The sequence below is a fragment of the Microcaecilia unicolor genome, chromosome 2, assembly GCF_901765095.1.
Source record: "Microcaecilia unicolor chromosome 2, aMicUni1.1, whole genome shotgun sequence".
Lineage (NCBI taxonomy): Eukaryota > Metazoa > Chordata > Amphibia > Gymnophiona > Siphonopidae > Microcaecilia > Microcaecilia unicolor.
This window is the reverse complement of record NC_044032.1, coordinates 140,659,231-140,731,319: the sequence shown is the minus strand read 5'-3', so window position 1 is coordinate 140,731,319 and position 72,089 is coordinate 140,659,231.

Sequence of the window (72,089 nt, the reverse complement as noted above, 5' to 3'; positions counted from 1 at the left end):
ATAAGGGAGGTTTTTTATCACTGGTGATGGTGTTCTCAGTCTGCTCAAGTTCAATAATTGCTTGAGGCCAGTTTTGGAGCATCTGAAGTCTTTTCCTCCACTTTATGTGGGTTATAAGTTGTAAAGGATAAGGAATAGTGAATAAACAGTAAGATTTACATTGGGTATTGTGGTGACACTGGGAATGGCTTAATTGCCATTATAGAATTTGTGCTTAGTGCATGAAATTTTGGCACCTATCTGTAAGCAACCCTTCTTGAATTGACTCCTATGTGCATATTCCCCCCTTCCCTTCACCCACAGAAAAAAGGAAGTACAAAAATCCATGCCAATTTTTCATGATTTTCTATCTGTGTGAGCAAAATTTCAAATGAAAAGCTATGTGATCAGTTTTCTTTAAAAACTGCCTACTGGACCTGCAGATACAAAGCTATTCAGGCACTTTGCACCTCCTATAGGTTAGCTACTGAAAATTATAGTATTAATTTTTGTTTCTTTTCAAACAGAGCACCAGAATATTATCAAAATATCAGTAAGATCTATATCAGGGTATAAGAACTTAGGGTTATATTTACTAAACCGTGCTAATACGTTTAATATTAGATTGTAAGCTCTTTGAGCAGGGACTGTCTCTCTTTGTTAAATTGTACAGCGCTGCGTAACCCTAGTAGCGCTCTAGAAATGTTAAGTAGTAGTAGTAGTAAGGTGTGCTAACTGCGTTAACATATGATATTTTGCTACAGATACTGGTATGTGTATTAACGCATTAATATCATTTGCACTTGTTAACTTAGGATCATACTTTAGTAAATCTGGCCCTTAAATGTTTTTAATGCTTTGCAGTGTGTGCCTAGACACAACAGTCAGTGGCATCCTAAAATCTGTAACTGAGGTCAAATGTACAATACTCTTATTCTCATGGATACACAAAAGGACAGTAGTTCACAAACCTGATCCTGGAGGCACCCCAGCCAGTCGGGTTTTCAGTATATTCACAATGAATATTCATGAGATAGATTTGCATGCAGTGGAGGCAATGCATTCAAGTCTCTTCATGAATATTCATTGTGAGTATCCTGGCTGAGGTGCCTCCAGGACCAGGTTTGCAAACGAGTGCAATAGGACAATCTGGTAATCATATTTGGCTTTTGAGCATGAAAGGTACTTTGACCAGTAGCAGGGAGACAGATCCTGCTAGTTCAAGAAATAAAGAGAAAAAATATTGGCAGTAACTGAAGCCACATGCTTAAATACTTTGATGACCCCAACAATCAATGTCACTCTGTGATATATGACTTTTAAAACATTCATTTCAAATTGATGGAGTACTGAGTGTGTTCATAAAATGGTATAAAATATACCATAAGGTTAGCAAAAAATACATAAACTTAGAAACAAATATGAAATATGTCTCCCATCAATCGCAATTTACCAGCAGTGCTATGATACATACTCCAGCAGTCTGCTTGCTAACAGTTCTGACCAGAGCATGTGTGCCATGTATTCCCCCTTGAATCATTTATTAAAATACAGGATCAGGTTTACTGATTACAGAATCTGATACTCAGGGCAACAATGCTTCACAGAGCCTATTTCCGAATGATCATTAGCTTTGACAAGCGTACACCCTGGGTAGAATAAAAGAGTGCAGCAATCTTGGAATATAGTAGAAGTTCACCTATAGTAATAACAATAATAATATTGTTATTATTAGTAGTATGAAAATGAAACAATAGAGCACAGCAGTCCCACTTCCTTGGTTTTTTTTTCCTCCCAGCACGTTAGACAAGAACACCCATATTTTTAGGCATTGGGCTTTGAACAATGTGATGCTGAACAAGTAACAGCTTGGAAAAGAGACGGCTAAGGGGAGATATGATTGAGGTCTACAAAACCCTGAGTGGTGAAGAACTAGAAGAAGAGCAGTGGCGTACCAAGGGGAGAGGGCGGTGGGTGCGGTCCGCCCCGGGTGCACGCCGCTGGGGGGGGTGCCATGCGCCTGTCGGCTCTTCGTTTTCATGCTCCCTTTGCCCCGGAACAGGTTACTTCCTGTTCCGGGGCAGAGGGAGCATGAAAACGAAGAGCCGGCAGGCGTGCGGCACCCCCCCCCCCCAGCGGTGTGCACCCTGGGGGGGTCATTCACCGGGGGATCGGGGGCTCTTCCGCCGGGGGGGGGCACCGCGCTGTTCCGGGGGGGGGCAGGGCGCATCGGCGATCCGCCCCAGGTCTCAGCCCCCCTAGGAATGCCACTGAAGAAGAGAATCGATTTTTTTTTTTACTCTTTCAAAAAGTACAAAGACTAGGGGACATTCAATGAAGTTACATGGAAATACTTTTAAACAAATAGGAGGAAATATGTTTTCACTCAGGGCCCTTTTACAAAGGCACGGTAGGCTCTACGTGCAGGTAGCATGTGCCAAAATGAGACTACCATCAGCCCCCCCCCCCCCCCCCCCCCGGTGGTAATTTGGATTTGGTGCATGCCCATAATGCCCAGATAAATTATATTTTTTATTTCTACTGCGCGTGGTGTTTCCAGCGTTAATCAGCAGTTGGCGCGTGCTAACCGGTCACTGCACCTGTAGCATGTGAGCCCTTACTGCTAGGTCAATGGATGGTGGTAAGGTCTCAGGCTGAAAATGGACATGCACTGGTTTTAATTTTAGTGCACGTCCATTTTTACGGCCCCTTAAAAAAAGGCCCTTTTTCCTACACGCGGTAAAAAAATGGCCCAGAGCACGCCCAAAAGATATGCTTGCACTACCACGTCCACTTTTTACCATGACCTAGTAAAAGGACCCCTCAATGAATAGTTAAACTCTGGAACTCATTGCCAGAGAATGTATTAACAGTGGTTAGCATATCTGAGTTTAAACAAAGGTTTAGACAAGTTCCTGGAGGAAAAGTCCAGAGTCTGCTATTGAGACAGATATGGGGAAGCCACTGCTGCCCTGGGATTGGTAGCATGGAATGTTGTTATTATTTGAGTTTCTGCCTCGTACTTGTGACCTGGATTGGCCACTGTTGGAAACAAGATTCTGGGCAAGACAGACAATTGGTTAGACCCAGTATGGCTATTCTTATGTTCACTACCATTCATTCATTAGACATTGTGATGAACTTGCAGTGTTATGCCAATATCATTGCTCAAAGTGAAAATTATCTGAATTTAATATACCAACATTAGCTATTTTTTTTCCACTGATTTTCTAGTTCCTGTAATCCTGTTCTCTCGCTCTCCTTTTGTGTCATCTCACACAGGCTTTAAATCACACTTCATTCCACAGTGCTATTATCAGGTTAAATACATCTGAGTCAACTCATAAAAAGTATCCAGGAAAAACACTTGCGTCGACAAGTTGTATTGCTCCATGCAGGCCTGGATTGGCAGTCTGGCTATTCCTAGGAAATGCCAGAACAGCAGGTCCAATAATGGACTGAACAGGCTGAACAAGGGAGGGAAAAGTCATTTGGGGGCCCATTTAGAAAGGCACAGTAGGGCTACAGTGTAGGCAGTGTGCACCACATCGGCCCTATCGCCAGGGTAGTGCAGGAGCCCTGCGGTATTTCCAAAGTAGGCCCGCACAGTTTCCCATGGTAGAAAATTATTTTCTATTTTCTGTCGCAGTGGGTGTTCTCAGTGATAACTGGCAGCATGACCACATTGCTACACACTGCCTGATTACCATGGGGCTAGCACATGAGCCCTTACCACCAAGAAAATAGGAGACAGTAAGGGCTCATGTGGTAAATGGCCAAGCGCTAATTTTGGACTTAGTACCTGGCCATTATTGCCGTAAATAGAAATTCAGCTTTTTGGCAGACACGCTAAGAGGTGGCCTGAGAGTGCAGGAAAATCACCCGTTAAAAGTAGCACTGGCCATTTTTTAGCGTGTCTTTGTAAAAGGACCCCTTAGTAAAGGCTTATCTGCCTAGATTTGTATACAGTGTTGTAAAAGTCAGAACAGATTTTAACTGCCAGCTCATTGTAGGTTTCTAGCAAAGCAATACACCTTCTTGAACTGGGGTTAGGAAAACACAAAGGGGTCCTTTTACTAAGCCGCAGCAAAAAGTAGCCTGCGGCAGTGCGAATGCGTCTTTCGGGTGTGTGCCAGACCAGTTTTTACCATGTCCTGGAAAAAGGGCCTTTTTTAAGGAGCCTGAAAATGGACGTGTGGCAAGATAAAAACCAGCACATGTCCATTTTTGTCCTGACACCTTACCGCTACCCATTGACTTAGCGGTAAGGTCTCACAAGCTACCTGGGTGGTAGGTATTCAGTGCGTGCCCACTTGCATTTACCGCCGGGTAAGTGCCATGTGGTAGAAAAAAAAAATATTTTGTACTGTGTGTTTTTCGGTGTGCGTCAAATTCAGAATTACTGCTAGGGGCACGCGGTAGCCGGGCGGTAATGTCGATTTGGCACATGCTGGACATGCATAGGCCCTTAAGCACCTTTGTAAAAGGGCCCCAGAATGTCTGCAGTTTTGCCAGAGCTGGTGCCACACTACTGTAACCCTGGTCTTACCACAAAGTTCTGGGCACCAGCTAGATCTTTGGGTCAGCACCCAAACCAGGGTCACTACAAAAGTTTTATTTCTTACTGAGCTGGGCACAGGCCAGGGCCAGAATAAACCCAGTAGGTTATTCTATTAATCCCCAATATATTGGGGGATTACACTATTAAAAACCTAGGTAAACCCTCAGCCTTGTGCTCCTCTCTCATTTTTTTAGGTCCCTAGCTTCCCTCCTATTTGATTTGATAATTAAACACATCAGTCATAATCATCCTAACACTATGCTTCGAAGAACAATAATTTAAATGCCAAAACCAGCATTTAAATGTGTGTGTGTATATATATATATATATATATATATATATATATATATATATATATATTCAGCACCACCAATGTAATTACATATATTTTTATACACTTTTTTGCATTTTTAAAAAACAAAAAAAGTATCGAAGGGTTTTTTTTAAGTCTATGATTACTTTTTGTGCTGTGTGCACCTGAAAAGTGAGAGTGTTGCCACAGGAGTGTATGAGACATTTTCCCCATGTTTTGAGAAGTCACATGTTTTGGTCTTCACTGGCGGACATTGTGTTATTGTAGCCTTTATCTCTATTACTTGTAACTCCACTTTTGATACCTTTTTGCTCAGTGGGTCACATATGTTGGGGAGTGAGGGTTATATTTCGGGGTAGGAAAAAATCCTGAAATCATCTTCCTGGCCTTTTAGTAATGGTGAATGGTATAAAATATCTTTATGCAGCTCGAGTGTGGAGAATGTAATTTTCTATTGAAGACACTCATTGTCAGGATTTAATTTTTGCCATTCTAATAAAATTATGCCTCATACTATAGGGACACTCAAATCTTTTTCTCTGTTGATGTTAATAAATCAGTAACAGGTGTGGAATAAGAAGCACTATACCACCTTTGACATCATTTAGATATAATTTCTATCTAAACTAATGATGCCAGATTAGCTCTTCAATCTGATATAGAAGGTGTCATTAAGAAAAAATACAGCTAATTACATCTGCACTCTTCATAAACACGATGCTATTATAGGCGGGTTGCAGGATTCAGTATTGTTTTGGGTTTTTTCCTTTTTTTTTTGGTAGCAGCTTTTTTGAAATCAAGTTATATTGTTCTCTTTCTGTAATTGTCTCATTTTAAAGGAGTAAGGTAATTGCATATTCTGCCACTCCACTTTCTTTCTGAGGTTTCCCCATGGTTGGCACAATTCCAGATCCCATTGCCCAGTTCAGAAATATCTAGTCTGGTTTAGTTGATCTAGTCATTCTTCTGTGTTTCATTCATGGAAACTTGTGGCCTAGGAAAATGTATGATCTAAATCTGGAAAATAAATATAAGCACATTCTATGCTAAAAAAAAAATGTGACGTGAAGGCAAAATGTATTTGACCAAAGTCACAAAGACTTATTACTACTTTTATTCTAATGGCCTCTTTCCGTGTACAGAACTAGTTTCATCTCAGTGCTGCACAGTTCTTGTTATCCCGTTTCCAATATGTAGAATCCCTCTTGTGATGTCACCGATACACGAAATTGTGCAAAGTTTATCTTATTCATAAACCTGATATTCCACTAGGTTTATGTGGAGGGGCATAATCAAACAGCGCCGGCCATTTATTTGGCCGGCGCCGTAAAGTGGCACTGGGACCGTATTATCGAAAAAAGATAGCCGGCTATCTTTCGTTTCGATAATACAGTTGGAGCCAGCCAAATCTCAGCATTTGGGCCGGCTATAGAGATGGCCAGCATTGGGTTCCGGCTATAATGGAAACTAATGCTGGCGATCTCAAACCCAGCCAAATCCAAGGTATTTGGTTGTGGGAGGAGCCAGCATTTGTAGTGCACTGGTCCCCCTCACATGCCAGGACACCAACCGGGCACCCTAGGGGGCACTGCAGTGGACTTCAAAAATAGCTCCCAGGTGCATAGCTCCCTTACCTTGGGTGCTGAGCCCCCCAAATCCCCCCCAAAACCCACTCTCCACAACTCTACACCGCTACCATAGCCCTAAGGGGTGAAGGGGGCATCTACATGTGGGTACAGTGTGTTTTTTTTTGGGGGGGGGGATGGAGGGCTCACATTTACCACCACAAGTGTAACAGGTAGGGGGGGATGGGCCTGGGTCCACCTGCCTGAAGTGCACTGCACCCACAAAAACTGCTCCAGGAACCTGCATACTGCTGTGATGGAGCTGGGTATGACATTTCAGGTTGGCATACAGGCTGGAAAAAAATGTTTTTTAATTTTTTTTTGGTGGGAGGGGGTTGGTGACCACTGGGGGAGTAAGGGGAGGTGATCCCCGATTCCTCCCAGTGGTCATCTGGTCAATTGGGGCACTTTTTTGAGGCTTGTTCCTAAAAATAAATGGACCGAGTGAAGCCGGCCAAATGCTCGTCAGAGCCGGCCATCTTTTTTCCATTATCGGCCGAAGCCAGCCATCTCATAAACACGCTCCTGTCCCGCCTTCCATACCTTTCCGAAAAGCCCCCTTTAACTTTGGACGGCTCTGTGATGGAAAGCAGTTGGAGCTGGCCAAAATCGACTTTCCATTATACCGATTTGGCCAACTTCAGGAGATGGCCGTCCATCTCCTGATTTGTGTCGGAAGATGGCCGGCGATCTCTTTCAAAAATAAGCAGGATAATATCACAGTGACTTAAATTTCAAAATTTTTAATCAACTTAAAAGAACACCACACACACAAGGAAAGATCTAACTACACACACAAGGCCACAAACACCACCTTCCCCCATTACTCTGTTGAAACAACTTGTACAAGGAGTCACATGATGACCGAGTTGCAAGTGGACTCTTCTCGGGGCAGCGCCTCATCTCCCAACCGCTAACTGTACCTTTTCATAGAGAAGATTCATCGTGTTAGAGTAGAATATCACCTCCCCACGTGTTGTATAGTTGACAGCAGCTTGAGCTATCACCAGGGATCCGTTCTGTGGGTGATGAGTGTAAAAACAAAGTGGCTGACATCTGAGTGGGGGAAGCTGACCTCGGCCAAGATGGTAGATGGCCCAGAAGAGCCAGTTCTTATTATGTTGGATTAAGTGGTGAAACAGCTTACTCAATATGTTACAGTGGTGCTTGAGGACAAATTCTCGCAATTTCACACTACCTTGCAGGGGTTAAAAGATTATTTGGCTACACATGCTACCAAGATCGCTGATAACATGCGCAGCATAGAGGCACAGGAAATGGCTACTGATCAGCTTAGAGAGCAGCTGACCCAGATGCAGAGGTGCAATGCAGAATTATCGGATAGGATTGACGAACAAGAAAACTGAAGTCAGAGGAATAACCTCCGGCTTATTGGCCTTCCTGAATCTGTGCAGGATAAGGACCTTTTGGCTCTTTGTGAGAGAGAGCTGCCTGCGGGCCTGGACCTGGAAAGAGAACGTGGCCGGATATTGGTGGAAAGAGCCCACACATTGGGCCAGCACATGGCCCAGGGAGCTAGACCTAGACCAGTGATTTTCAGAGTTTTTAACTATGCTGATAAAATGATGATCTTGTGTGCTTATCAAGCCAAGGAAGGTCTTGAACTGTGTAACTCTAAGGTCTTGCTATTTGAAGACTTTTCTGCGACAGTTGCAGCTCGATGGAGGCAGTTTACATCCTACTGCTCACAACTTTCTAACCACAGGGTGTGCTTTGTGCTGCAATACCCTGCAAGGGTTCAAGTGTTTCATCAGGTGTGGTGAAGTTTTATAACACTATGGCTGACTTGAAATCTTTCATTGGCACTTTGGACTGACATGAGCCACTGGAGTGAGATTTTGTTTTCTCTTCTCCCCTGTGTACGAGGCGAGATGTGACATCTGCTGGTTTGTCATTTTTGTGGGGGTTTTTTTTGGGGGGGGGGTCTCCTAAAGAGAGGGGCCTTGGCTATAATGGTGAGCAATCAGTCCTACTAGGGATTGCTGAAAAAGAACGTTAAAGGCCCCTCTCCATCTGATAGCACTATCATGCTCTTAGCACAAAGCATGTGGATTTCAGATGGCCCATAGCGCTTGGACATGTTTGAGATTATGTACTTCTCTGAGTTGATCTTGAGTTTCATGTTTGCTTTTGCAGTGGAAAGAGACAGGGGGTGAAGGACTGCCTGGGCTTAAGGTGTATGGGGGAAGTACTGAAAGGTTATTACCTATGGGGAGGGGAGAGTAGGCAGGAGACTGGGATTGTCGAGGGTGGCAGGGGGTGAGTGGTGAAAGAATGTTGGGTGAATGGTATGATGTGTTCAGAGCATGTGTGACTGGTGTGTGAGGGTGTGAGGTTGTATTTCTGATCGAGGTCTCAGAGGTGCATCATTATTTTGTGTCTTGAGGGTTGGAGCAGATTGGTATGGGTGTTGGAAGGGTTTCTACTGGTTTCTATTTTTTGCTTTCTTGTTCGGCTTGACTGGTATACTGATATGCTGATATGGGATCTTTGAAGGTTTTCTCTCTGAATGTAGATGGGATCCACTCTCCTGTTAAGCAAACTAACATACTTACTTTTCTTAACAAGAAGCAGGTGGCGGTTGCTTTTTTTCCTTGCTTTTCCAATATTGAACATAAAATGTTGCTCAGGGATTGGATGGGGGAGGTTTGGGCCTCTGCTTGTAATGGTAGACAATGAGGGGTGGCAATCTTGGTGAAGAAAGAGATTGATTTTACTGCTCATAAGGTTTTGACAGATCCTCAGAGCCGATATGTAGTAGTAGTGAGGGAGGTTAAAAGGATTAAAATGTTGCTAGGCAATATCTATGCTCCAAATGTATACGAGCACTCCTTTTTCTCTAATTTACTGTGTCTTTTAGGTCACTTTGAGGATTACTCCATGCTATTGGGTGGGGACTTTAATGAAGTAGTGAACCCCTTAGTTGACTGTAAACCATCATGTCCACCCTTGTCTACTCATTTTAGCAAGGGGTCAATTTTCTCCTTTCTCATCTGAAACTCCTGGACGCTTAGAGCACCTTGCACCCCTTGGACTCTGACTTTACGTTTTATTTTTGGGTCTATAATGTGCACACTAGAATTGATTATTTTTTGGTCTCCGAATCTCTCTTGCCATATTTGGCCTTAGCTAACATTGTCCCTTCTTTTTTGTCAGATCACTCTGCTATTGACTTGGATTTCCCATTTAGTAATGCTGGTACAGACCTTATACAGAGATTGAACCCGGTGTGGTGCCAAGACCACAACTTCCAACAGTTTTGAGAAAAGCGATAGAACTTAATAGGGATCTGGGCTTTCTTTCCCTCTATAAACCATAAAACCATTAACCATTACATGATCAAGTTTGAGCTACTGTCTGGGATGAACCCACAAAGGAAATCTACTGTAGCTGCATTTAATTTTTGAAAGGGTGACTATAATAAAATAAGAGAAATGGTTAAAAAGAAGCTGAAAGAATCGGCTGCTAAGGTTAGGACACTAAGGGGTATGTTTACTAAGGCGCATTAGCGTTTTTAATGTGCCTTTAAAGTTAAGGCATGTTAAATGCTAACGTGCCAATACATTTCTATAGGCGTGTTAGCGTTTGATATGCATTAGCCTTTAACACGCATTAAAAATGCTAACACGCCTATAGTGTGTCTTTGCAAACACAGGCGTAAATCAGGCATGGATGTTATTCAAAAATACTATCTTGGAAGCCTAGACCAGATGCATTCCAAATATTTGCAAAGGTGGAAAGAAGAGAAAATGAAAGCCAGCATGGTTAAAAGGTGAAGTAAAAGAGGCTATTACAGACAAAAGATTGTCCTTCAAATACATGAAAAAAGGACCCAAGTGAAGAAAATAAGAATCAGCATAAGCACTGGTAAGTCAGATGCAAAGCATTAGTAAAGAAGGCCAAAAGAGAATATGAAGAGAAACTTGCCGCAGAGACTAAAACTCACAGTAACAATATTTCAGGTATATCAGAAGCAGAAAGCCTGAGAGAGAATCCGTTGTACCGTAAGATAATGAAGGTACAAAAGGGGCACTCAGGGAGGACATGCCTAGTGGAGAAATTGAATAAATTCTTTGCTTTGGTCTTTAGGGAAGATGTAAGAGATCTGCCTGTACCAGAAATGGTTTTGGTGATGATGCAGAGGAACTGAAAGAAATCTTGGTGAACCTGGAAGATGTACTGAGCCAAATTGACAAATTAAAGAGTAGTAAATCACCTGGACCGGATCACATACATCCAAGGATACTCAAAGAACTCAAGCATGAAATAGCTGATCTGCTGTTAGTAATATGTAACCTGTCATTAAAATCATCCTTAGTACCTAAAGATTGGAGGGTGGCCAATGTGACGCCAATTTTTAAAAAGGGTTCTAGGGGTGATCTGAGAAATTACAGACCGGTAAGCCTGACATTGGTGCCGGGCAAAATAGTGGAAACTATTATAAAGAATAAAATTACAGAACACGTAGACAAACATAGTTTAATGGGACAGAGTCAGCATAGGTTCAGCCAAGGGAAGTCTTGCCTCACCAATATGCTTCATTTCTTTGAAGGCATGAATAAACATGTGGGGTAATGGTGAGCCGGTTGATGAAGTGTATCTAGATTTTCAGAAAGCTTTTTGATAAAGTTCCTTATGACAGACTCCTGGGATAAGAGGCAGTGTTCTGGTGTGGATTAGGAATTGGCTATTGGACAGAAAACAGAGGGTAAGGTTAAATGATCATTTCTCTCAATGGATTAGGGTGAACAGTGGAGTGCTATAGGGATTGGTACTGGGATCAATGCTCTTTAACATATTTACAAATGATATGGAAATTGGAATGATGAGTAAGGTGATTAAATTTGCAGATGACACAAAACTACTCAAGGTTGTTAAAACACGTGTGGACTGTGAAATATTGCATGAAGACCTTAGGAAATTGGAAGATTGGGCATCCAAATGGCAGATGAAATTTTAATGAGGACAGATGCAAGATGATGCACTTTGGAAAGAATAATCCAAATCATAGTTACCTGATGCTAGGGTCCACCTTGGGAGTCAGAACTCAAGAAAATGATCTAGGTGTCATTGTAGATGATATGCTGAAATCTTCTGCTCAGTGTGCCGTGGTGGCCAAAAAAGCAAACAGGATGCTAGGAATTACTAGGAAAAGGATAGTGAATAAGACTGAAAATACTATAATGCCTCAGTATCGCTCTGTGGTACAACAGCATCTTGAGTATTGCATTCAGTTCTGGTCACCATATCTCAAAAAAGATGTGGTGGACTTAGAAAATGTAGTGACCAAAATGATAAAGGGCACTCACATGAGGAAATGCTAAAGAGGTTAGGGCTCTTCAGCTTGGAAAAGAGATGGATGAGGGGAGATATGAGTGAGGTCTACAAAAGCCTGAGTGATGTAGAAGTAAATCGATTTTTCACTCATTCCAAAAGTACAAAGACAAGGGATCACTCAAGGATGTTACATGGAGATACTTTTAAAACAAATAAGAGAAAATATTTTTTTCACTTAACGAATAGTTAAGCTCTGGAACTCTTTGCCAGAGGATGTGGTAACAGCAGTTAGCATATCTGGGTTTAAAAAAGGTTTAGACAAGTTCCTGGAGGAAAAGTCCATAGTCCGCTACTGAGACAGACATGGGGAAGCAGCTGCTTGCCCTGAGATTTGTAGCATGGAATATTGCCATGATTTGGGTTTCTGCCAGGTACTTGTGACCTGGCTTGGCCACTGTTGGAAATAGGATACTGGGCCAGATGGAGCATTGATCTGACCCAGTATGGCTACTGCTATCTTGTTATGTTCTTATTATGCCTGAAATGCCCTCCAGAGGGAAGTAGTGGAAAAAAAACTGGGGCAGAATTCAAAAGGCATGGGATGAACACTGAGAATCTCTAATTAAAAAAAGAAGTATATGAAAAACAAAACTTAAAGGGTTGAATATGTGTTTCCATATCATGTGGTGCAAAAATGGCAACTCTGGCTGCATCAACTAAGGCCGGTGCTGTGCTGGCTTGTATGGTCTGAGTCCCACACATAGCAATCCAGTTTAGGATGGGCTGGAGAGAGCTTTGATGGAAACTCTGGTAATTTGAAATATAAGGACAGTGATGGGCAGACTTTTATGGTCTTTGTCACACAAATGACAAGACAGATTTGGATGGGCTGGAGTGGGCTTTGATGGGGCATAGACTTAAGAACATAAGAGTAGCCATACTGGGTCAGAACAATGGTTCATCTAGCCCAGTATCCTGTTTTCCAAACAGTAGCCAAGCCAGATCACAAGTACCTGGCAGAAACCCAAATCATGGCAACACTCCATACTTCTATAGTCTATGTCCCAGAAACACCAAAGAAATATAATATCATGTTCATTGTTGATTTAATCTTCAATTGATAATGAATGTGTCTTTTGGGCAGACTGGATGGACCATTCAGGTCTTTATCTGCCATCACTTACTATGTTACTAAGATGACCCCTGGTTTTTTTTGAAGCATTTTTTTGCTCAAATCTCTTGACTTGTAGTTGAATTTATATTGTAATTAACCATTCCAGCTACCAAGGAAATTTAGCAAACTGTTCAGTCTCCTTTGTGTTCAGCCACACAGAGACAGAAGCAGCTAGCAGACAGTCTAGGGGCATGTCATGCAGTTATGCACGTGGGTTATAGAATACTATCATTTATGTGCCTAAATGCATACAGTTAGGCGTGAGCATTTATTCCAGCCATTGACCTGGCATAAGTGCTTGTGCCTAAAGTTAAGTGTGTAAATGTGGACTACACTAATATTCTATAACAGCAGTTGAACGTGCAACTGGTGTTATAGAATTCATGCTTAGCATACATCATCCTGGCACTGAATTTCTTAGGACGAAGTCGTGGACAAGCTGTGGCTGTCCACAATAAATATTTGTCTCTGAATGTCTACTGCCAAACTTGACCTGAAATACATTGGCCCTTACATAATACAGGAGGTATTGGAGCCTGTTTCTATGCATCTGAAGTTGCTTCGCTCCTTCTGTATAACCAGTGTTTTCCATATATCACTGGTTAAACCAGCACACAAATCACTGGGAAGGGACCTGTCCCCCCCCCCCCCCTCCACACACACACACACCACCACCACCACCACCACCACCAGGCCATGTTGTAGCAAAGGAAAGACCAAAGTATGAAATTAATGATATTGCAGACTCTCAATGCTTGAGATCAAGCGTCAGTAGTTCAGTGCAAAGGCAATGGGCAGAAGAAGAGTTCCTGGGTAGATGCCACTGTTATTTACACCAGCTAACTTCGTCTGCGATTTCTTATGGCAGGACAATTAAGCAAGCTAAGAAAGTTTCTTTTTTTTTTTTGGAGGTTCTGACCCCAGGGGGAATCTTTAGAATAGTAAACAGCTATAATTCTTTCTTTATTATTGGGAAAATGACACTCCTGCTTTTAATGAATGGTTCACTCCAGTTTGAATATTCACTCCCTTAAAATTCTGTCCTCTTTATGTAGAAAATAGGGGTGTGCTCCAGCTGTGAGTGGCCACATTTGTTGAGCCCTCAACTCTGCAATAAAAGCATTATAGAGAGTACTTTGGTACCTCATAAACTTCCTGAACAAGAATCACGTCAGAAAGTTCAGGAGGTTACTGCAGCAAATATGAATGTGCATTGATTAGTGTGCTTTGGATTTGTTAAGATGCCTTTAAAAAGTGCATACAAAATTGGTTTAACATACATTGTCAAGAACTAGTTCATGCATTTCCATCCCAGATGTTCAGTAATTCAAATAAATACTTTCTGTTAACCTTAACTAACATAGCCAACTAGGAGAGCCATTGAAAAAGTAGGTTTCACTAGCCTAGCATTTGCCTCGATATTGGCTTCCAAGTTCCCTGTGCATCCTGCCAAACTGAAGCAGATACATAAGTGCCTGCATTTCTGCCAGGTTTTCTGTTTTTTTTTTTTTTACAGTTACCTAAAGCCTGCCAGGCAGAGCCTATCTTCATAACCTAATCTATGTACTGTATTTATCAGTTCTAGTAAGCCACCTTTTAGACATATTGGACTAAAGTCTATAAATGGCACCCAAATTTGGATTACTTCTAAAGAACAATGGTACTTGTTGATGAATACTCTTCTTGTCCTTTATGTTATGGTAATTTGGATGCCAGTGTGGCACCTTTTATAGAATAGTGTTTGGTGCCGGGATCTGCTCCCAATTTTGGGTGTAAGGATTTATACCAACTGAAATGTGGTGTAAATTCTCATGCCTAAATTAGGCACGGATCTCCCTTATTCTGTAACACTGCGTGCAATTTCCAGGAATGCCCCTGATCCATTCATGCCCCTCCCATGGCAGTGACCCCTTTTCTGATTCATGCATAAAATTTACATGTGAATCCTAGTGCCTAAGGATGCATGCGTAAATTTAATTTCCTGCCAATTGTCAGCACTAATTGACTTATTTGTCAATTAAATTGTGCATGTGAATTGGGTGCATACCTAAATTTGCATGCGCAATTTTGAGTGCCATATGTAGAATTAGGGTGATTATGTGATGACCAGATTAGTTGTATTAACCTTGGCAAAAAAAGGACAAAAGAGGCATTGGAAGACCAGCAGCAAGGACTGATTCATTCACAGATTATGAATATGTCACTCAGTTGCCTTCAGAGATAAACAGATGATAGAGCACTGGTGAAGGTCAATCTATATGGTCACAAGGGATAGGCAGCCAAAAAAAAATCTGTCATTTTTTCTGTTTTTTATTTGTTTGTTTTGAAATTTATATTATTAATAGTGCACACTAACCCCCTGATTCCATAAAAGTCACCAAAAATTGCACATGCAAGGTTAGGCATGCTCTCAATTTGCATGCACAATATAATAGAATGTCAAGTATTTTAACAAGGAAAAGGGACCACAAATGTGGAAGACTATAACACATTACGTATGAGGACACCAAAAGAGGAAATAGTGTAGTCAGCAAAGCTCTTCCAGAAGAACAACAGGGTGACGACTGAGTAAAAGTACAACACTTTATTCCTTGACTGACCCGACACGGCACTGTGATTCAGCTAAGTGCCTGCTTCAGGGGTCTAAAAATAACAAACAGTACAAATAAAATAATATAATAAAATATGCAAAAAATAAGTAACTGTCGGCACGTACATAATTTATATTTTTATTTATTTATTTTATTTATTGCATTTGTATCGCACATTTTCCCACCTTTTTGCAGGCTCAATGTGGCTTACAATACATCATGAGTTGTGGAAATCTGTCTGAAAAAATATATTTAGTATAGCAAAAGGATCTAAGGGTAAGGTGATAATAATAAAACATGATAATATCTTAGCAAGTAATAGAGTACATGCTGACAGTTACCATTGCCTTTTTTAAATATCTTTTGTTAGGTACCTCTTACATTGCATTGTATTTTCTCTTTTGTACTTATTTTTTGCATATTTTATTATTTTATTTGTGTTGTTTGTGATTTTTAGATCCCTGAGGCATTATTGTCATTAATTAGATTTAATTGGGACTTATATGCATACATTTAAGCACTGGATCCAAGCCTAAAATTTGCACACTGCCCGAAAAAGGGGACATGGAAATGGCAAGGTCATGGGCATTTTGGGGTGGATTGGGGGTGTGGTTTAGAGTTATGTGCATACTTATAGAATAATAGTGCTCTGCGCAGAAATTTAGGTGTGGGCATTTGCACCATGTTTTTGTTGGTGCAAATGGCAGTGCCTAAATTTAGATGTGACCTCTCTGCTTAAGTGTTAGTTCTATAAACTGCACAAACTTTAGGTGTGACTTATAGAAAGGGGGAAAAGGGTCTTGAGATACTGCCTTTCTGTGGTTTTTGCAGCTATATTTAAAGGGGTTTACATAGTTTATACAGATACCTGGGGCAATGGAGGGTTAAGTGACTTGCCCAGCATCACAAGAAGCTTCACTGGGAACTAAACCCAGTTCCCTAGGATCAAAGTCTGCTGCACAAACCACTAGGCTACTCCTCCACTCTGCTTAAGTGGGGTTTTTTCAGTGCCAATTTTTTAGGCACCATATATAGAATCTACTCCTATAGGCACATACCCCTTAATTCTATAAACTTGTGTGCTCAAATTTCCAACTAGTACGCAAATTTGTATGTACAAGCTATCACTATCCAATCAATGCAAGTTATATCAAAACTAAGCTGGATCAATTTAAACTCTATCCACAACTTCTTTCATGTGAATGTTTTTTTACCATTTTTTAACTTACGATAAAACTCCAAACATTTTCACTTTTAGAACTCTAGTAAAGAGTATATGCTGCGGGCATCTATCTTGATTATGTTGCCAATACGCTCTACAGTGCATCACTGTTTCACTTCAGGCTTTCTCAGGAGGGACAATCATTTTTGGTACGAACAGAGGGATTTTTTTAAAAACTCTTGAGGAAGATGCTCAGCCGCCAGTGCAGCAAGTTGAAAGCAGGACAGATCTCTGAGCTTCTGAAGTCTTTTTTACCTCCATTTTGCAATATCTTCATATTTAAATTGATCCAGCTTAGTTTTGATATAACTTGCATTGACTGGATAGTGATTATACTTTAGCAGCCTTTTTGATAGTTAATATCTACAAGTTTTAAAATAAGGTCAGTTGCACACTAACTTAATTCAACAATTGGCTGTTAATTGGAATTAGCAACCAATCATAACCTAGCATTGACCCTAATTGGTGCTAATTGGCACCAATTAGCTGTTATGTATGCAACTGCCCTTATTTGCTGTCCTATAAGTTGTGCGCTCAAATTCCAAAGCGCACAACTTCAAGAAGGGCCATGCACCTGGGAAGGCATGAGCAGGTCAGGGGCATGTCAGGCAATTATGCATGAAGGTTATAAAATACTATTATTTATTTGCCTAAATGCCTACAATTAGGATCGTGAGCATTTATGCCAATCATTGAGCCGGCGTAAATGCTCGTGCTTAACGTTAGGTGTGTAAATGTAGATTTATGCTAATATTCTATAACTGCAGTTGTTCATGCAACTGCTGTTATAGTCATGCTTAGCGCACATCATCCTGGTACAAAACGTTTGGCAGCTTTTTGAGAATTTACCCCATACTGTGCACTTTTCTGCTGTTTGCACAGTGCACACTCTTTCCCAATAGTGCATGTATGCATGAACAATCACTCATGCATGTGCATGCAAGCACTATCAGGAAATAGTGTTCACTATCCGCCTTATTTTTGAAAGAGAAAGACACCCATATTTCGACCCAAATCGGGAGATGGGCGTCTTTCTCCCGTGGGCGGCCAAATCAGTATAATCGAAAGTCAATTTTGGGCGTCTTCAACTGCACTCCGTCGCGGAAATGGCCAAAGTTGACAGGGGCATGTCGGAGGCGTGGTGAAGGCGGGACTGGGGCGTGGTTATCGGCTGAACAGAAATGGGCGGCTTTGGCCAATAATGGAAAAAAAATAGCTGTTTTTAGCGAGAATTTAGGTCACTTTTTTTGGACCCTTTTTTTTCACAAACAAGTCCCAAAAAAGTGCCCTAAATGACCAGATGACTACCGGAGGGGATGACCTCCCCTGACTCCCCCAGTGGTCACTAACCCCCACCCACCAAAAAAAAAAGAACTTTAACAACTTTTTTCCCAGCCTGTATGCCAGCCTCAAATGTCATACCCAACTCCATCACAGCAGTATGCAGGTCCCTGGAGCAGTTGTTAGTGGGTGCAGTAGACTTCAGCCAGGCGGACCCAAGCCCATCCCCCCCACCTGTTACACTTGTGCTGGTTAATACTGAGCCCTCCAAACCCCCCCAAAACCCACTGTACCCACATGTAGGTGCCCCCCTTCACCCCTTAGGGCTATGGTAATGTTGTAGACTTGTGGGCAGTGGATTTTGGGGGGATTTGGGGGGCTCAGCACACAAGGGAAGGGTGCTATGCACCTGGGAGCTCTTTTACTGTTTTTTGTTAATTTGTAAAAGTGCCCCCTAGGATGCCCAGTTGGTGTCCTGACATGTGAGGGGGACCAGTGCACTACGAATCCTGGCCCCTCCCACGACCCAATGCCTTGGATTTGTTCATTTTTGAGATGGGCACCTTCAGTTTCCATTATCGCTGAAAAACGATAGCGCTCAGCTGAAAAATGGCCAACTCCTAGGCATTTGCCCCGCACAACCCGTATTATCGGAAAAAAAAGATGGGCGCCCATCTTTTTTCGAAAATGCTGGTTGTCTCATTCATGGAAATAGGCGCCCACAGATATAGGCACCCATGGAGATGGGCGTTCACGTTCGATTATGCCCCTCCACATGTAAATAGTGTGCACTCTTTAAGGAAAATATGCATTATGTACACATAGTTCACACTGAATGTCTCGATAGTGCACACTATTATCAATGAATGACATTTGTTTCAAATGCTACCCGTCCTTAATGGTTGCCAGGAGTAATACTTAATTTGATGGCATTTGAATATCAGGAAGCCTCCTAAGATCACTGCATAGCCTGCTAAACATTCAGGTATGTGAACAACTGCATTTCCACTAAGACTTCTTGTTATTATATGACATGCAGTCTGCCAGACAGACCTGTCTGTTGGTCAATTATATCTTAGGTTGTAGTAACCAAAAATGCACCCTGTGCAACTTGTCTTACTCCCCCCCCCCCACCCCCAGAAAGAATCTCCCAAGTGTGCAAACCCTGCCCAAGGACCCCCCACCTCCCCATAGGTCCTCCCAAGCCCACCTGACTGATGCTTTGGTGGTCTAGGGTAGAACAGACAGAAGCAATCACCATTTGCTACTATCATACTGGCTCTGGATTCAAAATGGATGTCATGACCTCTAAGTTGCTCACATCCATTCCTTTATGAATTCTGCTTCTCACAGTGATTTTATAATTATGTGAATACATTAAAAGTATTCACATTGTTTACTTTGTGTGAATATGTCTAGATTTTCAAAGCAGAACTATGTCAAATCGTGTTGAATGTTGCTACAGAGAAATTATACACAAACATTTTGGGGCCCTTTTACTAGCCACATTGAGCAGCTAGTGTGGAGCCATGCTAATGTCTAAAGTGTGTTAAAACAGCCAGCAAAGTAAAAAAAAAACACTCATGCAAGCTGTTTAACATGGGCATGACTGAGGCACTGCAGATGAGTAGTTTACTGTGACAGCTAGTGTACAGGTCGTTACCATGTTCTAGCTATCATGACTGTTGATAGCACAGCTGCACTTACCACTGCATCAAGAGGAAGTGGTGCAGCCATGCTATCAATCATTAGGTAGCACAGCTTTTATCACAAGAGGTTCCACAGTAGCATCCCCCTCCAGACAACTGAACACTGATGAAGACCTTTGGTTAGTTATTGTAGTAGGGGGAGAAGGAGTCTTGTCCTGAGGGGGTGGGGTTTCAATAAAGCTGGTAGGATCAGATACCATGTGGAGGTATCTAAGGGTATCGAGAGGGGTGATCATATATCAGGGGGGCTCTCTGGGGGGTGTTGGGAAAGGGGAACATATGCTTGGGTGTTGAGAGGGGAGATCAAATACTGGTGTGTGTCAAGAAGGGGGATATGATAAGGGTTGTTGGAGAGTCTCAGGAGGGTGATCAGATAATGAGGAGGAGTTGTGAGAGGGAATCAGATGCTGGAGGGTTGAGGGAGAATTTGATAATGGAGGGATGTTGGGAGAGAAAATCAGCTTCTAGAAGTACACAGCATTTGGGAGAGATGAACAAGGGCAAAACTGTTGGAAAGTGCATCACCAAGGCATCTCTTTATTTCTGAGAGCCCACAACACCTTGCATGCAATGGCAGATAGCAAGGGAGCACTTGCGCAGTATTCTAGTCATTTCTGTGCCTAAGTAGCTACTTACGCATAAATGACCTCTTATAGAATACTGACTAGTGGAAAAGCATGTGCCATTTGATGGTGCATACTATTAAGGGCAACAAACCTTTTTATTAATAAAGCAAATAAAAGCAAGAGGAAAAGATGGTCACTTTGGTTCTCAAACATAATAACTGAAAATGGTAAAGAAAGAGGTTAGCCTTCATAAACTACTACAAGAGATTGCAGAAAGAGGAAGACAGGCAACAATATTTGGAAAAGCTAAGAGAAGCTGGTAAAGTGGACAGGAAAGCAAAGATGCTAATGGAATTAAAAATAACAAATACAGTAAAATGGAGGAACAAGACATTTTTTAGATATATTTTTAATAGAAAGAAGTACAAAAGTGGCATTATGAGATTCAAACTTGAAAGGGAGGAATGCATAGAAGCTGATAAGGATAAAGTAGAACTGCTTAACAAATGTTTCTGTTCTGTGTTCACAGGTGAAGGGCCAGGAGTAAGAATGCAGAAGACAAACACAACTAAGAATGTAAGTGAGATAGACCTTGAACAATTTTCAGAAGACTGTGTTTGTGAGGAGCTAACTAAATGGAAGGTAGACAAAGACGTGAGGATGCATAGGGTACTGAAGGAACTTATGGAAATTCTGACCGGTCCACTGTTCAACCTTTTTAATGCTTTTTTAGATTTGGGAGCAGTTCTGGAGAACTAGAGAAGGGTAGATGTAGCTCCTCTCCACAAAAGTGGAAGGAAGAAGGAATTACAGGCCAGTTAGTCTGATCTCTGTGGGGAGTAAATTAATGGGAAAACTTCTAATACAAAGGATAGTGAGATTTCTGGAATTCAGTGAATGGCAGGATATGAGGCAGCATGGTTGTACTAGAGACAGGTCTTGTCAGACAATTTTGCTTAATTACTTTAAGTGGCCAGAGTGTTGGATCCAAGCAAAGCCCTGAATGTGGTTTACTTAGATATTAGAAAAGCCTTTGCCACAGTTCTGACATAATTTGGGCCCTAAAGTGGTTGACTTGGTTAGAATCTTGCTAAGTGGAAGAAAAGGATGTTCCAAAGGTGTGCTTCATAGCTTGGTTTTTGGTCCGGTTCTTTTCAACATTTTTGTAAGCGATAATGGGGAAAGGTTGTCTGGTAAGGTTTGCCTCTTTGCAAATTATATCAAAATATGCAATAAGGTAGACACCCCTGATAGTCTGGATAACATGAGGAGGGATCTAGTGAAGCTTGAAGAATGATCTAGAATTTGACAGCTAAGATTTAATGCTAAAAAATACATTTGGGCTGCAAAAACCTGGGGGCTGAAGGAGAGGTACAGCATAGCGAGTGAAGTACTTCTGTGCATGAAAGAAGAGAGGGACTTTGGTTGTTTGTCCCTTTGCTTTTCATTTGTTGAAGTCCTCTCATTTTTCAGGTATGTTGTTCTCGTCCTATGCTTTGTTTTACAATTGGTGTCAAAGTATAACGTACATTTTATTTTCAGAAATCTGCCCAACTATCATGGATCTTTTCTAAAGCTTTAATAATCTATCCATGCTTAAATTCCAGAACTAAAACACCTTACGACAGACTAATATTTTTTCTTTGATTTTTAAAAATAATTTTTGGAAATGAAAGGTTCAGTATAAGAAAAGTGTCAGTATTTGCAAGTTTAGATTTTGAATATGTAGCAGGGCTGCTAGTTTCCTATTTTCTTATTTCTGTACATGATGAATTATTAAAGGGAATAAAGTATAAAACCTGCTGCATTTCTTACGCAGTGTGACTTCAGATATATTGATGGATTGTGCCATCAAGTTCCCTAACACAGCAGGAGCCTTATTCTGAGATCTTGTCTTAGAAAGAAGCATGCACATAAGCCAGCGAGAAGTTTATTGGTATTTCACTAATGTGGGAGCGTGTAGCCACACAATTCAACATTAAGACTTCACTGTGATAAAGCTGCCACCAGCTGATGCCTCTTAAAGAATTAGTACCAAACGCAAGTTAAATAAAGGTAAAGCATCTCTGAAACAAGAGACACTTGCAGGACACAGAAAATGAAACGTGCTAAATATTACCAAGTCACTACAGGGTGAAATGAATGTGAGTTTTTTTAAATCCCTAAAATGTAAGGAAATGCAGTGTAAGAGGGCTCCTGCAGTGCAAAGTATACTGAGCAGGGCAGATTTTAAAGGCCATAGTCCTGGATAAAGACTTATTTGCCTAGGTAACCAAGTTGAGATATGCACCAGTGCAAAATATATGCGGTAAAAACATATCTGCTGCATTGGCAGCCAACATATTTTTAAAAGGAAATACCTGGGGAGATTTCATCTAAAATTTGCATTACAGACTTAGGGGAAACCTCAACATTACCCTCCCCATTATGAATTAGGAAAGCAACATATAAAAAAAATAAGATTATATGATTTTATCCCCTGACTCCATTATCAACAGCACTCTACATGAAAGGAAAGAATTTTCATAACAGACAATATAAGAATGCTAGTAAAAAAAGGCCCGTTTCTGAGACCAAAGAAACGGGCGCTAGCAAGGTTTTCATCGTAGTGTGTATCTTTGAGAGAATGTGTGTGAGAGTGACTATGTGAGAGAGAAAGAGACAGAGTGAATGTGCAAGTGTGTGTGTGTGTGTGTGTGTGTGTGACATAGAGTGAGGCTGTGTGAGAATTAGAGTGTGTGTGTGAGAAAGAATGAGAGTGTGCGGCAGGGCCCCCCCCCCTCTCCGTCTCCCACCCTTTTCCCCCCTCCCCCTGTCTTCCCTCCCCCTTCCTTCCTCTCCCCTTTTTCCTCCCCTCCCCCCTCCCAGCTTCAGGGTTGTGGGCCCCCCTCCCTCCGCCTTTCAGGGTTGTGGCCCTCCCTCCCACTGTCACATTCAAGCTGGCTCCCTCCCTCCCTCCCACGTTCAGGCTGTCTGTCTGTCTGGCTGGCTGGCTGGCTCCCTCCCTCCCTCACTCTGACATTCAGGCTGCCTGCCTGCCTGCCTCCCTCCCTCCCACGTTCTGGCTGGCTCGCTCCCTCCCTCCCACGTTCAGGCTGGCTCGTTCCCTCGCTTCCTCCCAAGTGTCAGTGCTCCATTGTGACACGAGGGCGGGGTGATAGCAGTCCTCCCTTTGTTGCAGGTCGTTCGCGATGTGTTTGACATCACATATTGGGTGGGCGATGCGATTCGTTGAGTGTAAGTGCTCCTCCCTCGACATCATCACGTTGTGACGTGAGGGCGGGGCATACACTCATGGAGGAACATCGATCTACACCACTTCATTTTTAGAACGTTGGGAAACTTGAGGCTTCAATAGAACGTTGGAGGTGCGTTTTATATAGAGAGAAGTGAATGAGGCTGATATACACAAAAAAGTGGACATTTTAATAAGCATACATGTGCTTTCTCTTGTAAAATCTCTCAGATCAGCTTCCAAAATGAATTGCACAGATACTAGCCACCAGTATCTGTATAAATCCTCTGTCTGCTGGATCTCAAAATTTATTGAGATAGTATGGAGCTGAAATGGGAAAAAATGGCAACATCTGGAAAGTTATGTATAGTAATGTCCATAGAATGGGAAATAACCTTCCAGATCTAGGAGCTGTAATAGAAAAAGCTGACTTGGATTTCATGGTGGTTGCAGAGGTAGTACACAGAGAACCATGATTGGGATATAGTTATACAAGGCTATAATCTGTTCAGTAAAGACAGGGCAGGAAGACATGAAAGAGTGATGCTATGCCTATGACCCTAATTTTAGAAGCCCTATTCTGCCCATAACATGTACCCTTCCCACATAAACATAAGTATGATATACATATGTAAAAACTGGCACTTAACACATGTATGTACCATACATGTATGAAACACTATTTTCAAAAAGCTGCTTTTTATACGTGTATATCATTTCTATGTAGTTGGTATATCAAACCCATCCTCTTTCCCTTTATGAGAGAAGGTTGCATGTTGTGTGGGTGGGGCTAAGGCAGAACAGAAATCTACAAGTATATTCCCTATTTTATATAGGAAATATGTGTCCTTCCTGACAGATAAATATTGGGCATTACATCTGCTGTGTTCTATGAATAAGAGAAAGGCAAATGGCAGGAAGATGTAGCAAGAGCTGCCTTCTTATATAACCATATTTCCTACCTCCCCATCACATCTCCCCAAATCAGTCACCTCTTAGTCACCATCCTCATCAGCTTCCCCCTCCTGGAGGTCCCATTCATGATCATAACCCTCCCCTCCACCAATTGGGACTCTGGCATCACATTAAGCCCTCCCATAAGCACCACCATTTGGAGCTGATCCCTCCTCTTGAGGAGACCCCTAAATCAACTCCCCATTCAATTGATCCCCTCACAACACAACTCTCTATCATCTGTAGAACTCTGCCCCCCAAATCACAAGCACCACCCAGATGTCCTAGCCCCTGCCACTTTCCTGGGCATCCCTGGACACCCCATCCACCCCAGGATCCCACCCAGAGGAGATCCTTGTGGTCAAGTGATGGAAGTCAGGAACTGTTCTCTTCTGCTCCCACCCATCTGGCCTGATAACCAAATTGGCATCCATGACTCCTAGCAGTAGTCTCACAGTAGTTTAATACATTTGATATACCACTCTTCTAAACAAATAGTCAGAGTGGCTTACAATAAAACATGGTTAATACTGGAAAGGAACGCCAATATAAAAATAAAACAGCACAAAAACTACACTTTCCAAGAACCTCACCCCAGCACTCTCTACACAAGTGAGCTGGCTATCGCAAAAGCCTGTTGGAAAAAAATATGATTTCAAATTTTTTTTGTAACTGTATAAAAGAAGCCTCATTCCTGAAGTCCTGAGGAAGCTGATTTCACAGGAAAGGCACCTGCCAAAAAAAGCACTCTGACAAGTGACCATGAGGTGAGCCTGGCTAGTCCCAGGAAGGGTCAGAAACTGTATCATGGCAGACCTCAATGGTGCGGGCTGGCAAATAGGGCTCAGGCGCTCAACTATACAATACTCTAGAGGCCCTGTTTACTAAGCCACAATATAGGCATGCTAGCTTTTTTAGCATGTGCTAAAAATTAGCACGCGCTAATGCTACACACCCATATATTCGTATGGGTGTCTCTATCATTAACACACACTAATTTTTAGCGTGCTCTAAAAATGCTAGCACACCTTAGTAAATAGGGCCCTATGTGTCAAAACCAAAACTTTATACATTACCCTATATTCAACCGGCAACCAATGATAACAGTTGTATAATGGGGTATCATGATCTCTCCATCCCACATCACCTATCAACCTGAGTGCCGCATTTTGGAATGTCTGCAACTTCTTCAAAAGATAGCAAGTGATACCAACATAAACCACATTAGCATAATCCAATTTTGAAATTACTAAAGCTTGCAAAAAAATATTTAATGTGGCTTGATCAAAATAAGATTTTACTGAATGCAAATCCAAATCTCGGTACGAAATCCCAGATGTACCACCTCAGACACCTGTCAATCAAAGCGCAATCTGAGTCTAAGATAACTCCCAAATAACAGAATTACTCACACAACTTAACTTGACCCTCCAAAACCAGCAGCAAAACTGCAGGCCTTGGCAAATGGTCAGTGAGCTAATAAGTCCTTGCCTTCCCCACATTTAAAATCAATTTTTGCTGTCACAACCAAGCAACCACCATCTACAAGCAAGAATTAAGTGGGGATAAATCCAATGAATGAGGAGGAAAAACCCTGCCAATAAAATATCATCCACATACACATACAAACCCACTGAACATGTCTGAATTTTTCACACTACAGGGGCTAAAGATAAATTAAACAAAACAGAAGACAAAGATGATCCCTGTGGCACCCCACAGGAACTACTGTACCAAAGGATTGCTCCCCCAACTCCTGTACAAAATAGATCTGATCAGATAAAAAAGATGCAAAACAACTAAGGACCTGGCCCTTCAGCCCCAGGTAAGATAACCTGTCTAACAACAGGCTATGATTAAATGCCAAACTCAAATCTAGTGAGATTGTTAATGCAAACTCCCCAGCATCAATACGTACCCTAACATCGAACAAAAATAAAGTCAACAATGCTTCAGTTCCATGGTCAACTCGAAATCCTGATTGATATGGGCTCAACATCACCCCCTGATCCACGTGAATCCATCAGTTGCTTTAAAATGAACTTTTCTACCACCTTGGCAAACAGACACAAGTTAGAGATTGGCCTATAATTTGTCAAATCCAAGCTATCCTTACCATCATCCTTAAAAACCAGTTAAACCACCGCTGTCTTCCAGAAAACTGGCACCCACCCTTCCATACTACTAACAATCATTGCATGCTTCAAAGGCAAAACCCCATGTCATTTGTGCTTTATCCAGGACAAAGAAATCAAATCCAAAACAGAATCACCCTTCAACCCCTGCAACGCATGAGTAAATTCAGTCCTTGAGGGAACCCTAAATGATTCCAAGCCCACCATGTACTGGGGCTCCCCCCCCCCCCCCCCCCCATAGTGATTGACTCAATCTTGCTAGCATGCATTGTGATCAGCAGCTGTTCTAGGGCTGATTCCTCCTTAATCTACTGTAATTCCATCAAGATTTTTCACCATCTCCCCAAGTCATTCCCTATTCATTTTTCCAGCAGCGTAGCAAGGGTGGAGCGGTGGGGACGGTCCACCCTGGGTGCACGCCGCTGGAAGGGTGTAAAGAGCAGCCACATGCCTGTTGGCTCCGCTGTTTCCCTGCTCCCTCTGCCCCAGAACAGGTTACTTCCTGTTCCAGGGCAGAGGGAGCAGGGAGCCAGCAGAGCTGAGAGCTGCGTGGCTACTCCCAGCAGCCAAGAATGCACCCGAAGGGGGGGGTTGATGCGCTGGGAGAGGGTGTCATGCTGCACCGGGGGGGGGGTGCGCATCGGTGATCCGCCCCGGGTGGCAGCCGACCTAGGATAGTCACTGCATTTTCCCCCTTATTCTCCTCCGAGTGTTACAGCTTTTCCTCTCAGCTGGGCTGAGATTCTGGCCATCTCCTTGCCTCTGGGATGACTAGATACAGACTCTATGTGCAGAAGACAATAATTCTCTTCTAAGCGACTGAACTGTAAGTTGGATTTTCTTTGTGTATACTGAGTACTACAATAAAGAACATTTGCTTAAGAATTGAGGGGCCCTTTTACTAAAGGGTTGGCGCATGACAATGGGCTTGCCATTTTCCAATCCAGAAGTACTGCAGGAGTCCGTGGTAGGTCTCACCCCCAGCTAATGCCATTTCTGGTGCTTCAAAAATATTTGCTCTGGTGCTTACCCAGCAGTAATTACACAGTTACCACTGGGTTAGTGCGGGAGCCCTTACCGCCACCTCAATGGTCCCGCAGTAAATGATTCACTTACAACACTGAAAAATGCAGAGAGTGGGAGAGCAACCAAGGATGCCGGCGGATCTCCTCCCTCACTTACAACACTGCCATTTCTTTTTGTGAAAAAAAAGACGGCCTTTTATCTACTGTGGTAAAAGGGAGCCTCAGCCTTCGTCAAAAACATGTACTAATGCTAGTGCAGGCCCCCATTTACCGCAACCTAGTAACAGGATCCCTGAGAGTCTACCAGTAAAGCTTTGCCTAAAACAGTACAGAAATCACAGAGGAGGTTAATGTTGCTGTGTGACTTACATGTTCATTTCTTAGGGTGGGCTGAGAAGTAACTTTGGGCAGCAGTTCTTTTGGATGTTTTTTCTTTTCTTTTTTTTTTTAAATTATTTATTTATTCATTTCTTTCAATAACTTTACAAGCAATAATACTTGCACAGAAAAGAGAAATTAATAGAAGAAATTAAATAAAGAACATATAAAAAGAAAATATTAATTATTCTTAATTCTCATAAGTCCTCATCTGGGATCCCAAGGTGACGTTATGGAGAGTTTGCGGATAGAGATCTTAAAAAATCCCTTTAAATAATATTACTCAACTGGACATGTGATGGTTTAATTTATATTTGAGCTCTAAGTGTCTTTAGTTCCATCTTGTCTTGCTGTAACAAATGATGACAACTGAGAAGGTTCGTAAAAGACAAATCTCTGTGACCGGTAACCGACCAAACACTTACACGGGTACTTGAGGAAAAATGTACCAGCTACTTGAAGTGTCTGTTGTCGTAGTTGGAGAAATTGCTGACGCCGTCTCTGTGTGTCTCTTGACACGTCGGGGAAAATTCAGACTTTTAATCCTTTAAACAAGTTGTCTTTCTTTTGGAAGAAAAGTCTCAAAATCCAAAGTTTATCATGAGGCAAAGCTACTGTAGCTACCAGGGTGGCTGTTGTTAACTGTTCCAAGTCTGTCATCTCGAGTAAAGCAGAAACATCTATTGGTTGGTTATCCTGAGGTGTTCTCTTACTATCTCCTTTAGTAGGGAGATAATATACATGTTCAAAGAGAGGGATATTTTCTTCCCCAATCCCTAGGATGTCTTTAAGGTAAATTTTTAGCATTTCTCGAGGTGATATAAATTTTTGAACAGGAAAATTGATGGTTTTTCTTTTAAGTTTCTTTAGTCATTTTTCTTTAATCTTGGATCATATTACTCTACTTGTGAATGAAAGATATTACTAACTTGTTCTGTTTTCTCACTAGGTAGTGTATTGGTGTTTTAAAATCTGGTGTAATATGTACAGTGTTCAAACTGCAAACAGGAGACGCCTCTACGATGAATCCCAAGGTTGGAAAGCCATGGTCGTACCTGGAAACCTAGAACACAAACAGCAAACAAGAGAAGCCTCTACAACTCTGCGGTAAGTTTTTATGTTCTTTACAAATAAGCTTTTAAAGAGAAGATACATCTCTCTACATATTAGTCCACTGATGTGCTTTTTTCTTGGGTTTTTCTTCATTCTATTTTTATTATTTTTTTACATTTACATTACAAACATAAATGCATGAGCAATATCCGTAAATTAAAACAAGAAGAAATAAAAAAATAAAAACAAAGGAAATATTTCCCCATTAATGTTGTCCACAATACAATTGGATCCAGATACTAGGCAAAAAGAAAGAAAAAACATATATCATTAGAGCATTTGGGGGCAAAACAATACTCGCAGCCGATAAACAGCATTTTAACTAATGGGTATACCCAAGGGAACCTTAGCACTTTCTTTAGACTTAATAAATTCTAGCAGTTTTTTGGGGTCAAAGAAAACATAATTATTAGAATCAAGAGATACAAGACATCTACATGGAAATTTTAACTCAGACAGTGCACCTAAGTTGAGAACTCTTGGTTTATGTAGCAAGAATTCTCTCCTTTTTTGTGTATCCCTAGCCAAATCTGGAAAGACCTGAATTTTAGACCCCCAAAAAAGAGCATTGATATGGCGAAAATAAATGCGGAAAATATTATTTCTGTCCGGCTCTAATGCAAAGGTCACCAAGAGAGTAGTCCATTCTGTCACCACCTCCAATGAACTTTCCAAAAATTCAGTCAAGTTTAAATCAGACACAGGCTGAGGTTGCACATTAGAAGATCTTGAAGTCCTTGTTATGTATTGGGCTCTAGCTATGGGCAGAAAGCCCTCCACCAGTATTCCCAATATTTCTCCAAAATATTTTGGAAAGTTTAAAAACCTCAAATTGTTTCTAAGTCCTTGATTTTCCAGATATTCAAGCTTATGAGCTTGAATATCCCTCTCTATGATGAGCATTGAAGTAACATTATGTAACTGGGTAATTTTCCCTTCCAACACAATAGTTTTATTAGATTGATCCTGAATACTGTTGGACAGTTTTTGATAAGTTTGTTTTAGTTCCAGAATTTCTCCCTTATAGGAGCTAGAAATAGTTTGCAAAGTAGAGTTCAAACCTTGGATAGCGTCCCTTAGCGACTCCATCATCACCACAGCCGGTCTTATCAAACCCCCATTTTCACTGGGAGTTAAGCTCCGAGCAGGAGATGAGGTGAGCAGCGTTCCCTGCATCCCCTCCGTTACCATACTGCTCGGGGTTGAAGCGCCGGTAGGTCCTCCTCTCTCAACAAACAAAAGCTGTTCCTCACCAATTGCCTCCATCTGCTGTGACCCCACAGGTGCCAAATCACTTCACGGGGAGAGCTGTGTTGGAGGGAGGCCTCAACGACACTCCCTCTATGCTGTGGTCTGCGTCGAAAGACGCAGAACCCATCGAAGCGGGCATCTGCTCCCCGAGCGCTCTCACCCCGAAATTTTCAAAAGTAGTTTGATGTGAAGAAGGGGTTGTTGCCAGGTTTGAGGAGGTAAGAACCTTAGCTTTCCCCTTTCTTTTCCCCAGAATACCATACAGGGAAAGTTCTTAATGTCTGACCGCTTCAGAGGGTTTCAGGAGCAGAAAAAATGCTTTACTGGTCTAGTCGCCATCTTGGATCCTTCATCTTTTCTTTTTCTTGTTTTTACACATACAGTTTATGTCACACACGTGTGTGTATATGCTATTTAAAAGCTTATTTGTAAAGAACATAAAAACTTACCGTAGCGTAGTAGAGGCTTCTCCTGTTTGCTGTTTATATGACATGTTTTTTCTGCCAATATATCTGCTTTTAAACACAAACTTTATTTTATTTTAGTTTTTTAAATTTTATTTTGAATTTAAGTAGCTGTTTTACTAAAAATATAAACGTTTTTAGTTTAAATTCAGGTGTATATTTTATATTTTTCTATTTTTGTACACTTATTAATTAAATATAATATGTTTTTATATTCATGTCATATATGTATGATACATTTATACGATTTTTAGAATACCCTTTCTGACCCTTGAGGCAAGCGCCTTGCTGCAACGAAACACGGACCATGTCAGGTCCTTTGTACAACCAATAAAGCATTTCTCAGCATAATATTCCGAGTTGGTTTTGTCTGTGGTCAGCCCATGGTTTTCAGTATCATCTTTACGCTGATGACTGCCAGATCTACCTCTCCACACCAGAAATCTCAGCCGAAATTCAGGCCAAAGTATCAGCCTGCCTGTCTGACATTGCTGCCTGGATATCTCAGTGCCATCTGAAACTAATCATGACCAAAACTGAGCTTCTCATTTTCCCCCTAAACCAACCTCTCCTCCTCCCCCATTCTCTATTTCTGTGGATAACACTCTCATCCTTCCTGTCTCATCAGCTCATAACCTTGGGGCCATGTTCGACTCCTCCCTCTCCTTCTCTACACATATTCAGCAGACTGCTAAAACCTGTCGTTTCTTTCTCTATAATATCAGCAAAATTTGCCCTTTCCTTTCTGAGCACATTACCAGAACCCTCATCCACACTCTTATCACCTCTCGCTTAGACTGTTGCAACTTGCTTCTCACAGGTCTCCCACTTAGCCGTCTCTCCTCTTCAATCTGTTCAAAATTCTGCTGCACGACTAATATTCCGCTAGTGTCATTATGTTCATATTAGCCCTCTCCTCAAGTCACTTCACTGGCTTCCTATCCGTTTCCGCATACAGGTCAAACTCCTCTTATTGGCCTATAAGTGCATTCACTCTGCAGCTCCTCAGTACCTCTCCACTCTCATCTCTTCCTACATTCCTCCCCAGGAACTCCGTTCACTAGGTTAATCTCTCTTATCTGCACCCTTCTCCTCCTCTATTCTCCTGGAATAGACTTCCTGAGCCGGTACGTCAAGCTCCATCTCTGGCCGTCTTGAAATCTAAGCTAAAAGCCCACCTTTTTGATGCTGCTTTTAACTCCTAACCCTTATTTTATCATCCTCACTTTAATATTCCCTTACCTCTTGTTTGTCCTGTTTGTCTGTCCTAATTAGATTGTAAGCTCTGTCGAGCAGGGACTGTCTCTTCATGTTCAAGTGTACAGCGCTGCGTACGTCTAGTAGCGCTTTAGAAATGATAAGTAGTAGTAGTAGTTGCCTTTACTCCTCTTGTGCAATATGTACAGTGCTACCTTTTCACAGATAAGATTGTTGCTCTTTGAGTCCTAGGAGTTACTACTGTTAAGGTATAGTAAGATGCACCAGATTTTAACCAAGGCTGCTTCTTTCTATGAGAACAATAATAGCTTACAATGCACAGCCACCAGTGCCTTCTGAGCAGCCTGTTTAAATTGAGCCAATTGACTTGTTATGCAGAGCTTCCTGGTTTATGGGATCCTCTGGATCTTCTCTGGATCTTCTTTGAAATTTCTGCTGTGGTACAAGTTTTATAAATCAATAAGAAGTTTGAAAAATATAATTGGCATATAAAGTTTATGAAATAATCATAGAACATGTGGCAGGTTTTCTTCTGAGATGGCAACCCTAGTGGAGACAATTGGTTGTGTAGAGGGTGAGATGGGTGAAGAGTGCAACAGTAGGTGTCACAAGGGTCTTAGAATGGGTCGTGGGTGGGGCAAGGGGGGCATGAAGCGAGGCAGGTATTGGGTTTTCCTCTGTCAAAAGCTGGCAAACCTATCTGTCGAGAATTTAAAAACAATAATAAAACTGAGTAAACGTCAGTCTGATTTTTATATATTTATTTCAAATTTCTATCCTGCACAATCCTGCATTCTTGGCAGATTAAAAAGTTACATACACTAATATAATACATCACAAAGCTCAGATCAAAAACAAAACAAATCACAAATAACAAAAATTGTTTCCTTAGAAAAGTAGTTTCTCCTCAACCTCACAAACCCGTGAAACCTCTCACCTCCTCAAATGCTTTTGAAAATAAAAATATTTTAAACTGTTTTCTAAAACTAAGCATTGTTTCAACTTTACGCATGTCTACTGGCAAGGTATTCCAGAGCTTAGGCTAAAGTTTGGCGTGATTTATAGAATACACTGTTAAGCGAAAGGTCACACACAAATTATCACCTTGCAACAGCAATTCTAAACAATGCCAGTGATAAAATACTCCTTCCTAAATTTTGATGCAGAGAGGGGGGGGGTTTAAAAATGATCTGTCCCAAGCTGTAAAATATGCTAGGTACACCACAGGATATACCCCAAAAGGGAGAAAACCTATTGCCTACCAATATTGTGTTACTCTGTTGCAGACTGCATATGTAAATAAGTTAAATTCATGTATTTATTGTATTTTATATCTGTTTAATTAAAAATAACCTTCAATTCCTTGTTATTAAATATGCAAAGATGTTTGTTTTCAGAGCAAAGTGTTTGCCTTTCAACAGTGCGTAACCATGTTTTGCAACCGAATCAGACTAGTTTAGCTGAAGATAATTGTCGGAAAAAGAAAAAAGCTATGAATCTTAACAACATGGAGAATTCCTCAACAAATTTACTGTTGCATTATTTAAAAAGAAAAAAAAATCAGCTAGCAATTAAATAAATACCAAGGTGAATAACTGTATGGGCTTCCAACATTGATACCTCACTGATTTGAGACAAAAGAAAGCTTATGCTAGTGTGCAATAAATTTCACGTTGTATCAACATCATGATAGCAGCCAAAGAGCTAATGGAGAGGCATTGTACCTGTGCACACAAAATCATAAAAAACAAGCAAGCGAGATCACTAAAAGGACCAAAATCAATCAATAAATTTAAAAAAAACAATAAATAAGGAAATAGGTAATATGCATTAGTAAACAAAAAAACAATATTTTGATCCCTTTTGGGTTTTGTTTTTAATAAAATTTTATATTTTGATGGTGTATTTTATTTTTATTTATTTATTTATTTGCTAATTGATATTATCCCTTTTGTAGTTTTGCTTGTTCATTTGATCATAACAGCCATCCATTTAAAAATAATTTATCTTTATCTGCCATGATGAAGGGAATTCTGTGTCTAGCAAATATTTATCTATTTATTTATTTATTGGGATTTGTTAACCGCCTTAATGTCTACATTAGTCTAAAAGTTGTGCTTTGCTAATTGATAAAGGAGATAAAGAAAAACTTTTTTTTATCTTAGTATACAACATTGTAATGTAGCTTACCATGCCACACTTTGTACTGTTGTTTGAATATTTTTACTGCTGTAATTATCTATTGCTTATGTTTGACTTATTCTTGCTGTACACCACCTTGAGTGAATTCCTTCAAAAAGGTGATAAATAAATCCTAATAAATGAAATGGAAATAGTGATAATTCCTCTGAATTTTTCACAAAATTCAGCATCCCATATTTCAAGTGTGATTTTATTCATATACCACTCTACAACATTCTAAATGTAGAAAACCCCATCAGGCTATCCATGATAGATAAAAGCTCGTATAATTGTATGACTTGTAGAATAGTTAAAAAAAAAAGCAAATAATGAAAAAATTAAAATAACACAGAAAAAAGAGCGGGATAGTTGTCTTTAGTGCCCATTGATGAAAGAACTGTTCTCTGATCCATGCTGCTATTGTTGGTTTAAGTTTAGTCCCCTCTTAATCAATATCTAACAGGGCATGATTTAATAAGGTTTTATAAGCTCTCAGAATGGGGGTGGAGAGGGGCTCTGCTATTGTCATCCATCAAAGGGGGCTTTCAGGTTTCTTTGCTTTCACCTGCTGGGACCCATTTGGTCTCTTTCAAAGAGAATGCGATGACAAAATGAATGAGAAATACTAGGATAAGAGTGCCTTATTCTACCCAATAGTATAATCAATGGGTACTTGTAATCCCTATTATACCTCACAGAGGTAGTTGTAAGACAATTAAATCTCGCTTCTCAGGCAAATGATTTTGGTAGTTAACCTGCAATAGCCAACAATATTGAGCAGAATGAATGCATCTGAGGCAATGAGGTAATGGGATATAGACTGACCAGAAAAGCCCTTTCTAAGCAGAGAATTATAATCACACGTACTATAATTACTGAACTATGCCATGAGAGAGAATAATAAATTGAAAACTGATTTCCAAAGTCTTGAGTGGGTAAGTGAGGAACCCTTTTTAGTGTACAGTCTTCTTACATTCTAAGTTGTGCAGTAAATGGTTACAAAATGATTTTATTGCATTCCATGCAGTGGCACAGTCTTAAAGTCTTAGCTTAATAAGCAGAACAAATTAAATAGTTAACCTTGGTTTGACATGACCACCAATTTCAGTCTTCATTTCAATTGAACCAGCTTCATGTCATTGCCACTTTTTTGGACTCCTTATTCAATAGCATTCCTAACAAGGGAGACCTTGTTATGTTTTGACTCTGAATTTTTGTATTTTGTTCTGTGAACATGATCACTTAGCAAATCAGCTGCTAAATTTCTATTTCAAATGAATGTAGAAAAAAATATCTAATAGTGAACCGTTTGCACCATAATAAACTAAGATACTTTCTAAGACTTTATATAAAAGTTCAAATTAATCCATAATGTATATCTGTGGAATATATCGTCCACAGAGACCCCTATTTATGCCTTCCCTGTCAAGATCCTCTTATTATTCTCCAAAAAATCTGAAATTGGGAAAACAAAAAAAGACATATCTATGTGAATCAACATGTTACGATACATTTACAAGGAAATTTAACAAACACTTGCATGCCAAGAGTACAAGCCTCCTGGGATGCATGAAGAAATTTCTTCCTTCTATCCTGTGTTGCTTTACATAAATCAGGAAAATATTTCTAAGACTTTAAGGGGTCCTTTTACTAAGCTGCGGTAAAAAGTAGCCTGCGGTAGTGTAGGCACATGAAATTGCCACGAGGCCTTGGGTGATTTTTTTTCTAAAAGGCAGTATATAAATCCTAATATATAAATACATAATTGAATGTAGTAATTGTATGAAGCAATTTGCGATATGGATCACCAACAATATGCAGATTTAATCTTAGGATTTGTTGCGTAAATGCTTTATAAGATGAAAAACATATGTAAAATGAACTAAAACTTGTTATAAACAAACATTTCTTTGTTGTATTATGAGCTAGCTAGATAAGAGTTGTTTGCAGGCTGCACATTCAAATATTTTGTAAGGTTTCCCAGCTTCTAACTAAAAATCTTCAGATTGATGTAGTCACTTCTTTGCCAAATTTCTTTTATTCAGATTACTTCATGCATTTTCAGCTTTCTATGCATTTATAAAAACTTCTCTTTTTTTTGTAACAAGTCCTTCACAACACCTTTTCCCATCAAAAAGCCCTTCTTGTTCTGGCTATAAGAGATGAACTGAAAAGAATGTTTTCACAGTCTAGTGCTCCACCTTTTCACCTAGAAAACAACAAAAGAGGGCCAGGGTCTCAGGCAAGAAGCTGCCCTGTGTTGCCTCTTCACAAAAACAACCAGGGCATCCTCTTTGTGCAATTAAAAAAAAAACCCATATATGACGTTGATCACAACTTTCATCCAGTCACAAGTATGATTTAACTAGTTTATCTCATGTGTTGATAAAATTATAGAAACTTGTTTTGGGGTTATTTAGCTGTTAAATTTTATTTATGAGTATTAACAACCTATTTACTACACTGTTGCCCAGAAGATCAAAAGAAAACGCAGGCACTAGAGGCCATTAGTGCCAGACTAGGGCCTGCTTTTGTTTGCGTCCCAAGATTAGAGACAGTGAACGCGTGTTACAATGCGCTTGCTGGATCTGAATGTTTAGCATGCAAATCATGCTAAACAGGGACATTTGTATTCCTCCCCAATGCTCAATGGGCAGCACACTAAACTAGAGCTCTGCTACCGCTGTAAACCCTATATCAGCTTGGAGCTGGCATTAGGGTTACAGAGCATTAGGAAGGAATGAGGGCCCCGCAAGAGCCCCAACCCCCCACCCCCAAGCCAGTGACACAGAGGCTGGAGGTCTGCCAGACCTCCAGTTCCCCGACCCTCCCCCCCCCCACCTGACTCAAAGGCACAGGGGGCTGGAGATCCACCGGAAGTCCAGCCCCCATAACCCCCCCCCCCCCCCACACCCAAAAAAAGCCCTGGTGGCCAGTGGTCTGCAAAACCAACCCCCCAAACCTGGAGGTCTAGCGGCACCCTCTCCCCCCTTACCTCCAAGATAGAGGAGGGAGTAGCACACTCCTTCTTCCAGCCCCATATGGTAGGGAAGCCTCACCCAGCACATCCTAGGATGCACTGGGCAAAGTAGAGAGCCACCATTTTGAAGGCAGCACTGGAAGAGGAGGGAGTGTGCTACTCTCTCCTCCATCACGGAAGTACAGGGGGAGAGTGGACTACTAGACCACCAGTTGGGAGTTGGGTTTGTAGCCCACTGGGCCACCAGGGCTTTTTTGGGTTGTGGGAGGTTATGGGGGCTAGAGATCCACCAGATCTCCAACCTCCCATGCCCTTGAGTCAGGGGGTCCTCATGTTGCTTTTGGGGGGGCTTGGGGTGGCACTAGGCCACCAGGGCTGAAGTGATGGTGGAGGTCCAGGGGTCCCATGGACCTCCATTCTCTTGGTTTTGACAGGTCCGAGCTTTTCATGGGGCTCATTTTCAAAAGAGAAAAACATCCAAAAAGTGGCATAAATCTGCATTTGGACAAAACCAATTTTTTAGATGTTTTTCTATGAAGTCCATCAGTAGTGCATTCAAATCACAAGGGGGCATGTCAGGGATGTGTTAAGGGTGAGCTTAGGGCATTCCTAACAATTGGACGTTTTTCAGTGATATTGGAACAAAACAAAACCGTTCAGGATTAAAGCTAATACGTTTTGAGCTAGACCTGTTTATATAACAAATAACAAATAATGTGTCCTAAATGATCAGATGATCACTGGTGCGAATAGGAAATGACCTCCCCTTACTCCCCCAGTGGTCACTGACCCCTCTCTCACCCCCCCCCCCCCCCAAAAAAAATGTGATTTAAAACATTACTTACCAGTCTCTATGCAAGCCTGATATGGAATACTCAGGATCATTAGAGCAGCATGTTGGTTCCTGGAGTAGTCTAGTGGTGGGTGTAGTACACTGTAGACAGGTGGACCCAGACCCATACTTCCCCTACCTGTTACACTTGTGGTGGAAACTGTAAGCCTTCCATAACTTGCCAGAAACCCACTGTACCCACATATAGGTGCCCCCTTCACCAATAAGGGCTATTGTAATGATGTACAGTTGGGGGTAGTGGGTTTTGGGTGGGTTTTGGAGGTTCAGAAAACAAGATAAGGGAGGAATGGTGAGATGTGTACCTGGGAGCATTTATTTGAAGTCCAGTGCATTGCCTCTAGGGTGCCCCATTTCTCTCCTGGGATGTCTGTGTGGCCAGTCTACTAAGAAAGCTGGCTCTGCTTACATACCAATGGTTTGATTTTTGTGGGCTTATCACTTGGACTTTTTTTTTTTTTTTTTTCAAAAATGGACTAAAAAGATACATGTACAGAGCACAAAAACATCTAACAAATAGCCATTTTTGAAAAAAAAAAAAGATAGACTTTTTTTTTTGTTTTGAAAATGGCTATCCTGCTAAATTTTCGAACGAGAAGGCCAGCCATCTTCCGACACAAATCGTGAGATGGCCAGCCATCTCCTGAAGCTGGCCAAATCGGTATAATCAAAAGCCGATTTTGGCCGGCTTCAACTGCTTTCCGTTGCAGGGCCAGCCAAAGTTAAAGGGGGCATTTCGGCAGGGTATGGAAGGCTGGACGGGGGCGTGGTTACGAGATGGCCGACTTCAGCCGATAATGGAAGGTCAGCTCTGATGAGGACTTGGCCGGCTTCACTTGGTCCATTTATTTTTAGGACCAAGCCTCCAAGAAGTGCCCCAAATGACCAGATGACCACCGGAGGGAATCAATGATGACCTACCCTTACTCCCCCAGTGGTCACCAACCCCCTCCTACCCAAAAAAAAATTAAAATTCATTTTTTGCCAGCCTGAAATGTCATACCCAGCTCCATGACAGCAGTAAGCAGGTCCCTGGAACAGTTTTTTGTGGATACAGTGCACTTCAGGCAGGTGGACCCAGGCCCACCCCCCTACCTGTTACACTTGTGGTGGTAAATGGGAGCCCTCCAACCCCCCCCAAAACCCACTGTACCCACATGTAGGTGCCCCCCTTCACCCCTAAGGGCTGTGATAGTGGTATACAGTTGTGGGGAGTGAGTTTTGGGGGAGATTTGGGGGGCTCAGCACACAAGGTAAAGGAGGTATGTACCTGGGAGCAATTTTTGAAGTCCACTGCAGTGCACCCTAGGGTGCCCGCAGGGCCGGTCTTAGGAAGTGCGGGGCCCTATGCAGGCCAATTTGGTGGGGCCCCATCCTAGCCCCGCCCTACCATAGCCCTGCCCCACCCTAGCTCCGCCCCACCGATAAGATTATTCCATTTTTAGAACATTTTTTTATTTATGAAATTTCAAATAAAGACAAATGAAGCTAAACTTGTACAAAAAAGCAGATTGAAATAATAAGCACAATGCTATCATGAAACCTCCCCTCCCCAGAAATTATTCAGTTCAAGTCCACTACAATTAGTAGTTCCAATTCTCATAAAAAAGGAGAATAAAGGAAAAATATTAAGAAAAGATTCAGTACTTTCAAATTCCCCTATTACTCTGTAACCCATATATGCAATAAAATACAAATGAAATGAAAAGATATACAATAAAATAAAGTGATGTGTGAAATATAATGCACAATATAAAAACATATAGACCATCAAGGTATTAAAATTGTTTTAAAATATATACCACAACTCTCTGACTCAAGAAGACTCTGAATCTGTCTGTCATCCATAATTGTCTGACAACACACAGAAAAAAAATAAGTAAAAATAAAATAGTCACAATTAATACCTTATAAACCAATATACCAGCCATACAGAAAATGCAGACCGTCAACAATATGAAGCTAGCAAGGGATCATAATATCACAATTCTCATGTAGAGCCACAAAACACCCTTTTAGAGGTAGAGTGTCATGATTTAGGCTCTACACCCTTTCTGATGTTTGGTGGCACCTTAGTAAGGCCAACACACAATCTCTCCACTGCAAAACACCATACACAAACTTGTGCAAAAACACACTCATAACCTTAACAAACCATAAACAGCACTAATTCCAAGGACAGGACGAGCTACAACCTTATGCGTGGCGTAGAAAGGCAACTGTAATTACATCGGGCTCTAAAACACCAGTGCACAACCTAGTGGAAAAAAAACAAAAAGGGCTGCAAACTATACGCTAGCAGAATATGCACCTTCCTTGATCACACCTGAAAAACACATGAAGGCAAAATACTGAACTGGAAAGTTACCTCAAGAAGTCAGACTCAGCATGCAGCAATACTACAAAAATTGAAACTTACATGAAAAATATCACAGATGCACATTTCCAAAAACTGACATATTCCAATTAATAAATCCTGAATAAAATAGTTTTTTCTACCTTTGTTGTCTGGTGACTTTGTTTTTCTGATCATGCTGGCTCAGTATCCGATTGTGCTGCTATCTGTCCTCTTAACTCCGTTTCCAGGGCTTCCTTTCCATTTATTTCTTTACTTTCCGCCTTTCTTCTTCATTTCTTGCCCTACATCCATAAGTAAAAGCTGGGTCCTCCGCAGACTTGACTGTCCAGTGGATCCAGCTTCTGCCTATTTTCTATATCCATGTGCACTTTTTCTCCTCTCTTCCTTTTCCCTCACTTCATCTCCTTCCTCAATCTTCCCTCGCCTCCATCCATGTCCAGCATTTCTTCTCTCTCCTTCATCCACCCATGTCCAGTGACCCTCCTGTCCCCCCTGCCATCCATCTATGTCCAGCAACCCCCCGTCCCCTCTGCCCTCCCCTGCCATCCACCTATGTCCAGAAACCCCCCTCCCCTGCCATCCACCCATGTCCAGCGACCCTCCTGTCCTCCCCACCCGCCCCTGCCATCCACCTATGTCCAGAAAAACCCCTCCCCTCCATCCACCCATGTCCAGTGACCCTCCTGTCCTCCCTGCCCTCCCCTGCCATCCACCTATGTCCAGAAACCCCCTCCCCTCCATCCACCCATGTCCAGTGACCCTCCTGTCCTCCCTGCCCTCCCCTGCCATCCACCTATGTCCAGAAACCCCCCTCCCCTCCATCCACCCATGTCCAGTGACCCCCCGTCCCCCCTGCCCTCCACCCATGTCCAGCGACGTGACTCTTCTCATTCCCCTGCTCCCCTGCTCCCCTGCCTTCCTTCATGTCCCGCCCTTGCGGAAGTTACATCAGAGGGTGGGACATGAGGGAAGACCGGCCGACAAACAAAGCGATTTTTCTTCTTTTACTCAGACGTGAGGCACCGCCGCTTGTAGATTTTTTTAAAAATGCTGGGTCAGGTGAGGTGCAGCGGGTCGGGTGGCAGAAGAGGGTCGTTTGGTGGGTCAGGCAGGGGGGGCTCAGATGGGAGGGGGGCTCAGGTGGCTGGAGGGAGGGGGAGCAGGGGAACGAGGAGAGTCGTGTCACTGGACATGGGTGGAGGGCAGGCGAGCAGCGGCGGTGGTCGGAGAGGCGAGGCAGAGTTGAGGCGCGCCGTGTGGGGCCCCCTTAGGCACGGGGCCCTATGTGGCCGCCTCGGTCGCCTCTGCCTAAGACCAGTCCTGGATGCGCGGTTGGTGTCCTGGCATGTGAGGGGGACCAGTGCACTACAAATGCTGGCTCCTCCCACGACCAAATGCCTTGGATTTGACCGGGTTTGAGATGGCCTCCATTAGTTTCCATTATCGCTGAAAACCAATGCCGGCCATCTCTAAAGCAGGCCCAAACGTTGAGATTTGGCCGGCTCCGACCGTATTATCGAAACGAAAGATGGCAGGACATCAGAAACAGAAGGAAGCCTTTTGCGAGAAGAAGAGGACCTCGGCTGGCGGGGGTTGGGGGTCCCCTGTCAGAAATGGTAGGCGACGGCGGGTTGGCGGTGGGAGGGGGGTCGAGAGGGTCGTCAGCAGGGGGGGGGGCAAAGTTGTTGGTGGCGGCGGGGTTGGCAATGGCGGCGGCAGTGGGGAAGGCTAAAATGTGCCCCCTCACCTCCGGCTCTGGACCCCCCTCCCGCCGAAGTCTGTTCAATGTCTTAAATAGCATAAATTACTACTTTCATCCTTCTTATATCAAGCTCCTCTGATATAAATCAGCTGAGAAACTATCTACGTTTAGGAAAGCTCTGAAACCCAGTTTGCTACAAAAATTTGTGTCATCCTAACTTTGTGCTTAACTCTGTTTTTATCTCATTAGGAATTATCTAACTTGTCTCTTTTGTGGTCAGCATTAAATTGTACAGATAGTTGAGGAATACAAATATGCAATGTAAAGTAATGTAACACCTCAATAACTATTAGTGTGCTAATTGCCACAGGTGGAAATTCATATTAGGGAGTGTGATATAAGCAGGGAATGGGCATAGACTGTACCTTATAGTTAACGCAGAGATCATTACTGCACTTTTAACTGCTAACACAGCAGATATGGTTAATTCTGTAAAGCAGGAGCTATCATTAATGGACCAGTTGCTGCATAAATATTTAGAATAGTACCATGTATGCATGTATATACCCTGTTGTACTAGTTGGCCCAGGGGTACAAAAACTTGTGATCTGTCCTTGTTAGGAAGTGCAACCACAGTGCTTATCAATCTTGTAGGTCTAAGTGCTTTGAAAATACACCTAATATTATATATAATATGAAGTATCTAGCTCACTGGCTGTTGAACATGTAATTTGTAATTGCTGTCTAACAGATTAATAGAAGGCCTATTGGTCATGTAGACATAGGGCCTACAGTACAGTATCTTCACAGAGGCTTTTGCCTTCCTTTCCTTGGTGAAAACTCATCCACTACATCATCAAAGTCTAACTGTTTAGTAAATTCACTTTCAATTGTCAGGAGAGAAAATGAATTCACTCATTCCTGTTTCATCCATGTACGGAGTTCACTTTTTTATCCCATACATGAGAATGACTGCTCTCCCTCATAATTTGTCACCAGGAGCCCAGAAAATTATGATCAGATGATGTAAATGATGTAAGCAGAAGTAGGTTGCATAGAGTACGAAACATAGTCTATGTAGATATTCGTAGATGGAAGAAAATATTTTGCCCGGTCAAGTTACTGTTAGTGCTTTTTACAAAGCATTAATAAATGGTAAACATCAGAGTTTCAGAGCAGGGTTTATATATATATAGGAAGAATGTCTTAGCACATTGTACCAATAAAGTTTTCTTAAACCATGTGACTATTTTTATACGCACCTATTATTTATATCACTTTATATCATACATAATTCTTCACTTACAACAGAAAATAAGCTAGAAACATATTTAAAGAAATTTAAAGAAATATTTAGATATTTAGACATATGAAGTACTAGGCTGGTAAATCTCACACGTCTTAATTTACCCAAAGTCTTTTGATCTACTCAGGGGCAAACAGTGGGGAAAAACATAAACAGCAAATATCAGAAAAGAGATGTCTCCAGTTCTCCACAAATACCTACAAACCCAAATTCATACACATCTTCTAGTCACGTCTCAGACACACACACATATATAATATATATATATATATATATATGTATATATATATATATATTTCTGTGCTAGGTGAGAAGTATTACCAGAGTCTGGTAGCTTCCATTGTTCCAAAACTTTCAAAACTTGTTCATTCTTAATCAAAATCCAAAATGCAGTAACAACTACTTTATCAATTAACACCTCAAAAAGTGTTAACAATCTCCCCTTTTTAAATGCTGACTAAAATTTACCTACAAAAGCCACTAATTTATGTTAAGTAATATATTTATAGCTGGGGCTGACCTCACATTACATTACTTTACAAACATTGTTATATTCCGCAATTACATTACAAGTTCTAAGCAGATCCCATCTTATAAAGAAAACCAGCCAATCTCTGGTGAACGACAATCAAATCTTAATATATCTAAAAAGTGAGAACTTTAAAAAATATATTTTGATTTAGCCTAACAGATTTCAGGGCAATATTTAACCTCTGTGGTCAGTGTTCCTTTTAAGTTTCAGCTGTGTATTCAGGGCTGGCCAATATCCAGATATCTGGGTATGGTGGTGACTGCTGACAATACTAGATAACAGCAATGTTCAGTGCCATTATTTGGGTAAGGTTCTAGATAACTTAGGGTCACTTTTACTAAGCCAAGTAGGCGCCTAAGAGGGGCATAATCGAACGTCGCCGGCGAAATAGATCGCCGGCGGTGCAACAGCTGGCTGGAACCGTATTATCGAAAAAAAATGGCCGGCCATCTTTTTTTTCGATAATACGGTTTAGCCCGGCCAAATGCCAGAGTTCGTCGGGTTTGAGATGGCCGGTTTTGTTTTTCAGCAATAATGGGAAAAATGCCGGCCATCTCAAACCCGGCGAAATCCAAGGCATTTGGTCGTGGGAGGAGCCAGCATTTGTAGTGCACTGTTCCCCCTGACATGCCAGGTCACCAACCGGGCACCCTAAGGGGGCACTTCTAAAAATATTTAAAAAATACACAAATAGCTCCCAGGTGCATAGCTCCCTTACCTTGGGTGCTGAGCCCCCCCAAACCCACTCCCCACAACTCTACACCATTACCATAGCCCTTATGGGTGAAGGGTGACACCTACATGTGGGTACAGTGGGTTTTGGGGGGTTTGGAGGGCTTAACATTTACCACCACAAGTGTAACAGGTAGGGGGGGGGGATGGACGTGGGTCTGCCTGCCTGAAGTGCACTGCACCCATTAAAACTGCTCCAGGGACTTGCACACTGCTGTCAGGGAGCTGGGTATGACATTTCAGGTTGGCATACAGGCTGGTAAAAAAAGGTTTTTATTTTTATTTTTTCAGTGTGGGAGGGAGTTGGTGACCACTGGGGGACTATGGGGAGGTCATCCCCCATTCCATCCGGTGGTCATCTGGTCAGTTGGGGCACCTTTTTGAGGCTTGGTCGTGAAAATAAAAGGACCAAGTAAACCCAGCGAAATACTGATTAACGCCGCCTTTTTTTCCATTATCCGCGAAAACCGGCCATCTGGTAGCCATGCCCATGCCCGCCCATGCCCCGCCTTTGCTACGCCGCCGACATGCCCCCTTGAACTTTCACCGGCGCGGTGACGGGAAAGCAGTGATGGTGTCCAAAAAGCCGCTTTCGATTATACTGATTTCGCCACTTTTGAGAGATCGCCGGCTATCTCCCGATTTATGTCGGAAGATGGCCGGTGATCACTTTCAAAAATAAGCCTGTATGTGCTCCCAACACGCATCAATTTGGAGTTACTACTTGGCTACCATGTAGCCTATGCAGTAATTTCATTTTTGATGCGGGTCCACTACGCACACCAGAAAATATATTTTATTTTCTGGCGTGTGGCAAAAATTGGGTGGTAACTTTGACTTGACATACATTGGCAATTACTGCACAGTTAACGCGAGAGACCTTACCTCTAAGTCCATGGCTGGTGGTAAGGTCTCAGACCCAAAACGGACGCAAGCCAATTTTTATTTTGCCGCATGTCCATTTTTGGCAAAATTTTAAAAAGGCCTTTTTTATAGGTGCATTGCAAAAATGGATCTGCGCGCATCCACAGCATGCTCCTACGCTACCACAGCCCATTTTTCAGCGCACCTTAGTAAAAGGACCCCTTAGGACAGTATCCAGAAATATTTTCACTCTGTGCAGCCTCTACTCCTGGACCATCCTGGATAGTGCTGGAGCCATCTGTAATCATTTTTACTGGCAGTAACCCCCGGATTCTATATAGTACGACTTGAATTGCGTGCACAAATCAGGTCATATTCTATATTGTGCACGTGACATAATTATCTTCACAATCTAATCAGTGCCAATAATCCCACTTAACAAGCAATTATTGACACTAATTGGCGTTAATTTTAATTTACGTGCAGAACTTTCTAAGCATATTCTGTAAAGTAATGCGTGTAAATTTTAAGACGCAGATTGGAAAAGGAGGCATGGCCATGGGCATGGAACGGGCGGATCATGGGCGTTTCTAAAAAAATATGAGCACCTATTACAGAATACACCCGCTCCACACTTAACTTAGGTGTAGGCACTTACACCAAGTTTTACTTGGCATAAATTCCTGCATCTAAATTTAGTCATGCAGTTGGGCATTAGACATAATCTATAAACTGTGCCTAACTATAGGCATAATTTATAGAATACAACTTGGTGTATTTTTTACTGGTGCCAATTTTTAAAGTGCCATATATCAGTGGAGTAGCTACATGGGGCCACGGGGGCCTGGGCCCCCGTAGATTTGGACCTGGACCCCCCTGCCGACGACCCTCTTGACCCCCCTCCTGCCGCCAACCCTCCCCTGCTGCCGCCATCGCCGTGGGCTACCTTTGCTGGCGGAGGACCCCAACCCCCACCGGCGAGGTCCTCTTCTTCCTGTGCAAGGCTTCGTTCTGTTTCTGACGTCCTGCACGTGCAGTTATGTCCTTATGTCTGCTATCCTCAGGTCCCACATGCCTTATGTTTCTCCCTTTTATGTTTAAATTAAATAGATTCTTCTTCTCTTGGCAATGACCGTTTATGCTAATGGACTAATGTACTGCTTCCCTTGGTTTTCCTTTCCCTTCTTTGTTTCACCTCTTGTTTTCTTTTGTTTGTATGTTACATTTGCCTTTTCTTCTGTTTGTCTCCCCTCTTTCCTCTTGTGAAAGAGCCAGGAAGAGAACAAGCTACCTTCTGCAAAACAGTACTGCACACAGCATTAAAGGCAACACTTTTCCAAAATCATTGGTTGGTGTACTTTTGAACCTCTTTTTTTGCTACTGGGTTGGAGTGAGGGATGCCCTTCAGGAACTGGGACAATGCGTTCAGCTGTACAGAGGATCCTCTGCAACGCCTTCTTCAGGAACCAGCAGTTTTTTGAAGAAGAGGACAAAGATTCTTCGGTTGATAAATGGTTGACTTCCTGAACATAATCCCCTATATTCATAATGACAATACATCCATCCAATATGCACGACTGAAAAATAATTTTTACTTTCAGACACGCGTATCGGACGGGTGCCAAGTGGCATTTGATGTGCATAGGTCATTACCACCCGGTTACCACATGAGACTTTACTGCTAGGTCAATGGCTGGCGGTAAGGTCTCAGACCCAAAATGGACACGCACCAATTTTGATTTTGCCGCACGTCCATTTTTGGCAAAAAATTTTAAAAGGCAGTTTTTGCTGGCGCGTTTTCGGCACACGCAGATCCATTGTTCATCATCCATCCTCTCCCTCTCCCTGTCCATCCTGTTGGTTTGATAGTCCCTCTGTTGGCCTCTTGTCAAGTAATTCTCTTGAGGTGTTCTCTCTATAACTCTTCTGCTGTTCGTAGTTTCCCAGGGTCTATCTAATATTTTGACTTGGATTATACCTCTCTGGTAAGTAGTTTCCTGGCTAAATGCACATTTATAAGCGACACATTTTTTTTAATCACATAACACACTTCAGAAGTATTATTGGCACTATTAGTGTATTCTTTTACAAGGTTGATATTTAGTGTGCATTTTTAAATGCACAGCACTCGTGCGACTTCAGCATCACTTTCAGCAGTCACAGAGCATAGGAAGAATGTCTTAGCACATTGTACCAATAAAGGTTTCTTAAACCATGTGACTATTTTTAAACGCACCTATTATTTATATCATTTTTATTAAATTCAGATGGCAGTGTAAGTAATTTGGATTGTTCCTGTGAGAAGGATCTTTTTGTTTGCTTATTCACAGTATATAGAACTAATTTATCCAAGGATTGCATGTTCTGTTTGGGTAGATGAATTTGGTTTATGCATGTATAAGTGCAAGCATTGATGGCAAACTGGGGTTTTTTTTAGGTATTATCATTCTTTATATTTAATATTCTTTATTTTTTATCATCCTCACGTATTTTTTAATTTTCCTCTTTTGCATTCAGTAACATTAGTGGCAGCTCTACATTGTTTGAGACAAGATCTGTGTGGTAAGCTGGGTAGCTTTATTTCATGGTTGCACGTTGTGTTTGTTTTTCTAAAACCTGATCTTATGTCTCTTTGGGTGACTTAGATACTAATGTCTCTTTAAAGACATATTTCTTGAATTTTTCTGTTATAAAGTATACATAAGGATTTTTATATTTGTGTTATTGTTATTTTTTGAATACTACTCATGGGAATTACCAGACATGTCCAACTAATTTTATTTGTACATTGCGATTATGTTTATCTGTATTATATATATATATATATATATATATATATATATATATATATATATATATATATATATGTAACAACCTTTTTTAAAATTCAGAATGAATATGTTTTGGATAGACTGCAATTCTTATATATATTCTTTTGTATTTTATTAGACCCCTGACGTAGGCGAATTGTCGCCGAAACATGGCCTGTGTTGGGTCTTTCCAATAAAGAAATTATCATTGTCCTGCTCCTAAAGGCCCTGTTGTGCTGTATTCTATTCTGTTTGGTTTATATACTTTTGACTCTCTCTCTTTTTGCTATAGTGCCTAGACTCCACCCATATGAATGCCCATCTGAAAAGTACATGCAGTTGACATTAGGTGTATACTTGCATAATAACATGTAGCTGAGTTAGTCATTTATATGTGTATGTTTTCATATGCAAACACAAAAGACTGAAATACCTGCATTTACACATGTAATTGCTGCCTAAGGGGCCCTTTTACTAAGGCACGTAGGTGCCTATGCACGTCCAACACACGTCAATGTGGAACTACCACCCGGCTACCGCGTGCCTTGGGTGGTAATTGCATTTTTTTTATGTGTCCAATATGCGCGGCAGAAAATATTTTTTTATTTTCTACCGTGTGGCGCTAACTGGGTGGTAATCAGCAGTGTTCGTGCACTGGCAATTACTGCCCGGTTAATGCTTCAAACCTTACCGCTAAGTCAATGGGTGGCAGTAAGGTCTATGGCCCAAAATGGATGCGCACCAATTTTTATTTTGCCGCATATCCATTTTCGGCCAAAAAAGGCCTTTTTTGCAGGTGCGCTGAATAAGGGGCCTGCGGGCATCCAATGCATGTGCCTACAACAGCTCAGGCCATTTTTCGGTGTACCTTAGTAAAAGGACCCCTAAATCTACTCAGTTCTTCATAGAAATACCTTTATAATGATCTAGAAATCCTAGATCTTTGTTCCATACTTTTCTTTCCCCATTCCTAATTATCTGATCATTTAAAAATAATAAGTCTTACATTTCTGGATTGTTTTATATATCCTGATGACAAACTGGTTGGTGTATTGGTCTGGCTCTGAAAACATCTTCCCCATGAAGGTATGATCACCTAACATTATGTCATTATGAGCTGATTATTGTCTTTACCATCTTTCTTTACATTTTTTACACATTAAACAAGGAATTTGAGTAGAATCCCCTTATACTGAATGCCTATCACATGTGGGTGACAGGTACAGTTTGTAGTGTGCCATCCTCTTCTTTATGAGTTTCTTTCAGAAACTTGTGTTTTACTAATTGTTGCTTCATAGGTGGAGCAGAGACTCTTCCGCTAACTCTTCCTCTAGTAGTGACTGCAAATGTCTTATGATTTTTCTTTCTAGTTCTAAATTATATGTCACTGCAAGGGATAATCTTTCTGTGGGTTTCAATCCTTTGTACTTTGGTAGATTTGTCCTGGGTGCATTAAGTGAAGAAGCAATCACACTAAAGATGATTTTGAGGTTGCAACTCTCTTGTTTGAAGGATTCAGTCAAGACTGAAGTGTTCATCCCTATCTCTTAGGTCCTAATGTACATGGTAGTACTTTGAGGCTTAGTTGTATATAATGAACTTTTTATATGTGAAGGCTGGAAAGGTACCTACACTATCAGTTGGTTTCCTGACCAAGAGAAACTCAGAAGGAAGAAAATGGCACAAGTCCCTGCAATATAATTGCTGAAACCTTTGCCAGTTCATATCTCAGACCCTCATATCCACCCACATGGAAAGGATTCACATTGTGGTCCTTTTACTAAGTCGCACCGAAAAATGGCCTGCGCTAATGTAGGCACGTGTTTTGGACAAGGCCTTTTTTTTGCCTGAAAATGGGTGTGCGGCAAAATAAAAATTGGTGCGCGTCCATTTTGGGCCTTAGACCTTACCGCCACCCATTGACTTGGCGGTAAGGTCTCATACATTAACTGGACGGTAATTCTCAGTGTGCGTACACTGCCGATTACCACCTGGTTAGCGCCTTAGAAAATAAAATCTATTTTTTTGCACATATATCAGACGCGCGTAAAAAATAGAATTACCACCCAGGGCATGCGGTAGCCGGGCAGTAATTCCAAATTGATACACATTGGATGCACGTAGGTACCTAAGTGCCTTAGTAAATGGGCTCCATAGGGAATCCCACCCAGGACATAAAGTAGGGAAATCAGGAATTCAGTATCACTTTCTTAAAAGGCCTATGTTGTGATCTTGTGCAAATCATTTCATATTCCATTGCCTTGAACTTAGATTTGGATAGATTAGTAATTGCGTCTAAAACCTAACCTTCTGAGATGCTGAGGTGTTTTTCTGCTCATGTCATCATTGACACAAGTCTGACTGTCACAGACTAGACAGAAAGCCTTCTTTTGAGCAGCACTAGTTATCTGCAATAGACTAGCAAAAGAAATCAGTAACCTGAATGCTTATACGTCCTTCCAGCATACCTTGAAAGTATGAAGATCAATAGTCAAAAGTGCTTATCAGTGTAACTTCCAAATTTACATGAATAGGTTATTTGTTTTTAAAATCCTGCCCTTTGAATGCATACAGGTTTGATGTCAGAGGGAGCAGACCTTTTGTAAAATAGGCATCAGTGAGAAGCTGAAGGGCTGAACCGCATTGGTAACATTTTATTCAAAATCCATTTGGGAGACAGGCGCTCCCCTTGCACCCCTCCTAGCTATGCCTTTGGCATACAATATCTTTTGACCGTAGAAGCAGATACATTGTCAAAGGTTATGTGCAGTAAGTAGAAGAATAGAGAGGGATGCTATGGGATTTGGGGATTTCAAATTTCTTTATTATATTTCAAACAAACTATCATCAATAATAAACAATACAATAGCGATACTCAACAATTTATGCAAATCACTGAGTTACAGCCATATATGAGTCCACCTTTTGCTATATATTTCATTGCTTCTGCTGCTGCAGCCTTGTATCTCCTTGCTTTACAGACACTATTTCACCACATATGTATCTCCAGTGCTGAATTATCATGACAAATATCTATCACAATTGCATAGAGAGAGGCATAACCAGCAGAAGAAAGGAGGTGTTGATGCTCCTGTACAAGTCATTGGTGAGGCTCCACCTGGAGTATTGTGTTCAGTTTTGGAGGCTGTATCTTGCTAAGGATGCAAAAAGACTCAGGGGGTCCTTTTACAAAGGCGCGCTGAAAAATGGCTTGCAGTGGTGTAGGCGTGGGTTTTGGGCACATGCCAATCCATTTTTCAGCAAGCCTGAAAAAAAGGTCTCCTTTTTTTTCCTGAAAATGGAAATGCGGCAAAATCAAAATTGCCACATGTCCATTTTGGGTCTGAGACCATACTGCTAGCCAAAGACCTAGCGGTAAACAATTTGGGTGGTAATGACCTACGCACGTCAGATGCCACTTGGTGTGCATATTTTTCAGATGCGTAGAGGACGCGTGCCAAAATTGAAATTACTGCAAGGGCCACATGGTAACCGGATGGTAAGTCCAATTTGGAGTGCATTGGGTGCACATAGGCGCTTACATGGCTTAGTAAGAGGGGCTCTTGAAGCGGCCCAGAGGAAGATGACAAAAATGGTATGAGGTTTGCACCAAAAGATGTATGAGAAGAGACAGGAAGACCTGAATATGTATACCCTAAAGGAAGGAAGGAACAGGGGAGATATTAATATAGAATCATATCTTTTTCCAGAGAAGGGGAAATGGTAAAACTAGAGGACATGAATTGAGGCTGCGAGGTGATAGACAGGAGTAATGTCAGGAAATTCTTTTTCATGGAGAGGGTGCTTGATGCCTGGAATGCTCTCCTGAGGGAGGTGGTGGAGACAATAACAGTGATGGAATTCAAAAAGGCATGGGATGAACACAGAGGATCTCTAACTAGAAAATGGATGGTATAAAAAAAACTTAAATCGTTGCATGTGTGTGGATATGTCAAGTGGTGCATAGATGGCTATAAAGAACTAAGCAGAGACAAGGAAGTAGCGTGATCAACAGGACACGTCCAAAAAACCACGGAGAAGAGAGATAAAAATAATGTTCTTTAATAGGAGATAAGAATCAACATGGCACCGTGTTTCAGGGAACAACGTCTGCCTCAGGAGTCTGTACTTGGTAAATGCCAGTTGATGTAACTGAAGGAGTGAACCAAATAGAGCCTTTAAAAAGGCTTGTAAGTGGTAAGTATACAAGATACGTAGATCGAAAGTACAAACAAATCTGGTGGAGAATCAATTACAAAACGTGCCAAGCAAGAATATCGCTATATCAGAGCGATATTCAGTGCCGGTTTTTTTAGGTGCCATATATAGAATCTCCCACCTAGGGGGTAGTTTTATAGTAATTTTTGTTTGTGTATGGCCACATTTGCATATTAAGTGGCCTCTTATAAAATACTGACTAGCATAAAAGTATGTGCTTTGACATGAAGGTTGGGACTTTGCAGGTAGACATATACATGGGCAGAGTTTGGACAGAGGATGAACAAACTGGATATGTACATGCATAGGTTGAAATATACTCTCAATTATGGGTTCAGACTGTTACACCAGGGGTAAATGTCCATACATGATTTCTGCCAGTTACACTAGTATTATATAAAGACAAGTAGGGATAGTGATTAGTGGAAAAGTGTGTGCCATGACATGATGGTGTATACATTACTGGTGGGCATGCACAGGGATGGAGTTTGGGTACAGTGTGCAAGTACATGCACAAATTATAAAATATTATAATTTGCACATGGACTTGATAAGCCATGGTGCAGATATTTACACCAGCTCTAGGGCTGACATAATGTTCACACCTGCCATTTACACTAGTATTTTGTAAAGGCACGTAGGCTAATTAGAGGTGTCCTACAATGCCACCTTATGAAATTACCCTCACAAGTGGCTGAATATACACTTAAAGATATAGGCATAATCCTTGGCGTTCAAAATTATGCATGCTATTCTAATTGAGTAACGAGCCAATTAATGCCAATAATTGGGTACTAACAATTATTGGTGCCTGCACATGCATCTTACTAAGCACTCTTCTATAAAGATGCATGTGCAAATCTTTTAGTGAGCAACTGAAAAGGAGGTATAACCGTGGGAGGGGCAAAGATGTATACAGTATTATAGAGTTCGGGGGATCTGCCTCTAATTTACATGTGAGGATTTACAGCAGGTCCTTGTGCCAAAAGTTGGAAGCAGATCCTGGCACTACACGCTACTCTGTAAATGGTGCCTAAATCGGAGGTGCACCACCTCTAAAGATAAGTGTGAATGTTTATATCAAGTGCTTTTGAGTAGTGGTCTACCTATACTAAGACTAATAAAGAAAAACATACAGGTTGCTGTATAATCTACACCCATAGCTTATCACTATATGAAGTAGAGGTTTATGGTACTACGAAAGGTTTTTTGGCCGATGACTAAGAGAAGATCATTAAGGTCTGTTTCAGCTCCGTCAGATTATTAAATATCTCGGAGCTCTTTGAAGCCTTTTTCCTTCCTGCACTGCAGTGCATGCTTTTTGTGCACTCTTTGTTAGCCAGTGCAGCATTTATATATTTTTGTCATTTTTTTTTGCATACTTGGATTTTTTGAGTTATTTGCTAAGTGCCTAAATCGGAGAACCATTTATAAAACAGTGTTCAGTGCACATTTTTTTCAGTGCCCAAATGTGGATGCCATTTACTGAATCTAGACCAATATGTATATCTACATCGTTATACATTCACCATGCTGCTGAATAAAGCCACCACGGATCTTTTGCAAACTGTTGAGGTCTATGGATAGAGTTGCAAACCCAGAAATTCAATGATGGTGCCCTGGCATGGCTCAGCATTGAATTTCTGGGTTTAATGCCAACAGCAGTCAGAAAAATGCTGATCACTGGTTGTTGAAAATCGGTCCCAATATTACTTGACCTGAGTACTGATTTTTTTAATTTAGTGACAATCTGGGTAATTTGGAGTGGTTAAACATGTTTTACTAAATTGCTAAGGGGCTGATATTCAGCCCATGGAGATGACTGTCACACGTAAAACAGCACTAGATACTCAGAGCCAGGATCTAGATACCTGCCAATACTAAATAATCGGTTTCAAGACTGGCCTGCCGTGCTATCCGGTTAGTGGTGATACTCAGATTGCTAATCAGATAGCTAAGTATTTAAGACAGCCTTTTTGCTCTCCTGATTTATCCGGTCTGAATAGGCCGCTAACTGGATAACCTCCAGCTCCATCCAGCCTCTACGTATGAACTGCCCCAGAATGTCCAGATATTGCCAAAATGGTCAAAAGGATATTCAGCAGTACGATCTGGTTGGTGCTACTTAATAAGCTTCTCACTGGGACTAATCCAATTAGCAGTGCCTGCTAACCAAATATCGACCCCTCTATATTTCAAGACTGACACCTATATTTTTTTAGAGTTCAATTATTATCTGATGCTAATTGTCATTTGTAGCACAATCCATATTGTTTGGTTTGTAACTTTGTCTGTTGCTTAGTATCTGTTTGATTTTCATGCAGTGTATTTTATAGGTTAAATTGAATTCATTGCATGCAAGAGATGTCTGTAATTAGGTATGTTACAATGAGCTTTGTGTATTACAGGCATGGAGGTGCATTTTCAATATATCCAAATGTTGAAATAAACATTTACATGAAAATGTTTAAAAACGTCAGCCCATAATGGAAGAACTGAATGTGTTCCAATATTCAAAAATATACAAGAAAAACAATTTAGAAAGAGGACGCACTGCATACATCATACATCATAGGGGTTTTAAGATAAACGTTTCCACCAATCAGAAATACACTATGCAAAACATGCAATGAGGGTACTGGTCCCCACATTGAAAAAACATCAACGGCAACACATTCCCTCCATGTGTGGCAAATATGCATATATACCTCCTACATGTGGAGGAATGTTCTACAGTGTTCCAGTCATGTCTTTGCACAGTGAACCTAATTTTTCGGTGCCAGAGACAGAGCTCCTGGTCCTTCCGTGCCTATGATTTTCAAATACCAGCACCATCTGCCACCCCACAAAGTCTCCATGAGGGAGATCGATTAGAGGCAGCCTGGAAAAGTGAGTATGAAGCAGTACCCCCCAGGATCACAGCACCACTCATATACAAGTACTATACATAGGCAGGGTCACTTATAGTGAGGTCCCTTTGTTGTTGCAATACATATTATTGATTTTTTATAAGAAAGAATAACAAAATATTGATGAAATCAGAATGACCAGAATATCCAAAGATGTCAAGAAGGCTCATCACCGTTTTTGGCCAGTTGAACCAATTGATTCCCATCCAGAAAGACTCGCTTAGAATATTTAATGATATATGATTTGATTATAAACATGGTTACCGTTTATGGTGGCTTTGTTTGAACAGTTACTGATGATGCCAGTTGGCAAAACAGTCTTGTGTAGAGCTGTCAGGAAAACTGCTTTGAAAATCTTCCTTGGATTTGATTTTGACTGTGGACATTTGCTTGATTTTAAGGACTGCAACTTCTCTGTTGGATATAGATAGCAGAAAAAATTTCTGAAGAACCGTGGTTTTGCTGCAGCCAAATGTTTGTTCAACAAACACAGGAGTGATTGGGATACCCCTCTGGAGGTTTTACAAGTACTATGAAAATGTTGCTACAGTCTTCCCTGCAGAAAGTATTAGTGAACATTTAGTAATTGATGTTAAATAATCCTAGCATTTTATATCGGCAAGGAGATTGTATTATAAATGACAACCCAGAGAGGCTCTATGGTGATGGGTGGTTTTAAGTAATGAATGAAAACAAATTATATATAATTTCAATTGTAGTTTATAGTATATAGTTGTCTATTCTTTTTTGTGATTTTAGTGTATGTATGAAGAATAGTGATATTGACCCTCCCACCCTATCCTCTAATATTTCTAATCTCCTCCCTTCCATCATGTCCTCCGAGTCTGTCGACAAGGCTGTCTCCGCTTACAATGCCACTCTCTCCTCTGCTCTGGACACCCTCGCACCTCCCGTCCCACAAAGCGTACTAATCCCCAGCCCTGGCTGACCCCTTGCATCCATCACCTTCGCTCCTGCGCCCGATCTGCTGAACGCCTCTGGAGGAAATCTCGCACCCATTCTGACTTCCTTCACTACAAATTCATGCTATCCTCCTTCCACTCCTCCCTTTTCCTTGCCAAACAGGACTACTACACCCAATTGACCAATTCTCTCAGCTCCAACCCCCGTCGTCTCTTCTCCACCCTTAACTCCCTCCTCAAAGTGCCCTCCGCTCCCACCCCACCCTCGCTCTCTCCTCAATCGCTGGCTGATTACTTCTGCAACAAGGTGCAAAAGATCAACCTTGAGTTCACTACCAAGCCATCTCTTCTTCACCCTGCAACCCTCTCCCTCACCCAACCAACCCAGGCCTTTTTCTCCTCCTTTCCTGTCATCACCGAAGAGGAAACCGCTTGCCTTCTTTCCTCCTCGAAATCCACCACCTGCTCTTCTGATCCCATCCCCACCAACTTACTTAACATCATCTCTCATACTGTCACCCCCTCCATCTGTCATATCCTCAACCTCTCTCTCTCCACTGCAACTGTCCCTGACACCTTCAAGCACGCCGTAGTCACACCTCTCCTCAAAAAACCATCACTTGACCCTACCTGTCCCTCCAATTACCGCCCCATCTCCCTCCTACCCTTCCTCTCCAAAATACTTGAGCGTGCCGTTCAGTCGCTGCCTTGATTTTCTCTCCTCTCATACCATCCTCAATCCACTTCATCTGGTTTTTGCCCTCTTCACTCGACAGAAACAGCACTCTCTAAAGTCTGTAATGACCTGTTCCTTGCCAAATCCAGAGGCCACTACTCCATCCTCATCCTCCTTGATCTATCCGTCGCTTTTGACACTGTGAATCATGACTTACTTCTTGCCACACTGTCCTCATTTGGGTTCCAGGGCTCTGTCCTCCCCTGGTTCTCCTCCTATCTCTCCCACCGCACCTTCAGAGTTCACTCTCATGGATCTTCCTCTACCCCCATCCCGCTCTCTGTTGGTGTTCCTCAGGGATCTGTCCTTGGACCCCTTCTCTTCTCAATCTACACCTCTTCCCTGGGCGCCCTGATATCATCTCATGGTTTCCAGTATCATCTCTATGCTGATGATACCCAGCTATATCTGTCCACACCAAACATCACCGCAGAGACCCAGGCAAAGGTATCAGCCTGCTTATCCGACATTGCTGCCTGGATGTCCAACCGCCACCTGAAACTGAACATGTCTAAGACCAAGCTCATCGTCTTTCCACCAAAACCCACGTCTCCTCTTCCTCCACTTTCTATCTCAGTTGATAACACCCTCATCCTCCCCGTCTCATCTGCCTGCAACCTCGGAGTCATCTTTGACTCCTCCCTCTCCTTCTCTGCGCATATCCAGCAGATTGCCAAGACCTGCCGCTTCTTCCTCTTTAACATCAGCAAAATTCGCCCTTTCCTCTCTGAACACACCATCCGAACTCTCGTCCATGCTCTCATTACCTCTCGCCTTGACTACTGCAACTTACTCCTCACCAGCCTCCCACTTAGCCATCTATCCTCCCTTCAATCTGTTCAGAACTCTGTGGCATGTCTCATATTCCGCCAAAACCGATATACTCATATCACCCATCTCCTCAGGTCACTTCACTGGCTTCCAATCAGATACCGCATTCAATTCAAGCTTCTCCTTCTTACCTACAAATGCATTCAGTCTGCTGCCCCTCACTACCTCTCTACCCTCATCTCCCCTTATGTTCCCGCCCGTAACCTCCGTTCACAGGACAAATCCCTCCTCTCTGTACCCTTCTGCAACACCGCCAACTCCAGGCTCCGCTCATTCTGCCTCGCCTCACCCTATGCTTGGAACAACCTTCCTGAGCCCTTACGCCAAGCCCCCTCCCTGCCCATCTTCAAGTCTTTGCTTAAAATCCACCTCTTCAATGCTGCATTCGGCACCTAACTCTTACCGTTCAGTAAATCCAGACTGCCCCAATTTGACCGCCCCTATCGGACTGTCCATTCAGTTGTCTCTTAGATTGTAAGCTCCTTGAGCAGGGACCGTCCCTCTATGTTAAATTGTACAGCGCTGCGTAACCCTAGTAGCGCTTTAGAAATGTTAAGTAGTAGTAGTAGTAAGTAGTATCGATATTTCCCTGTTTTTGTATTTTGATGTATATTATGTACACACAAAATCTTAAAATGGTGCACGGCGTGAGTAAGGGTAGCCATCCGGAGACATTTTTCTATGTCCTGACATGTCTCTACATGGATGAGCAGGAAGAAATGTGGAAGTTCCTGCAGTATCGAGCCTATAGTTTCCTCTATAGTGTCAAGCATCAATCTATGGTTTTGTTATTATAGTCCCATTGCTATTCACACAAGCTGTGGAAAAAAAAATCTAATAATTGTGGCCTTGATCTACCAGTTCACAGCTGATTGATCATTAGATGTGCACAGTCAAAAATATTTTGGTTCGTTCCTAGATTTTTCAGAAATTGTTGTCTTTTTCAGTGTTTTTTCAGTTTGCTCACAAATCTGTTTTAATAACTTTTTGTGTGTATGGTAGAACCTTTTAGCATATGCAAATCAGTTGTACACTCATTACTTTGTAGGTCTATCTGCCTATAATCAAGTTTGTTTTCTCTACAATTTTTAAGGTTGCCCAAATTAACCAAATGTATGCTAACAAATGCTCACCATCAGGTTGTAGAGATGGAAAGAAAGGACCATCAATATAACCAAAAATAGATGATATAATGCTATATCTATCCTAATTAGTTGACATAAGCATACTTACATGTTCCCTCTACACATATAAGTTCCTGGATAACTTTGCATTTCCCTTTCCCTCTCCACTTAATTTGCTAGGTTGCTCAATACTGCGACATGTAGCATAATTATCTGTGCTATGTTTGGACAGATTAAAAGATCACTACAGAATGCTGAAATGTTATATTTTGTTATGGCCCTTGTTGGTAAACAATACTACTAAAAGGATTTAAAGACAAATCAAGGTACATAAATGCTGAGATTATGAATTTTTTTCATTTTACATACACGTGAACTTTCTAACATGCCTGTATATCATTCATGTGTATTTCCTTGCAATAATGACAGGGATTTCTGACAAGAATGAAAGAGTGGCCTAGTGGTTAGGGTGGTGGACTTTGGTCCTGTGGAACGGAGGAACTGAGTTTGATTCCCACTTCAGGCACAGGCAGCTCCTTGTGACTCTGGGCAAGTCACTTAACCCTCCATTGCCCCAGGTACAAATAAGTACCTGTATACAATATGTAAGCTGCATTGAGCCTGCCATGAGTGGGAAAGCGCGGGGTACAAACGAAAGAAAAATAAAATAAATAAATAAAATCCTCTCACCCTGTCCCTCATTGATCCTTAAATGTGTTAAGTCATGCAAATGGATTGAAATGTATTTATATAAGGTGGTGCGTGGGTGTTTGCTCAACGTGCTTCTGTTGCCCAATCTCAACTCTACATGCCTTAAAAGGGGTAATGGTTCTACTACTACTACTACTTATCATTTCTATAGCTCTACTAGACATATGCAGCACTGTACACAACACATGTAAGATACAGTCCCTGCTCGACAGAACTTACAATCTAAGTGGAGGAGTGGCCTAGTGGTTAGGGTGGTGGACTTTGGTCCTAGGGAACTGAGGAACTGAGTTCAATTCCCATCTGTGGCACAGGCAGCTCCTTGTGACTCTGGGCAAGTCACTTAACCCTCCATTGCCCCATGTAAGCCGCATTGAGCCTGCCATGAGTGAGGGGGTACAAAAAAAATCAAGAGAGACAAACAGGACAAATAAGGGATAAGTGAATTACTTCAGGTAGGAAAAACAGACATGGGTACTGAATGAGTGAATAGAAGTTAGGAGTTAAAAAGACGTTCAGAGCTAGAGCTTCATACTGACTCAGGAAATCTATTCCAGGCACATGATGTAGCAAGATAAAAGGAATGGAGTCTGGAGTTGACAGTGGAGGAGAAGGGTACAGAAATGAGAGACTTACCCGATGAACCAAGCTCCCAGGGAGGAGTGTAGGGAGAAGCTGCAGAGTGAATGCACTTGCAAATCAGTAAGAGGAGTTTGAATTGTATGTGGAAATGGATAGGGAGCCATTGAGGAGAGAGCTATTATGAGCATAGCGACACTGGTGGAATATAAGTCATGCAGCAGAATTTTGAATGTATTGAAGGGGGGAGAGATGATTTAGTGGGAGACCTGTGAGAAGCAAGTTGCAGTAGTCTAAGCGTGAAGTGATGAGTGTGAATAAAGTTTTGGTAGTATGTTCAAAAAGGAAGGGATGAATTTTGGTGATATTATAGAGAAAGAAACAACAGGTGTTAGCAGTCTGTAGCATATGTGCAGAGAAAGAGAGAGAGGAGTCAAAAATGACCACTAACTTATGAGCTGATGAGACAGGGAGGATGAGAGTGTTATCTATAGAGACAGAACAGAACAAAAAGGGGAACAACCAGAGAAGTACCAATCAAGGGATATTTATTAAAAATCACATTTAAAAAACATATAGTCCATAAAGATCTATAAAATGCATTTAAAAATGTAATATCAAGATTCAACTCAGTTCTGCGTTTTGGCGTGAAGTGCATCTGCCCAGGGGCGTAGCCACGGGTGGGCCTGGGTGGGCCTAGGCCCACCCAGTTGGGGTTCAGGCCCACCCAGCAGCGGAGAGCTTCAATTTCGGCAGCGGAGGGAGCAGGCTGAGGTCCGATCCTGCTTCTGCCTCCCTCTCTCCCACAGCGCTTCTCAAACGCTGCCTACCTACCGCCGCCACAATCTAGCATCTTCCTCCCGTCTCAGCACTGCAGCAGCGGAGCAGCGGTAGCAATTCATGCTGCCTCCTGCTTCGTTCTAACCCAGAAGCGTCTCCTCTGCCGCATCCCGCCCCCATTATTACAACTTCCTGTTTCTGCTGGGGCAGGACGCAGGCGCGCGGCAGAGGAGACGCTTCCGGGTTAGAACGAAGCAGGAGGCAGCATGACTCACTACTGCTGCTCCGCCTCCGCTGCTGCAGTGCTGAGACGGGAGGAAGATACTAGATCGTGGTGGCGGTAGGTAGGCAGGCAGGCAGCGTTTGAGAAGCGCTGTGGGAGAGAGGGAGGCAGAAGCAGGATCGGACCTCAGCCTGCTAAGGGTGGTGCTGTGCCCCATTGAAGAGATGGAGAGTTGGGGGAAGGGCTTCTTAAGATAGATGCTGGAAGGGGGGGGGCATGAGGTGGAGAGGGGCAAGAGAGAGAGAGAGAGAGAGAGAATTGTGGGACATAGGGTAGAGAGGGGTAAGAAAGGAAAAAATCTTGCATTGGGAGGGGAGAGGGACAAGAGAGGGAGAAATGTTGGACATAGGGGGGGTAGTGGGGAAGGAGAAATGGTAAATGTTGGACTTGGACAGGGGGTGGTGAGGAGGAGAAGATAGATGGTGAAAAATTGGACATGATGGTGGAAGGCAGGAAGAGATGTTGGATGGGGCACAAGGGAGGGGGAGAGGCAGAAATGTTGGGCATGGCAGTGGAAGGGAGGAAGAGAGAAAATGCTGCATGGGGGAGGGGGGAAGAGAAGTGTTGGACCCATGGCACAAGAGAGGGAGAAATGGTAGAAAGTGGGAGAGAGGGAGATATGTTGGACCTGGCGGTGAATGAGAGGGAAAGAGAAACACAGGAGCTGGAGAGGGGAGAAAGGAGGAGATGTTGGATTCAGGCGCAGAAGGGTGATAGAGAGGTGCCGGACAGTGGGAGTGAGGGAAGAGAGAGGGAGAAATGTTGGAACATGAGGGAGAGGGCAGGAGGGAAGAGAGAAGGGGCAGAGAGATGTAAGGCTGCAAGAGTGGGGTGGGGAGAAAGAGGGAGCAGATGCTGGGCTAGAAGGGTGGAGGAAAGGAAGATGGCGGAACCATGTGGGAGAGGCCAGGAGGGAGAGGAAGAGGGTGGCAAGGAAATAAATAAAAAGATAGTGATTACAGAGGATAGAAATATGGTAATGAAAGGGAATGGAGGGCTGAGGAAGGAGTGAGATGGGGAAATGGAAAAGCTAGTGGGTGAGAGAAAAAGATGAAAATCTGATAGGTAGCTGTAAACTAAAAAGGAGGAGAACAGTGAGAGGGTGAAATTTGAGTTGACAGCAAGGCAGAAAGAAGAAGAGAGGAAAGAGCCAAAAATAAGAAGTCAATATGTCAGAAGCAGGTGTAGTGAAGGTAAAAGAAGACAAATGGACAGCAGCCGCTCGAAAGAGAATTAGAAGACGACAGACAGGAAAGCAGAAAAGAAACTGCAACCAACATGATGGAAAAATACAATGTCCAGACCACAAAGGTAGAAAAAAGCAATGTATTTTGAATGTTTTAAATGGAATATGTTGGCTTTGGGAAATCTACACAGCAAATGTGTTTGTATCATGTTGAAGTACATGCTAAGTTTAACCTTTTGGGGTTCCGAGTTCAATTTTTGTCTAAATATTTTTATTTCTGATTCGTGATCCCTTGTTCTGTATTTGGTGAGGGTCCGTTGGTATGACAGTAATGGCAGATTGGGAAATTGGAGGGCAGGCAGGGAGGAGAGGGGATCAGGGAGGGGGCCCTAGCATGTCTAACACCAGTTCTGACCCTTGCTGTATAGCTGGTAGGGATCCCAAGCCTCCCCAGCTGAGGACTTCCTCCAAAGACGGCCAGAACTTGCTTCTACCAAGCTCTGCAGTCGATGACAGCATGCTTGAGTCACCGACAGCTAAGCACGCATAGGGTGCTGGCATCAGTGGCTTACTGATGTTGCTGCTGCCTGCCAAGTTTGGTAAAAGGGAGTTCTAGCCACCTTCAGAGAAAGTCTTCAGCTGACAGAGCTTGAGGATCCTTATTAGCTAATGTATTTATATTTTGCGGTAGGGCAGGGCAGAGAAAATATTGTGCCCACCCACTTTGGGCTCAGGCCCATCCAAAATTGGCTGTCTGGCTACGCCACTGCATCTGCCTCAGGAGTATCAACTTCAATTGGACTTGTAAATCCCTTGTACTGTTTAAAAACAGATATAGACACAACACCATCAAACAGCCAATCATAATATGGGCTGTGGCAGCAAAATGACACCAACTGCTGAAAGTAACACAGTTGATGTGCAACTGAGCACTTAATTTCAGCAGCAAAAAACACAGAACTGTGGTTTAAATCAGCTTGTTCAAGTAGCTTGGATAAGAAAGGGAGGAGGGAGAAAGGGAGCTAGTTGGAAGGACAGGTAGTGCCCAATGAAGGTTTTTTGAGGAGTGCTGTCACTACGGCATATTTGAAGGCATCAGGGACAGTTGCAGTGGAAAGTGAAAGATTGAGGATATGTCAGATAGAAGGGATGACAGTAGGAGAGATAGTGCTGAATAATAGGATCGGAGGAACAGATAGTCAGTTTGGAGGAGGAAAGAAAATGTGCAGTTTTTTCTTCAATGGTTTCATAAAAGAAAGAAAAGGTGGCAGGGGTTGAAGAAGGGTTGACAGAATCGACTGAGGGAAGGAGAGGTGGAGGTGACTTGGTTGAGAACTCAAGATTAATCTTGTGAACCTTGTCATCGAAGTGTTCAGCCATAGTCTGGGGAGAAACTGAAAGGGGATGAAGGAACTTTGAGGAGAGAGTTCAATGTGGAAAAGAGACATTAAGGATTTGAGCCAAAAAGTTTATCAAATGGATGTAGTAGTCTTGTTTGGCAGGTGAAAGAGCAGTCTGGAAGGAGGTCAGCAAGTATTTAAAATGTATGAAGTCAGCATGGGCACGGAATTTCAGCCAAAGGTGTTCAGCAGATATGGCACAGGAACATAGGTAATGGATCCTAGATATAAGCCAAGACTGGGGTTTGGTAAGCCTTATAGAACAGGGAATGGGAGGACCAATAATATCTAGAGCAGAGGAGAGAATAGTATTATAAGAAGAGATAGTCTCATCGACAGACTTAGATAACATGAAAGGGCATAATCGAAAGGGACGCCCAAGTTTTGTTGAGGATGCCCTCACAAAACATCTCAATGGAGGGGTGGGGAAACTCGTATTATCAAAACAAGATGGATGTCCATCTTTCGTTTTGATAATACGATCAGGAACGCCCAAATCTTGAAATTTTGGTCATCCATAGAGATGGTCGTCCCTAGACTTGGTCGTTTCTGATTTTCGGCGATAATGGAAACCAAGGACGCCCATCTCAGAAACAACCAAATGCAAGCCCTTTGGTCGTGGGAGCAGCCAGCATTTCTAGTGCACTGGTCCCCCTGACATGCCAGGACACCAACCAGGCACCCTAGGGGGCAATGAAGTGGCTTCATAAAATGTTCCCGGGAACATAGCTCCCTTACCTTGTGTGCTGAGCCCCCAAAAAAACCCCTAAAACCCACTACTCCCAATTGTACACCACTACCATAGCCCTTATGGGTGAAGAGGGGGCACCTAGATGTAGATACAGTGGGTTTCTGGTGGGTTTTGGAGGGCTTGCTGTTTCCTCCACAAGCATAACTTGGGTCCACCTGCCTGAAGTGCACTGCACCCACTAAAACTGCTCCAGGTACCTGCATACTGCTGTGATGGAGCTGAGTATGACATCTGAGGCTGGCATAGAGGCTGGCACAAAATATTTTGAAAGATATTTTTTGAGGGTGGGAGGGGGTTAGTGACAACTGGGGGAGTAAGGGGAGGTCATCCCCGATTCTCTCCGGTGGTCATCTGGTCATTTCGGCCACCTTTTTGTGCCTTGGTCATAAGAAAAACAGGACCAGGTAAAGTCGTCTAAGTGCTTGTCAGGGATGCCCTTTTTTTTCCATTATGGGTTGAGGACGTCCATGTGTTAGGCACACCCAAGTCCCGCCTTCACTACACCTCCGATACGCCCCCTTGAACTTTGGCCGTCCCTGCGACGGAAAGCAGTTGGGGACATCCAAAATCAGCTTTCAATTATACCAATTTTGATGGCCCTGGGAGAAGGATGCCCATCTTCCAGTTTGTGTCGAAAGATGGGCGTCCTTCTCTTTCGAAAATAAGCCTGATAGTGGTTTAGAAGAGGAATGAAACGCTGGAGGAGAGAGTGCAAGGGTCAATATCCTCATGCATGTTACCATGAGTATTCTAACGCACTGGAAGAGCCAAAGTTGGAGCTGTCTAAAAATATGAGTATTCAGGATTTACATGACTTTCAAAGCTACACAAGCCCTTTACGCATCTCTTTTCAACATAAACATAAAATTAAACTATTATATTTGTCAAAATTGTTGAATACCTTTTGACCATCTGTTTCTTAAACTCCCAGTTCTAGAAGAATTGAGCCCATATGTTAGAATATGTTATAAATGTATAAACATAATTATGGGAGTAAACAATCAATAAATTACTCTGCTTGTACAGATAGAGTTTCTAACATTGTACTGTGCTAATGCCTTTAGCGCTTCTTTTACAAAGCTGTGCTAGCGATTCCTATGTGGCAAATAAAAGGAAGACCTTAGGAGTTGAATGGCTTCCTCTTATTTGCCGCACCAAGAATCAGCAGCGTGGCATTGTAAAAAAGGCCCTTAATGTTTGTTAGCTTTACCACAGGTTGTATTTTTAATTAATTAATTTATAATTTATACACTTTATAATTGATTTATAGCCCCTTTGAAGCAATAAACCCAAACAGCATAACGCAAGAATAAGCCAGACATAGGCAACAGACAACTATAACAGTAGAAATATTCAAATAACAGTACACATTATGGCACAGTATGTTACTTACAGTGTCAATAGAATACACATTAAAACATAACAGACAACACCGAGTGTAAGCAAACATGGAGCATTTTATGCAGTGGGACTTAGTTCCTAATAACGCATGTTAACAGTGCTAGAACATGCAAATGCAGTGACAAACTACAGTTCCTAAAATGGATGTAAAGTATTTTGGAAGCATTTATAAATTTTCTACGAAAGGCTTGCAAATATTTTCCAATGATATGCCCAAAATTACAATTCAAATTTCTACACATTTATGTTTAAAAACATAAAGATCGGGAAGCAAGCAGAGAGTATGAAGTTTGCCTTGTCTCTGTTGCCTATGAATGCTAATTTTTATAGCGACCCATTCAAATGGATTGCTGAACTAAATGGAATTATAAAGTGTTTTTAGATAATTTCATATGAATTCCACCCTATGAAGTATGGAGGATCATTAAAAAAAAAAAATAAACTAATCTTCTCCAAAAAAAAATATCCTGCTCATAACGTTCAAAAAAAAAAGGCCATGTCACAGCCATAAACAGGAAAAACATCTAGATTTCCTGTTCTATTATGACTGTGAGATGGACATTTTTGCTCTGAAAGCATCCAAAATGAATAGCCATTTTCCAAAGTGGAACGTCCAACTTTTGAATGACAAAAATCAGGGACATGAGCGTCTGTCTGGCATCATTTTCAAAAATATGGCCACAGAGACATCTCTACAGAGCAAAAGAGTAGTCTAGTGGTTACGTGGTAACATAGTAGATGACGGCAGAAAAAGACCTGCATGGTCCATCCAGTCTGCCCAACCAGATAAACTCACATGTGCTACTTTTTGTGTATACCCTACCTTGATTTGTACCTGTCCTCTTCAGGGCACAGACCGTATAAGTCTGCCCAGCACTATCCCCGCCTCCCACCACCAGCTCTGGTACAGACCATATAAGTCTGCCCAGCATTATCCCTGCCTCCCAACCACCAGCCCCGGCACAGACAGTATAAGTCTGCCCAGCACTATCCCTGCCTCCCACCACCGGCTCTGCCACCCAATCTCGGCTAAGCTCCTGAGGATCCATTTCTTCTGAACAGGATTCCTTTATGTTTATCCCATGCATGTTTGAATTCCGTTACCGTTTTCATTTCTACCACCTCCCGCGGGAGGGCATTCCAAGCAACCACCACTCTCTCCATGAAGAAATACTTCCTGACATTTTTCTTGAGTCTGCCCCCTTTCCATCTCATTTCATGTCCTCTCGATCTACTTCCTTCGCATCTCCAGAAAAGGTTCGTTTGTGGATTAATACTTTTCAAATATTTGAACGTCTGTATCATATCACCCCTGTTTCTCCTTTCCTCCAGGGTATACATGTTCAGGTCAACAAGTCTCTACTCATATGTCTTGTAACGCAAATCCCATACTATTCTCGTAAACCAAGGGGCAAAGGTCCATACTCTACTGTAGCTCTTTTATTTGCAAATGTGATCCTTCCAAGACCTGAAAAATACCTGCTGTACCTGAATGTACACCATTTTAATAGCCTTCGGGCTTGCAGGTATCATATATATTTAGGTACAGTAGGTATTTTTCTGTTTTTGGAAGACTCAGAATTATTTTAAAAAGTTAAAGTAGAATTTGAACCTGAGTACCTTGGCTTACAGGCCACTGCCCTAAATACTATGGTTCTCCTCTGACCTGTTTACTGCTTTGTTCAGCATGGTCATGATACCTGCAGCTGACACACAGCCTGGTTTTCGAGCAGGGACTGTCTCTTCATGTTTCAAGTGTACAGCGCTGCGTATATCTAGTAGCGCTATAGAAATGATAAGTAGTAGTAGCAGTAGTTTCACTTTCAGGGGAGAGGCAAGGGGGAAGCAACCAGTGGGGAATTAAAGAGGGGTCATGCTTTAATCCTCCTAGTGGTCAGATGCTCAATTAGAGCAACTTTTTATAACTTGGACGTAACTGAAATAGGTCTACATAAAAACGCCCTTCTTTTTTAGACATGGACATTTCTTCCCATTCAAAAATCCCTGTTGGATGTCCTACTTTTGGGCCCTTCCTAGTTCCACCAAAAACACACTACAAAACAAGCCCCCTTGCTATTCGGACAAACAGCAGTGTGAAATGTCCAAATTCTGACTTTCCAAAATCAGGATTTGGAAGTTTTTAGCAGATGGATTTTTTTAGGCATTTTAAGACATCCATTTGCTTTGAAAATAAGCACCATAATATATTATTACTTTCCTATCAATTTTACTATTTTGATATTATCACGGGTGTGTCTGCATGATCAAGATAATGCTAGAATAAAGAATTTACCCAAAAAGGAACTAGCAACACACTGAAAATGTGATCATTCTTATAGATTGTGGACTCCTATGATCATATAACTCAGAACTCATGGCTCTAAATAAATGAAAATGTAGATATATCTAATAACTATTAGGAAGAATGCAAAATAAAACAGGCACAGAACATAGCCTCTGGAAAAAGGAGTGACAATTGAAAGACTCTCAATTTCACAGGCTTGAATAATTAAGCATATTAAAAAACGAGCAACTTGTATTTTGAAAACTGACTTTGCTCTTATTTTCACATAGTTCCAATCTTAATGAGGAGGGCTGCCAGTGTAAAGAAGGCCAGAGAGAATATTTGATGAAAAATTAGGAACTGAGAGATTGTCTAGGAATAAACATAAATATCAGATCCATTTCCTTTGGCACCAGAGAAACTCCTAAGTAATTCTCTGGCACTAGAGAAACTCCTAAGTAATTCTCTTTCAGCTTTTTGCATTGCCTCTAAAGAAAAAAAACACCTAATACTGTAGATCGTCATGAAAAGGTGCAAGGTACAAGAAGCATGTTTCACTATTAAAAAAAAAATCAAGAAATCTAGAAGCTTCACAGCTTTGCCATTCAAAGAGTTAATTTTTGCTTTCCACATATAAAGATCTTATCTTGGAAATAGTTACACAGCAGAAAAAAAAAGGAATGCCTCAAACATGACTAACATCCATTCAATTATAATGAATAGGATTGCATACACACTGCATGCTCGATGAAGTCACTAGTGTTGCACTGTAGTGCTTTTGTGCCATCTAGTGGACTTTCTCGATGCACACTCATTAGCTCAAGCATTCCATTCTCTTCTATGAAACATATGGCTGGATATCTGGAGGTATTCAGCCTGCGGCATTTCTTTTTTAATGCCGCAGAAATGATATCCAGGCAGGCTTAAAGAGATATGTGACTTTGAGTGTTGTAGATCTTGCCTCTCACCCATAATATTTTGTTCCCCTCCAAAATTAGCTGAATAGACTATATTTGTATTCTGATTGTTGCTGCTGAAAGTGTAAGTTCCCTGTTGTACTAGGTTACTATTTGGAAAAGAATCTCACACAAGAATTTAAAAAAATCTCTGACTAGTATGTAATAAAGTCTTATACAATGAATATATTTAGGTGAGGGGAATTCTAATTTGAAGATGTTTTTTAGAATTTTTAACAATCTGACTAGATTTTTAACTGTCACTGAAACTTCAGAGCTGCAGCATCCCTCAGCAGAGGAATTGGCTAATTATTTTGTAGACAACGTAGAGAAAATTAGATCATCTTTATTAAGTTCAGGTCCGTATTACCCTACTATTACTATGGGAGTTGAAGCTGAATATACCGATATATATATATATATATATATATATATATATATATATATATATATATATATATATATATCTGTTGATCAAATTTGGTCCACTTTTAAAGAGGTACAATAAAATGAGATCATTGTTAAATTAAAAGCATTAGCTAATAAATCTTGTCTATTAAATCAGTGTCCATCCTTTTTTGCAAAATAATATCTCCAAGGAAGTAGTCAGTTGGTTAACTAATTTTGTAAGTGAGTTATTCAAGGAGGGAAATTTCCCTTCAGATTTGGGAGATATAATTTTGATACCTATCCTATCGGTCATTTAAAATTTTCATCCTGTAGCCAGTATCTTCTGGATGGTCAAACTTACTGAATCTCTGGTTGCTTCTCAAACTATGAGTTTCTTAACTTTTCAAATGAGATCATTGTTAAATTAAAAGCATTAGCTAATAAATCTTGTCTATTAAATCAGTGTCCATCCTTTTTTGCAAAATAATATCTCCAAGGAAGTAGTCAGTTGGTTAACTAATTTTGTAAGTGAGTTATTCAAGGAGGGAAATTTCCCTTCAGATTTGGGAGATATAATTTTGATACCTATCCTATCGGTCATTTAAAATTTTCATCCTGTAGCCAGTATCTTCTGGATGGTCAAACTTACTGAATCTCTGGTTGCTTCTCAAACTATGAGTTTCTTAACTTTTCAAATGAGATCATTGTTAAATTAAAAGCATTAGCTAATAAATCTTGTCTATTAAATCAGTGTCCATCCTTTTTTGCAAAATAATATCTCCAAGGAAGTAGTCAGTTGGTTAACTAATTTTGTAAGTGAGTTATTCAAGGAGGGAAATTTCCCTTCAGATTTGGGAGATATAATTTTGATACCTATCCTATCGGTCATTTAAAATTTTCATCCTGTAGCCAGTATCTTCTGGATGGTCAAACTTACTGAATCTCTGGTTGCTTCTCAAACTATGAGTTTCTTAACTTTTCAAAGCCTGGACATAGTTCTCAACATGGTTATAGACCTATACCTAGCACAGAGTCACTACTTCTAACATTGGTTTCAAAGATGAAACTATTACTAAGTCGGAAAGTTCCATCTGTACTTTTGCAGTTTGATGTGTCAGGTGATTTTGATACAGTAGATCATGTTTTGTTGTTGGAAAGATTAACAAGCTCATTTTCAAAGTACTTAGCCTCCCAAAGTTCCATAGAAACCTATGGAACTTAGCCTCCCAAAGTGTTTTGAAAATATGCCTCTTAAGTGACCTTGGATTCACTGGAGTTGTTTTGAAATGGTTTAAACGATTTTTTACAAAATAGGAATTATTGTGTGAAGAAGAATGATATTTTTTCAAAACGCTGGACTCCAAATTATGGTGTTCCAAAAGGATCACCATTGTCACCAATCTTGTTCAATATTTTTATGAGTACATTGGTTTTTTTCTAGAGTCTTCCTTGTTTTATGTATCATCCTATGCAGATGATATTTTTATTTAAGTGCCTTTGGAGTTGGGTTATGAGGAAGGCTGCAAGTTGATTTTGGATTATATTGCCAAGTCTCGTCTCTGGGCGTCTCAGCATTTATTAAAGTTAAATACTACTAAAATTGGATTGTTATATTTTAGTCCAACTATGTTAGATGTTCCTAAGGCCATTACTGTGAGGACTGGCGAACAATTGAATTTTGATATCTCTGCCAGGGTTTTAGGAGTAGTACTTGATTCTCAGTTGGCTATGGAAAATCAAATAAACAGTTTGAGTAAAAAGATTTATTTTAAGTTACATCAGTTGAAAGCCATTAGATCTGGGGGGTTTTCCTGAACATTTTTGGGGTTTAGTGCAAATGATGATTTTGTCTCAAATCGATTATTGCAGTGTTATATATGCAGGAATCCATAAAAAATTGCAGTGCAGAGCAAAACTGATCTATAAAGCAAAAAAATTGATCAAGCAACACCTTTATTGAAAGATTTGCACTGGCTGCCAGTTATTGCCTGTATTAAGTTTAAGGTGACATATCTTATTTACAAGATTATCAATGGCTTTTGCCCATATCCTCTTCTTCAATTGCTATCCATTCATTCTTTTCAGGCTTTGTCTTATTTTTGTTCTACACTGAGACTAGGTCTTCCTACTGTTAGGAACGTCTTACATAAGCATTTCCATGAAAATTTATCTAGCTATCAAGCTAGTAGGATTTGGAATCTGATACCTATATCAATTATTTA